At 46.1% G+C, this 57,446-nt stretch overlaps 4 pseudogenes; all 4 read right to left on the bottom strand.

The window, feature by feature from the left end:
* Positions 1–607: 607 nt before the first annotated feature.
* On the bottom strand, positions 608–15,507 carry LOC148005369 (ornithine decarboxylase pseudogene; annotated as a pseudogene).
* A 7,520-nt stretch (positions 15,508–23,027) lies between these two features.
* Positions 23,028–23,506, bottom strand: LOC134479436 (M-phase phosphoprotein 6-like; annotated as a pseudogene).
* Positions 23,507–23,893: 387 nt separating this feature from the next.
* Positions 23,894–24,852, bottom strand: LOC134479149 (dnaJ homolog subfamily C member 17-like; annotated as a pseudogene).
* A 7,586-nt stretch (positions 24,853–32,438) lies between these two features.
* LOC148005368 (ornithine decarboxylase-like) lies at positions 32,439–50,084 on the bottom strand (annotated as a pseudogene).
* Positions 50,085–57,446: the final 7,362 nt, after the last annotated feature.

Below are 57,446 nucleotides of genomic sequence, written 5' to 3'. Positions count from 1 at the left end.
AAGAAGAGGGGAGTGGGTTTTCGGCTACAGGTACCCGAAGCTGCAGGGCTTGGAGCCCCACAGAGCCTGACTCAACAGTAGCCTCGCCTTTGTGCACTAAAGCTGTCCAACCTCCTGAATCCTCTGCCCCTCTGGAGGTCCGGCCCAGGGGATGCAAAGTTGGCTAGCACTCACCCCTGACTCCTCTACTGGCCAGATTCTTGTTTTTCCCTTGCGGGCTTATAGACCTCCCCCTGGTCCAGGCAATGGGATGCAGCCCCTTCAGTATTGGCCTTTCTCCTCCTCTGATCTTTATAACTGGAAACTTAATCACGGAACTATTTACTTCATTCGTCAAAGAGTTTTACTTGGTCCTCTTGGTGCTTAACTTAGAAGTTAAAAATAATTTGCTTGAGAAAAATGGTTTTCTGCCAGGGAGTTTTATCTTTCTCTCTTGAGCCTCCTTCCCAAGGAGAGATTCTCCTCCCTTTGCTCCACTTGTCCAGTCTAGCTGCTGTTAACAGTTGTGTATGAAGGACTCCAGGTTAGCGAGTGACCCTGTCTGAAGCAGGCATTATCAGAACCTAAAAGCTTTATCTTAGATCCTGAAGAAAAATTCTCCTGTTGCTTAAACATTCACAGCTTCTAAGGAAGGGACAGCGCAGAGTAGGGAAGTGTGGGGCTGATGGGCAAGCAAGCTGCAGGCTGTGCATGGGCAGGGGCCTGAGCCAGCTGGAAAAGAGTTTCAAGGTAAAGGGTCGGTTGGCCAGGGCTGATGCTTTGACAACAAAAAGAGTGCATTAAGAGAACTTTCTTTGAGAGAGCCTGCCTCCCTCCCCTTATCCCCTGGCCCTATTCTAAGAGAAGAGTCTGTCTACATGGACAGTGCCTTTGATCCTATCCCCTCAGCAGCCAGTTCCTTCCCCTGTAGTGCCTTTGATCCTATCCCCTCAGCAGCCAGTTCCTTCCCCTGTGATCCAAATTCCCCAGGTTGGGGTGCAGGGAAGCCCCTAAATGGTTTCAAAAAGAATCTACAACAAACTGTGAAGAACTTTGTTTTGCCAGTCAAAATTTAGAATTCAGGCTTTGGCTGTGGCCAAGGTCAGGATTAATCTTTTCTTTTCCATGGGCCTTTAACCCAGTGTGACAGTTTGGTAATGGGCTGCTACTGAGGTCCTGAAAGTCCCAGGTGAACCGGTTACAATGCTTATGTCAGCCACTTGGCATCTAACACCCAGGTCCTAACCATCTCTCCATCCTTTTGTTATTAGTTCTTACTAGAGAAGAAGGGGAGACTGAGAGAGGTGAGAAGCCATGGCAGGTGATGTTAAGATTCTGCTCTGTGTATTTACAGGTTGTTGTTAATGTTCTCAAGGGATGGATGGTACCGGGCTTTGCATGTTTGAGTGGGCAATTCTATCTTACCAATTGGATCTAAGATTATTGTGTTGTGTGTTCTTTTTTTTTTTTAATGATTCAATGAACATTTGTTCCTTTTATTCACAAAACATAAGATTTACCCCTTTGTTGAGTCCCTTTTCTTTATGATTTTACACAAAGAACCTTGAGATATATCAAGTATAAAACATGTCAAAAAAATCTTTACAATTTACAAACAGGTACTTTATACAGAGTTCTCTATAAAATCCATCAATGTAAAAAGGACATTGGACTGAATGTAAGGTGAGTCCAGTTGTCATTAGAGTTATTTGTGTTTTGTTGGAGACTTTTCTCTCCTCCGGTCCTGACTTCTCTTTGATTCTCTAGAATGTTCAGCGTATCTGCTAGGTTTTTCCCAGCGTCTCTCAGCACCGTTCTGATACCTGTCGTCATCATCTCCTTTATGACCAGAATGCTTCCTACTCCTCTCTCTTGACTTGGAGCGATCTTTTCTTCTAACATTATCACTGTCCTGATTTCGGGTTCTTTGCTTCTCATTTTCAGAAAAAGAATCTCTTCTCTCTCGCCGCTTCTTCTTTGGCTCGCCATGCCTGTCTTCTGGCTCTCTGTGCGAGCCTTGTTCTCGGCCATTGCCAACTCTGCTGTAACTATTCTCATGACTTCTGTCCTCCATGTGCTTTGCTGCGGGATCTCGCCAGTCTGCATCTCGTGAGTTCTGAGCTCTGTGTCTTTCAGACCTTGCTCTCTCAGTCCTCCCTTCCTGATGCCTTTGGTCCTCTCTGCCTCCTTCTCGCCGCCTGTCACGTGCCTGGTGGCTCCTGGCTAACTTATCTACTTCTTCACCTCTGGCCTTTCCTTGTCTTTTCTTTCTTGTACCTTTAGCTGAGGCAGAGCTCTGACTGCTGGAGGAGGAGGAGTTGCTCGCTTCACTGGAGGACTCTGAGCTGTTCTCGCTGCTGTCAGAATCTGAGTCAGAGGAATCAGACCCCGAGGAAGACTCTGAAGATGAAGATGTCAGGACCGGTTTCTTCTGCTCAGCGTCTGCTTTCTGGGCTACGATGACCTTGGGCGTATTTTTCAGATGTTCTCGAAGTTCATCTGTCAATCCTCCAAGACCTATGGAAGTGAAGAAGTTGATGGCAAACCGGTGTTAACTTCAGCTGTTTATAGAACCCTGTTTATAGAACCCTATCAGACTCAGAAACTAGACAGTCGTTGATAGAAATATTGTCTTTTGGGGATGCAAACACAGAATGTAAGAGATCAATTAGACCATTGAAAGCATGTAGAGCCCATGTAGATGAATGCATATGGGAGACCACTGGTATAGTTTCTCAGTAGTATAATGGAAATATCACAGGGCAAATGGTGGCTAGAGATATCAGCAATCAAAATGCTTGATGTTTTAACTGTAGACAATTTGGTCATTTCCCAAGAAATTGTAAGGCCAAAGGGTCCAGAGTTCAAAATGACAGGTGCATTGATTCTAGAGAATACGGTAATCATAGCTAAGACTCTGCAGGTTCTGGTTACTGTGAGCTACAGAGCCTTCTAGGCCACTGCAGCCTTTGACATTGGTCAAAGGATTTGCCAGTCTGAGTCTGAATGAGGTAACCTCCTGCCATTGGGAACCAAACTGTCCTGTGGATTGCTGTCTGTATGCAGGCAAGTTCAGGTACAAATCTTAATTAGTTACATGAGCCCGTGTTTGGGCAGTGGGAAAAGAAGGCAGGGCTGAAAGTTTTAGAGAGAGGGGACAGAATGATGACCAGGAAGAGATAGATGGAGGAAGGTGAACCGGATGCACATGGATCTGATTCATCTTCATCTTCTCTGTGTCTTCTTCCTGTCTGTCTCTTCAGATAAAGGAGGACATAATTGTTAGGGCTTGGAATTTTGGCCTGTGCACAATAGAACCGGCCAAGCCACCATGGTTCCACGTGAAGAGGTTAAATGAGAGAAGAGTAGAAGATCAGATAGGTGGCTGCCCATGGACATATGGGGGAGGGATGGGGGGAGGGGGCAAGAGCAGCAAAGAACAAAGAGGAAGAGAAGTAAGAGAGGGTAAGACAGGGCAAGCAGCCCCTTTTCTAGTGTCAGGAATAGCTGGCTATTGCCAGGCAACTGTGGGTAGTGCATACCTGGCTGTTCCCATGCAGCTGTGCTCTTTGAGCTTAGACAGAACACAAACATTCTCCATTTTGGTTTAATTAAAAAAGAGTAGACTCGATGGTGAAGCAGGAGTTGGGTTGTGATCTCTGACTTACTTCATGCTTGCTTTCCGACGATGTGTCTCTTAAACCTAAAAAGATGGGTATAGGGTTATTTGTTCACTCTAGATTTTGCTGTCTCCCTGTTGTCCATGGTCTGTAGAACCATCCAAGTATAGGTCAGAAGGAACAGTTCCAATAGAAGCATCTGTGTCTGTGAGAGGAGATTAGAACATATGGGGGTCTCTTCTATGGAGCTGTCCTGGGTGTAGTAATTGCCTGGACTTGGCAAGATGCTGAAACACACACTTATTATAAGCAGAGAATAATATAAAGCGCGTTTGGGAGAAAACTTTTTCTTAGTTGTACATTTGAAACCCAGAGGACTCCCACCCTTTGGAATAGGCAGTAAGTGGGATCTTCAGGCAGATGTACTTATCCGAGTGGAGTCTATTTGGTCCATAAGGGGTAGGTCTGAGTGCTTCTTGTAGATTATAAGTTTACCTTCTTTAAGATCTGCAGAGCAAAGGAGAAGCAAGAGTGTGCATGCACATGCAACTGGGACACTGATATGCTCAGATGAGGCACTGCGCTTTGGTGGCAGAGTGAGCACGAAGTAGCAAAATCCCGGACAAAAAGAGAGACCTTACTTGTACAAGGGTCTTAGTGATCAGACACTTAGTGTGGGAACGCAGACCTCACACACAGGGCTCCTGCAGAAAGGGGTCAGACCGGATTTTCACAGGCACAAACCAGGACCTACAGCAACAAAGAAAAGAGAAGAGGGAGACCTGGGTATGGGCCAGACAGAGACATTGTTTTCTGGTTAGTGTAAATTACATCCCAGGACATGGGGACAGGCAGTGAAGAACTAGAGACCCATGGGTGAGAATAGGGATTAATTTCCCTGACTTGTGCCGGGTCTAAAGTTAGAGCCAGTGCTCCTGAGCCAGAGAGCAGCCTATCCAGCTCTAGGCTGGTATTAAACTGTCTCAAAAGGAGAAAGAAGGTCTCACCCAAGGGAAAATGTCCTAGAAAGGGAGGCTCCATGAAAGGATCTATCCCCAGAAGCAGCACAGCTAGCTCTCCAAGCTCAAGAATGCTCTCCTGAAACCATGTGTTCACAGGGAAAGTGAAGCCCTGAGGTAAAGAAAGTGCACAGAGGTTGAGTAAGTACCACTCACCAGCACATGCTGAAGAGGGCCCTCTAGTGGGTGGACAGCTAAGAGCAGGGGGCATCATGGTGATGGGGAAGCCTGAGGAGTGGTATAAGTCCTGAAGGCCCCCAGCAGCCAGCAGGTGGTGGTCTGATGTAGATCGTGTGGCAGCAGCTCTGATCAATTCCCTCTGATACTTGCAGAAGCCACAGAAGTTTTAATGACAGTGCCCATCAGCAGGATGCTCATTGGCAATATCTGGTTATGTGCACAGAAGTGGCATATATCTCCATTGTTCCTTGCCACAGCCAGTTTGAGTGCATAACCCATGGCAAGCAAGTGTGACTGGGCCCGGCCCAGAGTGGACTGTGGGCAATGTGGTGATAGGGCAGGAGTGCATGGTTCATCCATCTCGGCAGATGCTCTGAGTCTCTGGCCCTAGGCGGCCAGAGCAGGCTGTGGGCTGCCTTGGGCAGCAGAGGCATGCAGTGGGAAAGGCCTGTCTTCTACCTCTGAGTTGGTGGCAGGGTGGTGGGAACATCAGGGCATGTGAGCAACGGGAAATCAGAATCCTCACTCAGGACATCCGAGTGAACAGCACTGATGTTAGGGTTCCTGCTTCAATCCCAGGTTTCTGCACCAATGTTAGGGTTTAGAATCTCAGCCCGTGCCCAGACAGAACACACCCAGCCATCATGGTTTCACGTGGGTAACTCTCGTGAGAGGAGAGTAGAGGAGCAGACAGGCAGCTGTCATGGGCATGTCGATGGAGGGATGGTGAAGGGACTGAGAGAGGTAAGAGAGGGCAAGCAGCCCTGGTTATTCTGTCAAGCACAGCTGGCTGTTGCACGGAACTGTGGGGCTGAGCTTACCTGGCTGTTCCCAGGTAGCTGTGTGGGTTTAGCTTAGACAGAAACAAACAATAATCATGGAAGGGCTCTGGGAAAGCTAGGGTCTGCAACCTTGAAAGGTTGGTCAAAAATATTTGGCAGGAGATGGTGGAACAAGCCTCAAGTTTAGAGCAGGGGGAGACACAGAGGTAATGAACTGGTAACTCCCACCGGGAAGGCCTGCCTTATCTTTCCATAGCAACTGTGTCCAGTAAACAAATTTGAAGTCTTTTTTTTTCCTTTTAATTTATTGCAAGTGAGTACACTGTCCCTGTCTTCAGAAACACCAGAAGAGGGCATCAGATCCCATTGCAGATAGTTGTGAGCAATTGAGTCAGATGATGGCTGGGAATGGAGTCAGAACCTCTGGAAGAGCAGTTAGTGCTCTTAACCCCTGAGCCATCTCTCCAGCCCTGTGTCTTTTATCCACAGAATCAAAGGTTTCAGAGGCAAGCCGGTTGGAAGAATCCTCAAAGCAGTGGTGATAGAGAAGAGGCCAGGTTAGGGTTGGCAGTGGCCAACCCCGGAGCTAAGCATGGTGGAAGAAGAGGAAAGGCAGGAGGGGCTGGTAGCTTTGTCTGCAGGCCTGGGCTAAGATGGTGCTCATTTTATAACTTCAGGCAACACTGAGGGGCCTTTCAGCTAGAGGACACCCTGCAAAGAGTACGAGTCATTTTCCTTTTGGTCAGAGAGGACATTCCAAGCATTAGGTATTTCTAATCCTATACATAGGTGCTCATGGAGGGTTAGCTTGGGATCTGGCCACAGATTCCTCTTACATTATCCCCACAAGTCAAATATAACCTAACCAATGGAGTGTGTGATCCCTTATGTTCACGGGACATTGGGGATCGTCTTGGGAAGAAGTGGATTCACTTCTCAAGGACTTAAGGTCTCTCCAGGTATAGTAGATGGGATTTCATGATGTAAATAAAACCTGTTAAAGGTGAGATAGGGGATAGAACTGCTCAGCTGTTTCACTACATCCGGGGCAAGTCCGCTCCTATGGAATAAACAGGGGCTTTTGGGAGCACTGAGAAGCATGTCCTCTGGCACACAGGTCTATGATCAGAGGCCCAGGTTGTCCAAATACGAGTGTGGACATAGAAGGGTTGGTACATACAGGAGCTGATGTTAGTTTGCTTTCCCAAAATTCTTGGAATCCAGACTGGCCACCTCAGGTTTTGACAGAATTTATAGGAATTGGTAAATTATCGAGAATAGGGTGGTATCCAATGGATTGCCTGTGAAGGGCAAAAATAGAAATTGAGACATTATGTGGCTGACATACACATAAACCTATGGGGAAAGGTTGTTTTCTAACAATTGGTTCCTCAAAATCTTGAAATATCTGAAAGCTCAACCAATAGAACAATGTGTTGATAGTGGAGTGGAAACCTACAATATTATGAAGGGGATGTGCTTATGCATATGTATCTACAGAGAATGAAAAACATGGCTACCAACAGAACTTTGTAAAGATCATATCTGACTAGGAAAAACCTGTTTTTTGCTGAGACCGTGTCTTTACCCAACAAACATCCCAGGTGACTCAGACTGTCTCAGTGACTGATTCTCCTAACTGTGCATGCAAATCTACTTGAAAAGTGCTAGCCCAGAAACAGGGCTACAAATGCCACAGCTACGTTTTGTCAAACTAACCATTTTTTTCTCCTTTGGGGCCCATACAGGATTTCTTCACCCCAATTCAGCAGGAAGCAGTTTTCTGAAGAACATCGTCCTAGTCCCTTAAGGTGGCGTGGATAGATTTGGTCATTTGATGTGATAAAATTGTTATCTAGGATGGAAGGTTTTTTTATGACGAGAGATGGATAAAATACTTAGTCATTTTGTTTGTTCCACCTCCCCATTCTTCAGTAAAGACACTGCATGTATTGGTTCGCCTCACATAGCATTGTTGAATTCAACTTGTGATAAAGCTACCATGGAGAGAAGCTCGCCCAAGAACTGCTTGTATAGTTCCTGCAGCAACTTGTCACTTCTGGGGCCTGACCTCAGGTTGGTGGCCAGCCTCGTGTTGTTTTAGGCTTGAACTACAGTTGCCTGGTGTCTGCTAACTGGAAGGACTGGACTGTGGCTGCTGGTTTCTGCCTGCCTAGAGGACTGGTCTGCAGCTGCTGAGTCCTCTTTGGTGTTTGCTCTGGGACTGAACAGCTGCCCAAGGAGATGGAACTCAATCCAGAGAACTACTGCTGAGCAGGTCCACTTTCCCACATCCTAATAACTTTTCTCTTCCACTGCATCTGCTCTACTGTGGTCTAGAGCATAACTTAAGAGGAGGTTTCAAAACTTTTATGCCTACAGCTGGCACCCAAAGTGCCTTAGGCCTAATGGGTAACTCTGCTTCTAATGTGGTAGAGGAAACTGTAGATTCTGAGGGGTGAGCAATGTTACTGAAGGAAATTGGTAAAATGGCAGCTACAGTTGCTGGGTGCTATCCTACTGTGTAACTGGAAGATTTTGTTTTGTTTTGTTTCTGCTTTGTATGTTCAAATTCTCTTCTGAAAATTTGGAGGGAAGGTCAATAACTCAGATCGTTCACTCAATTCTCTTCTGCTAGAAAGGACTTCAGACTTGGCTATGCATGTAGAGTTTTTGACTAGAAGTTGAAATGCTTGGAAGGCAAAACGGCAGAGGGAGAAGAAGGTTCAGGCTTGGTAAATGAGACTGGTAATGTACCCCATGTTGAAAAGGGGAAAGAAATAGACTGGAAGGGAAACTGCTGCCCTGCCCTGCTCCCCGTGCTTTCACTACCAGGTGCCCAAAATGCCTCAGGGAGACAAGGGGCTGGGAAGAGCAGGAGGTAGCACAGGCACAAAAGGGTGATGTGTGAGTGCACTCCCACAAGATATTCTTAGGCCTGCAGAAACACATGCATCCTTCCCAGCGTCTCTGCACCATGTGCCTGTTAGTGATGCTATTCCTGCCAATGACCTGACATGGAGACTGATAGAAATGCTAGATTTTAAAGTAGTTTAAAGAATCTATTATTTTGTATCATTTATACTCTTCCTCTGTCAAAGAAATGCTAAATAACTAGACCACAGCATGAGGTGATCCCACATGATTGGAAGGGGTTGGTGTCAGCTGGTCAACAATTACAGTGGTTGTCGAGGTGGAGGCATGAAGCTACAGAACCAGCCCTTGTGATTAACAAGTGGAATAACTGTCACTAAAGACCAGATGCTAGGTAATGGGCATTATGCTGACTTACAGGAGCAAATCAGATATGGCGGGGTAATTGAACAATGTTGTGTTACATCTTTCAGAGCTTGGGATTTGGTTGCAGAACCTGGGAGAAAATCTATCTCTTTTACCAATATAGGGTTCTGGAGAATCCTTTACAGAATTCTTACAGAGGTTGAGTTGAGCTGTGAATAGAACCATATCAGAGTCTGAAACCAGACTGTCCTTGATGCAAATATTGGCCTTTGGGAATGCAAACGCTCAATGTAAGAGAGCAATTAGACCATTGAAATCATGTAGAGCCTCTATAGATGAATGGAAAAGGGAAACCACTGGTGTTGGTTCTCAGGAGTATACTTGCAAATATCAAAGGTCAGATTTTGGCTAGAGATTTCATAAATCAAAATACTTGATATTTTAATTGTGATCAATTTTGACATTTCCAAAGAAAGTGTAAAGCCTGAGGATCTAGGGATCAAAATGAAAGGTGCATTGATGGTAGAGAATACTGTAATCGCATTCTCTAGAATAACAACAGGCTGGTTCTGGTTAAGGTTGAGTTATAAGGGCTTCAAGGCTATTACAGCCACTGTGGCAAAGGTAGACATTGGTAAGGATTACCAGTCTAAGAGTGAGAACAAGGCAACTCCTTGCCATTGAAAACTGAACTGAGGTGTGCACTGGTGTTTATATGCAGGGGAGGTCAAATGAAGTCTTAGTCAGATAAGCTTGTGATTGGGCAGTGGGTAAAGAAGGCGGAGGTAAAATTTTAGAGAGGGGACAGAGAGATGGACCAGGAATCAATAGAGAAGATGGAGGAAGATGCACCAGATCCACGTGGTTCATCACAGATCGCTTCTCTGTGTCTCTCCTGTATCTCTGTCTATTTCTCTTTGGATTTAGAAGTATATAATAATTGTTAGGGTTTGGAATCTCAGCCTGTGCCCAGACAGAACAGGCCAAGCCACCATGGTTGACGTGGAAAACTTTAATGAGAGAAGAGTAGAAGAGCATAAATGCGTCCGGGCGTGGACACATAGACGGGGTGGGTCTAGGAGGGGGCATCAGCATTGAAGATCAGAAATAGAGAAGTAAGAGAGGGTTGAGAGAGGGCAAGCAGCCCCTTTTATAGTGTCAGGCACAGCTGGCTGTTGCCAGGCAACTGTGGGGCAGAGCATACCTGTGTGTTCCCATGTAGCTGTGTGTGTTCTCTTTGAGCTTAGACAGAACACCAACATTCCCCCATCTTGGTTTAATTTTAAAAAAAAATTAAAGGGTTGGGGATTTAGCTCAGTGGTAGAGCGCTTGCCTAGCAAGTGCAAGGCCCTGGGTTCGGTCCCCAGCTCCGAAAAAAAGGAAAAAGAGAAGAAAAAATTAGAGGCGATGGTGAAGCAGGAATTGGGTTGTGATCTCTGACTACTTCCTGCTTGCTTTGCGGCGATGTGTCTCTAGAACCTAAAAAGATGGGGATGGGGTTATTTGTTCAGTCCAGAATTTGCTGTCTCCCTGATGTCCAGGGTCTGTGGAACCATCCAAGGATAGGTCAGAAGGAACAGGTCCAATAGAAGCATCTGTGTCTGTGAGAGGAGATTGGAACATCTGAGGTCGCTTCTCTGGAGCTGTCCTGGGTGTAGTAAGCGCCTGGACTTGACAAGATGCTGAAACACACATCTGTGTTTGTTATAGGCAGAGAATAAGATTGAGTTTCTTTGGAATAAAACGTGTTCTTAGATGTACATTTGAATCCCAGAGGACTTGTACCCTATGTAATAGGTACTGAATGGGATCTTTCCACTCAGATAAGTAAGTCTGCCTAGTCTATTTGGTCCATAAGAGGTAGGTCTGAGTGGGTTTACACTATCTAGTTTATAAGTTTACATTCTTTAAGATCTGCAGAGCAAGGGAGAAGTAGAGCTTATGTAGCTGGGACATTGTGTGCACAGCTGATGCACGGCAAGCAGGTGGCCATGTGAGCACGCTGGAGCAAAGTCCTGGACAGAAAGAGAGCTTGTTTGTACAAGGGTCTTAGGGGTTGAAAACGCATGGGAAAGCAGGCATCACAGACAGGGTTCCTCCTAAAAGGGGTCTGACCTGCTTTTCCTGAGGCACAAACCAGGAACTACAAGAGCGAGATAGGGTGAAGAGAGAGGCTATTTCCCTACATCAGGGGGAAGGCCGCTCCTGTGGAATGAGCAGGGGCTTCAGGGAACTCTGGGAAACATGTGCTCTGGCACATAGGTCTATGATCAGAGACCCAGGTTGTCCAAATACGGGTGTGGACATAGAAGGGTTGGTACATACAGGAGCTGATGTTAGTTTACTCACCCAAAGGTCTGAAATCCAGATTGGCCACCTCAGGTTTTGACAGAATTTATAGGAATTGGTAAATTATCGAGAATAGGGTGGTATCCAATGGGTTGCATGTGTGGGACCAGAAAGGCAAAAATGGAAATTGAGACATTATGTGGCTGACATACATGTAAACCTATATCAGGAAGGGTTGTTTTGCAACAACTGGGTACTCAAAATATTGAAATATCTGAAAGACCAACCAATATAACAATGTATTTTCAGTAGAATGGAAACCTACAATATTGTTAAGGGGATGTACTTATGCGTATGTATCTATAGAGAATGAAAAACATGGCTACCAACAGAACTTTGTAAAGATCATATCTGACTAGGAAAAACCTGTTTTCTGCTGAGACGGTGTCTTCACCCAGCAAACAGCCCAGGTGATTCACAGACTGTGTCCGTTACTGATTTCTCCTAATTGTGCAGGCAAATCAACTTCAAAAGTGCTAGCCCAGAAACAAGAAAACCAGATAGTGCAACAGATGCCACAACTACGTTTTGTCAAACTTACCATTTTTTTTCTCCTTTGGGGGCCATACAGGAATTCTTCACTCCAGTTCAGCAGGAAGCAGTTTTGTGAAGATCGTCGCCCTAGTCCCTTAATGTGGGGTGGATAGATTTGGTCATTTGATGTGATACAATTGTTATCTAGGATGGAAGGATTTTTTTATGATGAGAGATCGATAAAATACTTAAAGTTATTTTGTTTGCTCCAGCTGGCCATTCATCAGTAAAGACACTGCATGTATTGGTTCGCCTCACATAGAATTGTTGAATTCAACTTGTGATAAAGTTGCCATGGAGAGAAGCTTGCCCAAGCACTGCTTGTATAGTCCTGCAGCAACTTGTCACTTCTGTGGCCTGACCTCAGGTTGGTGGCCAGCCTCGTGATGTTTTAGGATTACTACAGCTGCCTGGTGTCTGCTAACTGGAAGGACTGGACTGTGGCTGCTGGTTTCTGCCTGTTTTCTGCCTGCCTAGAGGACTGGTCTGCAGCTGCTGAGTCCTCTTTGGTGTTTGCTCTGGGACTGAACAGCTGCCCAAGGAGAGGGAGCCCAATACCAGAGAACTAGTGTTGAGCAGGTCCACTTCCCCACATCCTAATAACTTTTCTCTTCTACTGCATCTGCTCTATTGTGGGCTACAGCATAACTTAAGAGGAGGTTTCAAAACTTTTATGCCTACAGCTGGCACCCAACGTGACTTAGACATAATGGGTAACTCTGCTTCTAATGTGGTAGAGGAAACTGTAGATTCTGAGGGGTGAGCAATGTTACTGAAGGAAATTGGTAAAATGGCAGCTACAGTTGCTGGGTGCTATCCTACTGTGAAACTAGAAGATTTTGTTTTGTTTTGTTTCTGCTTTGTATGTTCAAATTCTCTTCTGAAAATTTGGAGGGAAGGTCAAAAACTCAGATGGTTCACTCAATTTTCTTCTGCTAGAAAGGACTGCAGACTTGGCTATGCATGTAGAGTTTTTGACTAGAAGTTGAAATGCTTGGAAGGCAAAACGGCAGAGGGAGAAGAAGGTTCAGGCTTGGTGAATGAGACTGGTAATGTATCCCATGATGAAAAGAGGAAATAGACTGGAAGGGAAAGTGCCGCCCTGCCCTGCTCCCCGTGCTTTCACTACCAGGTGCCCAAATGCCTCAGGGAGACAAGGGGCTGGGAAGAGCAGGAGGTAGCGCAGGCACAAAAGGGTGATGTGTGAGTGAGTGCACTCCCACAAGATTTTCTTAGGCCTGCAGAAACGCATGCATCCTTCCCAGTGTCTCTGCAGCATGTGCCTGCTACTGATGCTATTCCTGACAGTGACCTCACCTGACGACTGATTGAAATGCTAGATTTTAAAGTAGTTTAAAGAATCTATTATTTTGTATCATTTATACTCTTCCTCTGTCAAAGAAATGCTAAATAACTAGACCACAGCATGAGGTGATCCCACAAGATTGGAAGGGGTTGGTTTCAGCTGGTCAACAATTACAGTGGTTGTCGAGGTGGAGGCATGAAGCTACAGAACCAGCCCTTGTGATTAACAAGTGGAATAACTGTCACTAAAGACGAGATGCTGGGTGATGGGCATTATGCTGTCTTACAGGAGCAAATCAGATATGGCGGGGAAAATGAGCAATGTTGTGGTACATCTTTTAGAGCTTAGGATGCAGAACCTGGGGGAAAATCTACCTCTTCTACCAAAATAGGATTCTGGATAATCCTTTACAGAGTTCTTACAGAGGTTGAGTTGAGCTGTGAATAGAACCATATCAGAGTCTGAAACCAGAGAGTTGTTGATACAAATATTGGCTTTTGGGAATGCAAACGCTCAATGTAAGAGAGCAATTAGACCATTGAAATCATGTAGAGCCTCTATAGATGAATGGAAAAGGGAAACCACTGGTGTTGGTTCTCAGGAGTATAATTGCAAATATCAAAGGACAAATTTTGGCTAGAGATGATCATGAATCAAAGTTCTTGATATTTTAATTGTGATCAATTTGGACATGTCCAGAGAAAGTGTAAGGTTAAAAGATTCAGCGTTCAAAATAAGAGGTATGTTGATTCTAGAGAATATAGAGCTGAGAGAGAGAGAGAGAGAGAGAGAGAGAGAGAGAGAGAGAGAGAGAGAGAGAGAGAGAGAGAGAGAGAGAGAACATGAATAGAGAGAGATAGGAGATGGAGAAAGATCTACATGGATCTGGTTCATCTTCATCTTCTTGGCATCTCTCTGTCTCTGTCTGTCTCTTTGAGGAGAAAAAAGACAGTCATGTCTTCCAATAAAGAGATACAACTGGAAAGGACTTCCAAAAGGAATGTTAAATAGTCCAACTTTGTCATATTTTTGTGTAACAACCATTTGCAATTATTCGTAAGTAATTTCCTCGATCTCTCATTTACCATTATATGGATAGCATTCTGTTGGCTGATTCTGATGATCATGGGTTAGAGATTATGGTAACACAAAAAATTCTACCATGCTGGGGATTACAGAGTGCTCCAGAAAAAAAATAAAGGGGAGATTCACTAGTTATCTGGGTTATAAAGTCCAACAAACAATTTAACCACAAAAGATACAGATCTGTAGGGACCAGTTGGGTACACCTCGTGATTTTACCCAGATGCTCCTGATTTTCCTCAGATGCTGGATGAATAATTTCCTGCATCAGGGCCTTCCTATGTGCATGATCATAAGAAATGCAGTTAAATGATGCATACACTCCACCATTCACATAATGGTGGCTAGAGATATCAGGAAGATACCATGAAGGTTTGCTCATTGACTCCTCTTCATCATCGGAGCCAGGCTGCTCCTTCCACACTTTCACTGGGCAATGATGTCGACTGCAACTGTGAAAGCAGAGGAGACACAGTATCTGCCCGGCTCAGCTATGGTTCTCACTCCAGAGTCTGATGGCAAGTGCTCGTTCACAGCTGGGTGGATGACACTGTGTTCCCTTCAAATTTAAGCTTTGTATCTTCAGATCCAGGAGACCCACCAATTTCAAGCAGATGAACGCTGAAACCATCTTCAGTTTCCATGTCAAAGACACAGCGGGTGTGTGATGCTGCCTGCATGAAGGTCTCAGGGTCAGTACATCTACTGCCCTCATGGAAGCTGATGGTCCTTCTCCTGTTCATGAGAAGCCTGCTGCTGTTGAGTTGGCACCAAACTTGACATTGAGGTGACAAAATGCTTTGGAAGTGTCAACGTCGATCTGCAAAACCAACTTTGCCTTTGGATGTGCTCTGGTGACTTCCATCAATTCAATTTCACTGACAAGGTCCTAATGTGGACTCCATTACTGGTGGCATACTTGACTGGAGACACTGGTTTACAAGGATTTGCATAGGTAATGCTCTCTGGATGCACCCCAAGTCTCTAGACCAACGTTATTTCAGCCTTGCTGGCACAGTCAAGTCATGTAGCAGTTACAGCTAGGGCTCTGCTGTCCTTTCATTTGTCTGTGTGAAAGGGAGTCACAGGGCAAGAGCTTTCAGGCACCTCAGACGCTGTTTTAGAATGTGTTCGAGGTCTGTAACTTAGAAAGAATCCCTATCGTCAGGGGACGATTTCTTTCTATTTCTTTCCCTTTTTTTCCTCTAGAATGTCTTTGGCATTAAAGCCTAAATTGAGGATGTGGCAACCAAAGTTTTCATTCCTAAAGCTGCTCATGGTTCTTGATACGCTTACAGAAAACAGCACTGGGCCACAGCTAGCCAGACCTGTGGTGAGGAAAACAACAAACCCCGAGGACCACACAGCCATTAGTGGAAGCTGATCCAAGGTGGCACTAAGCTTATGTCTAGGCTGCCTGTTGGTGACATCTGCGGGAACTGCCCTCAATATTCTTAATGTTGGTGAAAATGGAACAACAGCACCCGAGAGAGGTTATTGAAAAAACTGAGGAACAAGGCCAACCAATGTAAGGATGTGTAGACATGAGAAGGGAACCTGGTAATTGTATTACGGGGATGTGGTTATGCTTATGCATCTACAGAGATTGAAAAATACGGCTACCAACAGAAGCTTTTAATGTTTAGATCTGATTAGGGAAAACCTCTTGTGAGCTGAGACAGTGTCTCCACAAAGCAAACATCCCAGGTGACTCACAGACTGTGTCAGTTTCTGATTCTCCTAACTGTGCATGCAAATCAACTTCAAAAGGGCTAGCACAGAAACTAGAAAGACAGATTGGGCAACAAAGGCTACAGCTACCTTTTCCTCAAACTAACCATTTTTTTTTTCTCCCTGGGGCCCATACAGGAATTCTTCACCCTGTTTCAGCAGGAAGCAGTTTTCTGAGGATCGTCGCCCTAGTCCCTTAAAGTGTGGTAGATAGGTTTGGTCATTTGATGTGTTCTAATTGTTATCTAGGATGGAAGGTTATTATTGGTTATGATCAGAGCTTGATAGACATTTAAAGTCATTTTGTTGGAATAGTTGTGTATTAGAACTTTAAGGTATTTTGTTTCATTATGTTTTTAGAATTTTCAGATTTTTGTTTTATCATTACATATTGATAGCAACTTAAGTTTTTGTTTGAATTGTACTTCAATAGAAAATTTAAATTGTTTTGAAGTGTTGTGTATTGATAGAAAGGTAAGGTTTTGTTAATTATTTGAGTATAGTCTACATAATGGCATTTTTTGAAAATGTGATGGTTCTTACAATAATTGCCATTGTGTGTAGATTGCTAATGATAGGGAAAAGGACAATTCTTAGAGAAAAAGGGGATATGAAGTGGAAACTTCTAGTTCTTTAAAACATATATTTTGCCAAACAATTTGCTCAGGCACAGAGATGAAAGGATGTCTTCCTAACGCAAACATGTGAAAGACTTCTCCTGAAGGAGACACAGGGAAAAGGCTGCTTGGATATAGCAGACAGTGAAAGGACTCTTGATGAAGGAGTATCAATCTGACCCCACAGTCTGTGGGACATGAGCACTGTGCTTTGGTTTGCTCCACCTGGCCATTCTTCAGTAAGGACACCGCATGTATTGGTTCCCCTTACATAGCGTGGTTGAGCTCAACCTGTGATAAAGCTGCCATGGAGAGAAGCTCGCCCAAGAACTGCTTGTATAGTTCCTGCAGCAGCTTGTCACTTCTGGGGCCTGACCTCACGTCAGTGGCCAGCCTGGTGGTTTCTTCAGGATTGAAGTACAGCTGCCTGGTGTCTGCTTCCTGAAAGGACTGGATTATGGCTGCTGGTCGAGCCCGTTTTCTGCCTGCCTAGAGGACTGGTCTGCAGCTGCTGAGTCCTGTTTGGTGTTTGCTCTGGGACTGAGCAGCTTGCCCAAGGAGATGGAACTCAATCCAGAGAACGACTGCTGAGCAGGTCCACTTCCCCACATCCTATTAACTTTTCTCTTCCACTGCATCTGCTCTGTGGAGGGCTAGAGGAGAGCTTAAGAGGAGGTTTCAAAACACTTACGCCTACCAGTGACACCCAAAGTGCCTTAGGCATAATGGGTAACTCTGCTCCTAATGTGGTTGAGGGAACTGTAGATTCTGAGGGGTGAGCAATGTTCCTGAAGGAAATTGTAAAATGGCAGCTACAGTTGCGGGTAATATCTTACTCTATGTTCCTGGAGGGGGATTTTTGGTTTTACTTTGTATGTTCACATGCTATTCTAAAATTTGGAGAGAAGGTCGAAAACTCAGAAGTTTCACTCAACTCTCTTCTGCTAGAAAGGACTGCAGACTTTGTAATGCACATAGAGATTTCAACTAGAAGTTGAAATGCTTGGAATGCAAAAAGTCAGGGCGAGAACAAGGTTCAGGCTTGGTGATTGAGACTGGTAATGAATGTACCCCATGATGAAAAGGGGAAAGAAATAGACTGGAAGGGACAGGGCTGCCCTGCCCTGCTCCCCATGCTTTCACTACCAGGTGCCCAAATGCCTCAGGGAGACAAGGGGCTGGGAAGACCAGGAGGCAGCACAGGTACAAACTGGTAATGTATAAGTGAGTGCATTACCACAGGTTTTGCTTGGGCCTCCAGAGGCACCTTCATCCTTCCCAGTGTCTCTGCAGCATGTGCCTGCTACTGGTGCTATTCCTGCCACTGAGCTGACCTGGTGACTGATAGAAATGCTAGATTTAAAGCATTTTGAAGAATCTGTTGTTTTGTATCATTTACATTCTTCCTATATTAATGAAACACTAAATAACTAGACCACAGCATGAGGTGATCCCACAAGATTGGATGGAAGGGGTTGGTGTCAGCTGTTCAACAATTACTGTGGTTGTGGTGGTAAAGGCATGAAGCTACAGAACCCGCCCTTGTAATTTCTCAAGTGGAATAACTTATTAAAGAACAACTACTTGGTGAAGGATGTTATGCTGACTTACAGAACCAAATCAGATCTGAGGGTGTAATTGAACAATGTTGTGTTGCAACTTTAAGAGCCTGGGGTCTGGTTGCAGAACCTGAGGAGGAAAATCTACCTCTTTACTAAAATAGGATTCTGGAGAATTCCTTTAGAGAATTCTTACAAAGGTTAAGTTCAGCTGTTTATAGAACCCTATCAGACTCAGAAACTAGACAGCCATTGATAGAAATATTGGCTTTTGGGGATGTAAACACAGAATGTAAGAGAGTAATTAGACCATTGAAAGCATGTCGAGCCCTATAGATGAATGCATAAGGGAGACCACTGGTATAGGTTCTCAAGAGTATAATGCAAATATCACAGGGCAAATGGTGGCTACAGATATCAGCAATCAAAATGCTTGATGTTTTAACTGTAGACAATTTGGTGATTTCCCAAGAAATTGTAAGGCCAAAGATTCCAGAGTTCACAATGACAGGTGCATTGATTCTAGAGAATACGGTAACCGTACCTAAGACCTTGCAGGTTCTGGTTACTGTGAGCTACAGAGGCTTCTAGGCCACTGCAGCCTTTGACATTGGTCAAAGGATTTGCCAGTCTGAGTCTGAACAAGGAAACCTCTTGCCATTGGGAACCAAACTGACCTGTGGATTGCTGTCTGTATGCAGGTGAGGCCAGGTACAAATCTTAATTAGTTACATGAGCCTGTGATTGGGCAGTGGGAAAAGAAGGCAGGGCTGAAAGTTTTAGAGAGGGGACAGAAAGATGACCAGGAAGAGGTAGGAGATGGAGGAAGATGAACCGGATGCACATGGATCTGAGTCATCTTCATCTTCTCTGTGTCTTCTTCCTGTCTGTCTCTTCAGATGAAGGAGGACATAATTGTTAGGGGTTCCAATTTTGGCCTGTGCCCTGACAGAACAAGCCAAGCCATCATGGTTCAGGTGAAGAGGTTAAATGAGAGAAGAGTAGAAGATCAGAAAGGCGGCTGGCCATGGACATATGGGGGGAGGGATGCGGAAGGGGACAAGAGCAGCAAAGAACAAAGAGTAAGGGAAGTAAAAGAGGGTAAGACAGGGCAAGCAGCCCCTTTTCTAGTGTCAGGCATAGCTGGCTATTGCCAGGCAACTGTGGGTAGTGCATACCTGGCTGTTCCCATGCAGCTGTGCTCTTTGAGCGTAGAACACCAACATTCTCCCATTTTGGTTTAATTAAAAAAAAAAATAGTAGACTCGATGGTGAAGCAGGAATTGGGTTGTGATCTCTGACTTACTTCCTGTTTGCTTTGCGGCGATGTGTCTCCAGAACCTAAAAAGATGGGGATGGGGTTATTTGCTCAATCTAGAGATGCTGACTCCCTGTTGTCTATGGTGTGTGGAACCAACTGAGTATAGTTCAGAAGTAACCGATCCAATAGAAGCATCTGTGTCTGAGAGGAGATTGGAACATCTGGAGGTCTCTTCTCTGGGGCTGTCCTGGGTGTAGTAAGCACCTGGACTTGATGAGGTGCTGGAACATACATACTTATTATAGGCAGAGAATAAAATTAAGCATGTTGCAGGAGATAAGTAAACTTTTTCTTAGATGGAAATTTGAAAACCAGAGGACTCCCACCCTTTGGAATAGGTTGTATGTGGATGTTGAGGCAGATGAACTTATCTGAGTAGAATCTATTTATTCCATAAGACATAGGTCTGAGTGGGATTCCTGTAGTTTATAAGTTTCCATTCTTTAAGATCGGCAGAGCAAGGTAAAAGAGGGAGCACTCAAGTACCCGCAGTTGGGACAGTGGTGTGGACAGCTGGGGCAATGTGTGCAGGCAGTGTTGTTAGCACGCTGGAGCAAAGTCCCAGACAGAAAGAGAACTGGCTTATGCAAGGGTCTTAGGGTCCCAGATAGTAGGAAACGGGCCTGATAGACAGGGTTCCTCCGAAAAGGGGCCAGACCTGCTTTTCACAGGGCAGGAACCAGGAGCTACAGCAACAAGCATGGGAGAAGAGGGGGAGGCCTGGGAATGGGGGCAGACAGAGAGAATGGTTTCTGGTTAGTGTAAATTAGACCAAAACATCCCAGGAAATGGGGACAGGCATTGAAGACCTATAGACCCATGGGTGAGAATAGGGATTAGCTGCCCCAACTTGTGCTCGGGCTAGATTTAGAGCCGGTGCTCCTGGGCCAGAGAGCAGTCAGTCTATCCAGGCTTGGGCTGGCATTAAACCATCTCAAAAAGAGAAAGTCTCACCAAAGGGAAAAGTTCCTAGAAGGAGGCTCTGTGAAAGGCTCTATCCCCAGAGGTAGCTCCAGTAGCTCCAAGCTCAAGAACGCTCCCCTGAAACCCTGTGTACCCCATGGAAAGTCAAGCTCTGAGGTAAAGCGCACAGAGGCTGAATAGGTACTGCTCACCTGCATGTGCTTGAGGAGGGCGCTCTCCTTGGTTGGCAGCTATAAGCAGGGCATCCTATGGAACGGGAGGCCTGCTGGAGTGGTGTAAGTCCTGAGATCCCCAGCAGCCAGCAGTCGTTGGTGGTTTGATGGTGTCGATGTTGTGGCAGTAGCTGTAATCAAATCCCTGTGATTCTCACAAAAGTGGGAGCAGATGTAATGGCAGGGCCCAACAGCAGGACGCTTGGTAGCAATCTCGAGTCATGTTCACAGAAGTGGCATTCCTCTCCGTTCTTCCTTGCCACGCCAGGGAGAGCACACAGCCAGTTGTGAGCAACTGCAGCTTTACCCACAGACCTGGGTGAACTGTGGACAATGCAGTGATAAGGCTGGAGTGCACAGGTTTCCTCCACCTCCACCAAGGTTCTGCCAGGAGAAGCTGGTGGTTGCTGTGGGCAGTAGAGGAATGTGTTGGGAAAGGCCTATCCTGTGCCTCGGGGTCAGCAGAGGAATGGCGGAAGTAAAACGCCATGTGGGCAGTGGGAAATCAAAATCCTCCCCTGGGGCATCCGAGTCACGGCGCCAATGTTAAGGTTCCTGGTTCCATCCATGCTTTCAGAACCAGTGTTAGGGTTTTGAAGAGTAGTCAGTGCTCTTAACCCCTGAGCCATCTCTCCAGCCCTGTATCTCTTGTCCACAGTATCAAAGGTCTCAGAGGCAAGCCAGTGGCAAGAACCCACAAAGCAGTTGCGGAGAGAGAAAGAGGCCGGGTTAGGGTTGGCAGTGGCCAATCCCAGAACTCAGCATTGTGGTGGAAGAAGAAAGGCCGGAAGGGCTGGTGGCATTGGCTGTAGTCTGGGCATGAGGTGGTGGTGATTGTAAAACTACAGGCAGCCCTGTAAGCTAGAGGCCCCTCGGGACATTGGAGACATTTTCCTTTTGGTCAGTCAGGAGGTACCAAGCAGGCAAGAAAAGTAGGTATTTCTGATCTTATACATGGCTGCAGAGAAAGTGTAGATTTGATCTGGCCATTGATTCCTCTTACATTATCCCCAAAAGTCACATATAAGTGGACCACTGGTGTGGATGGTCCCTTACCTTCAGGGACAGTGGGAATAATATTGGGAAGAAGTGGATTCACTTCTCATGGACTCATGGTGTATCCAGGTATAGTAGATGGGGATCCCAGGAAGAAATAATACCTGCTAAAGGGGAGAAGCAGATAGAATTGCTCAGCTGTTTCCCTACATCCGGGGCAAGGCTGCTCCTGTGGGCTCTATTGTGGGCTAGAGCATAACTTAAGAGGAGGTTTCAAAACCTTTATGCCTACAGGTGGCATCCACCGTGACTTAGACATAACGGGTAACTCTGCTTCTAATGTGGTAGAGGAAACTGTAGATTCTGAGGGGTGAGCAATGTTCCTGAAGGAAATGATAAAATGGCAGCTACAGTTGCTGGGTGCTATCATACTGTGTAACTGGAGGGGATTTTTGATTTTGCTTTGTATGTTCATATACTATTCTGGAAGTTTGGAGTGAAAGCTGAAAACTCAAAGTTCACTCAATTCTCTTCTGCTAGAAAAGATGACAGACTTGACACTATGCATGTAGAGTTTGTGACTAGAATTTGAAATGCTTGGAAAGAAAGAGCCAGGAGGAGAACAAGGTTCAGGCTTGGTGAATGAGACTGGTAATGTACCCATGATGAAAAGGGGAAAGAAATAGACTGGAAGGGAAACTGCTGCCCTGCCCTGCTCCCCGTGCTTTCACTACCAGGTGCCCAAATGCCTCAGGGAGACAAGGGGCTGGGAAGAGCGGGAGGTAGCACAGGCACAAAAGGATGATGTGTGAGTGAGTGCACTCCCACAAGATTGTCTTAGGCCTGCAGAAAGGCATGCATCCTTCCCAGCGTCTCTGCACCATGTGCCTGCTACTGACGCTATTCCTGACAGTGAGCTGACCTGGCGACTGATAGAAATGCTAGATTTTGAAGAATTTAAAAAATCCACTATTTAATATCATTACCATAATTGTTAGGAATGAGTAACAACTCCAGAGGTATCAACTTTTTAATATAAAGCACGTTTATTATAGAACATTAGAAAAAGATCCAGGTGACTGTTTAAAATACACAAACCCCACACTTCTACTCATGAAGAAGGCCTATGAGCATGCGAATACTCTGGGCTGAGAGCCATGTCTGTTCCTGGTCAATCACTTCTGAAAAGTTCTCAAATATTGAAATTCAAAGTGAATGATTTGCCTTGACATGATTCAAAAAGTAAAATATAAATGTAAGGGCAGTAAAACCAAGGCAAGAATTAGTTTACAATACTCATTCCTGGAGAGTAACTGAGAGCATGTGTAGGTTTGTGCCATGTCTGTGTGTATATTCACACAGAATCAGGCCAAAAGTCTAGGGAGCAGCGTATACCCACATATGTGAAGCCCCCGATTGCCGCCAAAAGGATGTAGAACGTCCATCATCCTTCTGTCTCAAGAACAGCACATTTCCAACCCTAGGCATCCCTTAGAAGGGACCAGTACCGAGGACAGGAGGGTGAGTTCAGACCATGCTGTTCTCACAGCATCCACTGGATTACAGGCGTCCATATTAGTCTTCGGGCTGTAAGAACATCTTCTTAATTTTAATGGCTTTTATATTTCCATTTTCATCTTCTTCGTCATTGGCTTCCTATTCTTGGCAAACATTTACCCAATCGTTCCCTCCAAACTCTCATGTCTTCTTGCCATTTCTTCTTTCGACATTCCAATGTCTAGTATTTCCTCCTCTTCTGACCCTGCCACTCTGTTCCTGGAATTCATCAGAAGCATTACTTTCTCAACTTCAGGATTAAAGCCTCTGAATGGCATCCTTCCGTAGAGAATATCTTCACACAGGGAGAAGCTCTGCTCTTCTATGATGAAGCTCTCCTTCTCCTTCAACTCTGGCAAATCCAGGTACCAGTGCTCATCCCTGATCATCTTCCGTTCCTCCTCTTCCAGCTGTTTGGTTTTTCGAGTCCAGGCCCCTCTGCATGAACTTCATGCGCAGGAGGTTTTGGATAACTTAGTCTTCCGCTCCGATGCCATATTGGATACATTTTCAGAGGCTTCCCACTGCACCGCACTTGCACAGGGTCAAGAGCAGAGCGAGATGTTGCATTCGGTGCTAACTTTTTATACTGATGTAAACAAGATGGGTATGGCAGGTTGTAAGTCAGATAAAATAAGCATGTTGGTCAAACGTCCACATCAATTCAGAAGTCAGAATTGTATGCTATCCTTATGATATTGGAATATCCTGAAGCTCTTAACGTAATTATTGATTCATTGAATGCCTATAGAGACTGCTGAATTTGTCCCTGATAACTCTGAATTAACATTGTTTATTCAAATGCAACAGGCCATCAAGATTAGAAATTATCCATTACATATTATACATGTTTGGTTTTTTTTTTGTTTGTTTTTTTTAAAAGTTTATTGGTGATGACTCAGAAAAGGGTGTGGGTTGGGAAGGCTGAAGTGCGGGCTACGTGGTACCCCCTCATCTTCCTGCTGCATCTGGGCCATCAGCTGCTGTCGCTCAGTGGCCTGGCGCATGCGCACCATGACCAGACTCTCATAGTCCCTTTCTGACAACACTGAGCCCTTCCACAGTCCTGGGGGACTGGGATCACCATGCCCTGGGGCTGTCCCTCCAACCAGGAAACCTACAGAGGGTTGTCAGCCAGGCCCACTTCATTTCTGTCGGTCAACTCCGCAGCTCTGACAGTTGCAATCTCCACTATGACATTGCCTGGCTTCCTTCCGGAAAGTACCAAGTTGAGAACCTCCCCATACTTATGTAAAAGCCTCATGAGGACATCTCTGGAGTAGCCCCCTTGGGACTCATCCTCCTTCTTGCATGTCCACTTAAGCTTTACTTTGGGGGTTCCTTTGCCTACTCTATTTTCTGTTCTTCCTCTCAGCCTCTGTTCTCGGTCCTGGCGGGTCTGCTCCTGGATCAGCCATTGCTGCTCTTCCAACTGACGGGAACCCTCTTCTTGTAATCGAGCAATCTCCTGCTCTAGTGTGGTGATGCTCCTGCTCTCCTCCTCTTCCTCAGTACTCTGGGCCTGGGCCTGCTGCTCCCTGGCCTCCAGGTCAAGCTTCAGTTTCTTCCTGTTCTCCTCAAGTCTCTGGGTCGTCTCTGCGGCCCGCTTCCTGACTGTCCTCTCCTTGTCATATGCAGCCCTGGCTGCATCATCAGTCAGTACCTCCAAGGCCTGGGACAGCTGGTGGAAGAGTTCAGCTGCTCTGGGGTTATTTGGATTTTTGTCTGGGTGGCAGGGGAGTGCTTTTTGTCTATAGGCCTTCTTCTCTTTGTCTCTTGCCTTCTCTTCGACTCCCAGCAGCAGGTAGAGAAACATCTGTAAGACCTCTTTGGTCACTGCCATGATTCTGAAAGAATAAAGATTTTAAAGTATCCCCCACTGACCCTGCTATGAGGACAAGTTTACCTCACAGCAAAAAACATGTTTTGGGGATGTAGCCCGGCTACACAAAATTATCTGGCCTCAATAAGGCCTGACTCAACATTCCTGACAAAAAAGAGAATTAGGGTCAACTTGCCTCAGAAGCAGGGTGGCCTAGAGTTGAACTGAGCCCAACTTACAAACCAATGAAATTGCTTTCTGTGACTGTTGCCAACTACCTATGTAATTTTCCCTGTAAATACCTTCCTCTACTTGGGCTAGAGGTCGACTCCTCTGTCTCCTGTGTGAGATACGTGTCATCTCCAGAGCTCTGGTTCCTCAAATACACCTCTTGTTTATTACATCAAGACTCGTTTCTCATGAGTTCTTGGGGGGTTGCGTCATCTTGAGATTTGAGTGGGGGTCTTCCCCACCCTGGTAGTCTTTCATTTAGGAGCTCGTCCGGGATCTCGCAACCACCCACAACTCCAAAGACCTTCTTGGAGGTAAGGGGGTCCCCAATTGTGTCTGAATGTGCAGCTGCTGTCTGTGTCTGTCTCTGTTCTGGTTCTGGTTAGTACCTGAAAAGGGCTCTGGTTTTGCAGCCACTTTCCGGAGCTGTAAAGCTCAGAAGCTGTGGTCGACAGACATGTTGGGAGGACGACAAGCTGCACCCTGACGGATGCTTCAGGGCAACAGGAGAGCCAGGGACGCCTGGTGGTCTCCTATTGGGTAGAAGAGGATAGTGTGTTCCTCTTGGAAGAGAAACTTCAAAGACCTCTTTGTCTGAAACTGCTTTTGGCTGATGCCTGTGGACTAGGCACAGCAGTTGTTGTCTGGATATTGTGGTTTCTTTGTGTTGTCTGTTGTTTGTCTGTTTAGTGTTTTTTTTGTGATGATAGGACAGACAGTAATGACTCCCGTAAGCCTGATGTTAGATCATTGGACAAGTTAGGGACAGAGCACATAATATGGCAGTTGAAGTTAAGAAGGGAAAGTGGCAGACTTTGTGCACCTCTGAGTGGCCAACTTTCAGTGTGGGCTGGCCCCCTGAGGGCTCTTTTGACATGACTATGATTCTTTATGTTAAAGCTATTTTTCAGGAAAAACTGGGAGCACACCCGGACCAGCAATCTTACATTTAGGTCTGGCAAAACCTGGTTCAAAATCCTCAGTACCCTCTGCTCCTCCTAAGATCTATCCTGAGGTGGGGGAGCCTCCTGAATGGCCAGCTCCGTCCCCCGTATTTATGCCCCATTTCCTCCCCAGCAGCCTTCTGACTTCTTCTCCACAGGAAGAAGAATCAGGGAGTGGGTGTCCGGCTACAGGTACCCGAAGCTGCAGGGCTCAGAGCCCCACAGAGCATGACTCCACAGTAGCCATACCTTTGGGCACTTATGGTGTCCAACCTCTTGAATCCTCTGCCCCTCTAGAGGTCCGGCCTAGGGCACGGGAAGTTGGTGAGCACTCACCCCTGACTCCTCTACTGGCCCAATTCTTGTTTTTCCCTTGCGGGCTTCCAGACCTCCCCCTGGTCCAGGCAATGGGATGCAGCCCCTTCCGTATTGGACTTTCTCCTCCTCTGATCTTTATAACTGGAAACTTAATCACAGAACTATTTACTTTGTTCGTCAAAGAGTTTCACTTGGTCCTCTTGGTGCTTAACTTAGAAGTTAAAAATAATTTGCTTGAGAAAAATGGTTTTCTGCCAGGGAGTTTTATCTTTCTCTCTTGAGCCTCCTTCCCAAGGGGAGATGCCCCTCCCTTTGCTCCTCTTGTCCCAGTCTAGCTGCTGTTAACAGTTGTGTATGAAGGACTCCAGGTTAGGGAGTGACCCTGTCTGAAGCAGGAATTATCAGAACCTGAAAGTTTTACCTTAGGTCCTGAAGAAAAATTCTCCCTGTTGCTTAAACATTCACAGCTTCTAAGGAATGGACAGCTCAGAGTAGGGAAGTGTGGGGCTGAGGGTGGCAGGTGCATGGGCAAGCAAGCTGCAGGCTGTGCATGGGCAGGGGCCTGAGTCAGCGGGGGGTGGGGGGAAAGAGTTTCAAGGTTAAGGGTCAGTTGGCCAGGGCTGATGCTTTGACAACAAAAAGAGTGCATTAAGAGAACTTTCTTTGAGAGAGCCTGCCTGCCTTCCCTTATCCACTGGCCCTATTCTAAGAGAATGGTCTGTCTACATGGACAGTGTCTTTGTTCCTAACCCCTCATCAGCAAGTTCCTCCCCTGTGGTCAAAATGCCCCAGGTTGGGAGGCAGGGAAGCCCCTAAAATAGTTTCAGAAAGAATCTACAACTAACTGTGAAGAACTTTGTTTTGCCCGTCAAAATTTAGAATTCAGGCTTTGGCTGTGGCCAAGGTCAGGATTAATCTTTTCTTTTCCATGGGCCTTTAACCCAGTGCGACAGTTTGGTAAAGGGCTGCTACTGAGGTCCTGAAAGTCCCAGGTGAACCGGTTACAATTCTTATGTCAGCCACTTGGCATCTAATACCCAGGTCCTAACCATCTCTCCATCCTTTTGTTATTACTAGAAGCCTAGTGTCATTTGGAGGCTGGTTCTCTTGAGAGGTAAAGCCACGAAGCTGACACTGAAGAGAGACTCCTTGAGGAAAACTCTAAGTCCAGAGAGATAGTCGGTAACATATCAGTTGCCTCTCTGCTCGCCTTTCTGCTTCACAGACACGAAGCTTGTGCTTATTTTTACAACGGCCTGTTTGTCCCCAAAAGGCCTCCTGGTTTAGCTGTGTGACTAAATGCTATTTGTCCTCTTCAGTGGACCTCTATTCTCTAGATTCTCCTCTTGTTTTCTCACCATCCCACATGAGATGCTTATTAGTAACTGTTATAGATCTTCTTTACCACCGAGGAAAGACAGAATTCTACTAGAGGCCAGAAAATAAATGTTCCAGACATGGATGGAAGACCCTCACTCCTGACTGACTTCAATACCCCTGAAGGTAGGGAGTGCTCCAGGTCTAACGCCAGGCTCCAAGGGTGGGTCCCCGAGGGGCTGGAAAGCGCCCCACCAATCTGGCTAAGGTGAGAAAAAGATATAAAGAAAAAGTTACAGAAATTTGAAGAGTTAAGCTAAGTTGCTGAGAGTTAGTGTAAGTGCAGAGAAAGGAAAGTTAAAGTGTGGTTCAGGGTATGTGCACATAAGTGGACAGCAGAGAGACTGAGGAAGAGAAAGAGGAAGAAAGGTAAAACGAGCAGGAAGCTAGGGAAGAAAAGAGACAAAAAGAAGAGGAAGTTAGAGAGCTAAAGAGAGATAAAAGACAAGAGAGGAACATATACTGGCCACAGTAGTTAGGGAACCTAGGAAGACAGTTCTGGCAACAGAAGAGAATTCCTGGCTAAAGGTCAGTGTGCCAATGCAAAGAAAAAGGACACTGGATCAGGGACTGCCCCAGAAAAAACCAGAGGGGCCTTTCCAGCAGCCCGGAAGGCAAGCCTCTTGGTCCTAGAGTGCTGACTATGCACAAAGACAGAAGGGAAGCCCGCCCAGTTGTTTTGTGAATGAATACGGGGGCCCAACATTCTGTGCTCCTATGCCCAAATGGGCTTGTGTCAGAGGGGTAGAGCATACCTGGCTGTTCCCGCATAGCTATGCTCTTTGAGCTTAGAGAGAATACCAACATTCCCCAGTTTGGTTTAATTAAAAAAAAAAATTCGTGGTGATGGTGAAGCAGGAATTGTGTTGTCGTAAACTCTTACTATTTCCTGCTTGCTCTGTGGTGACATGTCTCTAGGGAACCTAGAAAAATGGTATGCTGAAGATTGTACAGTCCTAGAGTTGGCTGTCTCCCTGTTGTTCATGGTCTGTGGAACCGTCTGAGGATAGGTCAGAAGGAACAGGTCCAATATGAGTGTCTGTGTCTGTGAGAGGAGATTGTAACATCTAGACGTCCAATCTCTGGAGCTGTCCTGGGTGTAGTAAGTATCTGGACTTGAAAAGATGCTATAGCACACATATATGTTTATTATAGGCAGAGAATAAGATTAAGTGCGCTTGGGAGAAAAGAAAACTTTTTCTTAGATGTACGCTTGAAACCCAGAGGACTCCCACCCTTAGGAATAGGTAGTAAGTGGGATCTTTAGGCAGATGAACTTCTCTGAGTGGAGTCTTTGGTTCATAAGAGGTAGATCTGAGTATTTCCTGTAGCTTATAAAAGTTTACATTCTTTAAGATCTGCAGAGCAAGGGAGAAGCAAGTGTGTGCATTCACAGGGAGCTGGGAAACTGGTGTGCACAGCTGAGGCACTGTGCTTGGCTGGCAGTGTGAGCACGCTGGATCAAAGTCCTGGACAGAGAGAGGGAGAGCTTGCTTGTACAAGGTTGTTCGGGGCCACACATGCGTGGGAAAGCATTCTTCGCAGACAAGGTTCCTGAAGAATGGGGTTGGACCTGCTTTTCACAAGGCAGGAACTACAGCAATAAAGAAGGGAGAAGAGGGAGGCCTGCTAATGGGGCAAAAAGAGATACTGTTTTCTGGTTAGTATCAATTAGTCCAAAACATCCCAGGAAGTGGGGATAGGCATCGAAGACCTAGAGACCCATGTGTGAGAATAGGGATTAATTGCCCCGACCAGTGCAGTGCTGTGGGTAGACTTAGAGCCAGTGCTCCTGGGCCAGTGAGCATTCTATAGAGGTCTGGCCTGGCATTAATCTGTCTCAAAAAGAGAAAGTCTCACCCAAGGGAAAATGTTCAGAAAGAGGCTCAGTGAAAGGCTCTATCCCCAGAGGCAGCATGGGTAGCTCCAAGCTCACGAACGCTCCCCTGAAACCATGTGTACCCCATGGAAAGTCAAGCTCTGAGGTAAAGCGTACAGAGGTGGAGTAGGTACCTCTCACCAGCATGTGCTTGAAGAGGGTGCTCTGCTTGGTGGGCAGCTATACGCAGGGCATCATGGCGATGCGGAGGCCTGCTGGAGATGTGTAAGTCCTGAGTCCCCCCGCAGTCAGCAGGTGTTAGTGGTCTGATGGCTAACATGGTGTGGCAGCTGGTTTGATTTAATCCGTGTGATGCCCACAGAAGAGGCAGCAGAAGTAAAGGTAGGACTCAACATTAGGACGCTCAGCAGCAGTCTTGGGGCATGCGCGCCGAAGAGGCTTGCACTGCAATTCTTTGGCAACGGGGCATTGTCTCAGGAGTCCATGGTTTCATCCATCTTCAGCAAGGCTCCGTGCCCCAGGCCAGAGGTGGCCCAGGGTGGAATGGGGGCCCCTGCAGAAGCAGAGGCATGCGGTGAGGAAGAACTATACTCTGTCTCATGGAAGGCAGCAGTGTGGCAGGGGTGCCAGACCATATGGGCTCAGGGAGATGAAAATCCTCACGTGGTGCATCCGAGTCATGGCACCAATGTGAGGGTTCCTGGTTCAATCCCGTGATTCGGTTTAATGTTAGCATTTTGAATCTTGGCCCGTTCCTGGACAGAACACACCCACCCACCATGATTCCACGTGCAAAATGTTAATGAGAAAAGAGTAGAAGAGCAGAACGGCGGCCAGCCACGGGCACTCGCATGGTGTCCTGGGGAAGGGGGCAAGAGCAGTGAAGAATAAAGTGTAAGAGAAGTAAGAGAGGGTAAGACAGGGCAAGCGGCCCACATTTTTACTGTCGGGCACAACTGGCGATCGCCAGGCAACTGTGGCACACAGCATACCTGGTTTTACCAGGTAGCTGTGGGTGTAGAGCTTAGACCGAATAGCAATAATCATGGAAGGGCTCTGGGAAAGCTAAGGTCTGCAGCCTTGGGCGGGTCGTCAAAGATATTCGGCAGGAGATGGTGGAACAAGCCTCAAGTTTAGAGCAGGAGGAGACACAGAGGTAATGAACTGGTCAATCCCACCTGGAAAGTCTGCCTTATCTTTGCATAGCAATTGTGCCCAGTAGGCAAATTATTTAGTTTGTTTTTTTAAGATTAGTTTCACGTGCAAGCACTGTCCCTGTCACCAGACACACCAGAAATGGGCCTCACATCCCATTACAGCTGGTTGTGAGCAGCCATGTGGTTGCTGGAAATTAAAAGTCAGAAACTCTGGAAGAGCAGTCAGTGCTCTTAACCTCTGTGCAATACCTCCAGCCCTGTGTCTTTTGTCCCCAGAGTCAAAGGGCTCAGAGGCAAGCTGGTGGCAAGAACCCCCAGAGCAGTGATGTGTAGAGAAAGAGGCCAGGTTAGGGTTGGCAGAGGACAATCCCATAACTACGAATGGTGGAAGAAGAGGAAAGGCAGGAGGGGCTGGTAGCATTGGCCTTAGGCCTGGGCTTAGGAGGTAATGATTGTAAAACTACAGGCAACATCAAGGGACCTGTCAGCCCAAATCCCCAGAGGAAACAATTAACGTTTTCTTTTTGGTCAGTCTGGACGAATGAAGCATTATGTGTTTCTGATCTTAGATGTGGCTGCAGAAGAAAGTGTAGCTTAGGATCTGGCCACAGATCCCCCTTTCATTATCCCCAAAGAGGGATGTTGTTAAGTTAAGGACTGGTGGGTGCGGTTCCTTCCCTTCAGGGCCAGTGGGAGTAATCTTGGGAAGAAGTGGATTCACTTCTCAAGGACTCATGGTCTATCCAGGTGTAGTAGATGGGGATCCCAAGGAAGAAATAAAACCTGCTAAAGGGGAAGAAGGAGACAGAATGGCTGAGTTATTTCCCTACAATAGGTGCAAGGCTGCTCCTGTGGCATGAACAGGGGCGTTTGGGAGCACTGGGAAACATGTGCTCTGGCACACAGGTCTATGATTATAGATATAGATTGTCCAAATATGGGTGTGTGCATAGAAGGGTTGGTACATACAGGAGCTGATGTTACTTTCCCAAAAGTCTTGGAATCCACATTGGCTACCTCAGGTTTTGATGCAATTTATGGGAGTTTGTTCTTTCAAATAGCATTGTGTCCAATTGATTGCCTGTGTAGGACCAGAAGGGCAAAAAGAGAAATTGAGACCTTATGTGGCTGACATACACTTAAGCTTATATCGGGAAGGGTCGTTTTACAACAATTGAGTTCTCAAAATAGTAGCCCTGCAGTTCCAGGGACAGCAAATGAGGGAATTAGGGTGACATGGTAGTTACTCCTGGGGAAGGATTAATACAGGTAACAGAGCACAGGTTCTTTATAGCCTGGACTTCTTTACATCTTTGTTACCACGTCATAGCTTATGGTAAGAATTGGCTTGAAAGATTGTTCTTCAAAATACCCTTGCATGAGAAAGACAGGGGAAGGTTTGTATTCTCCCTACCTAGTTCGAATAATAGTCATCCCCTAAAGAGAAAACTGCAAAGTTTGTCCAAAGGGAATGTTAAATAGTCCAACTTTGTCATATTTTTGTGTAACAACCATTCACAATTAATTGTAAGCAATTCCCTCCATCTCTCATTTACCATTTTACGGAAGACATTCTGTTGGCTGATTCTGATAAAGATGGGTTAGGGAACATGGTAAAACAAAAGATTCTACTATACTTGGGATTACAGATTGCTCCAGAAAAAATAAAGGGGAGACCCACTAGTTATCTGGGTTATAAAGTCCAACAAACAATTCAACCACCAAAGATACAGATCTGTAGGGACCAGTTGGGTACCCGTCATGATTTTCCCCAGATGCTGGATGAGTAAATCTTCTGCCCTAGGCTTTCCTATGTGCATGATCATAAGGAATGCAGGTAAATGATCCATACACTCTCCACCATTCACAGAATACATGAAGGCTTGGTCATTGACTCCTCTTCATCATCAGAACAGGCTGCTCCTTCCACACTTTCACTGGGCAATGATGTCGACTACAACTGTGAAAGCAGAGGAGACACAGTATCTGCCCGGCTCAGCTATGGTTCTCACTCCAGAGTCGCATGGCAAGTTCTCATCCACAGCTGGGTGGATTACACTGTGTTCCCTTCAAATTTAGGCTTTGTATCTTCAGATCCAGGAGAGCCACCACCAATTTCAAGCACATCCATGCTGAAACCAACTTCTCATTCCATGTCAAAGACACACCTGGTGTGTGATGCTGCCTGCATGAAGGTCTCAGGGTCAGTACATCTACTGCCCTCATGGAAGCTGATGGTCTTTTGCCTGTTCCATGAGAAGCCTGTTTTGAGTGTGGCACCAACCTTGACATTGAGGCGACAAAAGGCTCTGGAAGTGTCAACGTCCATATGTAAAACCAACTTTGCCTTTGGATGTGCTCTGGTGACTTCCATCAATTCAATTTCACTGACAAGGTCCTAATGTGGACTCCATTACTGGCGGCATACTTGACTTGAGACACTTGGTTACAAGGATTTGCATAGGTAATGCTCTCTGGGGGCACCCAAGCCTCTACACCAACTGGATGCCACTCTTGCTTGCACAGTCAAATCCTCTCCCACTTGCAGCTAGAGCTCTGCTGTCGTTCCACTTGTCTGTGGAAGGGAGTCACAAGGCAAGAGCTTTTAGCCACCTCAGATGCTGCTTTAGAATCTCTTCGAGGTGTGATATATAGAAAGCTTCCTTATTGTCAGGGAAGAGTTCTTTTTTTTTCTTTTTTTTCTTTTTTTCTTTTGCTGTAGAATGTCCTTGGCAGTAAAGCCTTCCTCAAGAATATGGCAACCAAAGTTTTCCTTAGTAAAGCTGCTCATGGTTCTTGATATGCCTGCGGAAAACAGCACTGGGTCACTGTTGGACAGACCCAAGGTGAGGACTGCACCAGACCCTGAGGATCATGCAGCCATTTGCTGATGCTGATCCGAGGTGGCGCCGAGCTTCTGGCTAGGGTGGCTGTTGGTGATGTCTGCAGGGTCTGACCCTCAATATTCTTAATGTTGGTGAAAATGGAACAACACCTGGAAGAGGTTATTGAGAAACCTGAATAACTAGGCCAAGCAATGCAAGGATGTGTTGACATGGGAGGGAACCCGGTAATAGAATCCAGGGGATGTGTTTATGCTTCTGTATATACAGAATTGAAGATATATGGGTACCCACAGAACCTTTTAAAGTTTAGATCTGACTAAGAGAAATCTCTTGTGAGCTGCGACAGTGTCTTCACCAAGCCCAGGTGATTCACAGACTGTGTCAGTTTCTGAATCTCCTAACTGTGCATGCAAATCAACTTCAAAAGGGCTAGCACAGAAACTAGAAAGACAGATTGGGCAACCAATGCTACAGCTACCTTTTCTCAAACTAACCATTTTTTTTCTCTTTGGGGCCCATACAGGAATTCCTCACCCCAATTCAGCAGGAAGCAGTTTTCTGAAGATCGTCGCCCAAGTCCCTTAACGTTGTGTGGATAGGTTTGGTCATTTGATGTGTTCTAATTGTTATCTAGGATGGAAGGTTATTATTGGTTATGATCAGAGATTGATAAATACTTAAAGTCATTTTTTTTGGAGTTATTGTATATTAGAAATTTAAGGTATTTTTGTTTCATTATGTTTATAGAACTTTAAGATTTTTGGTTTATCATTACACATTGATAGCCATTTAAGGTTTTTTTAATTGTATTTTGATAGAAATGTTAAATTGTTTTGAAGTGTTCTATATTGATAGTAAGGTAAGTTTTTGTCAATGATTTGACTTTACTATGCATGTGGCATTTATTGAAAATGTGATGGTTCTTACAAAATTTCCATTGCATGTAGATTGCTAATGATAGGGAAAAGGACAATTCTTAGAGAAAAAGGGGATATGAAGTGGACACTTCTAGGTATTTGGAAAGTTAATTTTGCCAAATGATTTGAGGCACACAGGTGAAAGGCTGTCTTGCTATAGCAAACGCACGTCACAGACTTTTCCTGAAGCAGACACCAGTGAAGGGATGTTTGGATATAGCAGACACGAGAAAGGGCTCCTGATGAAGGAGTGTATATCTGACCCCACAGAATGTGGGAGATGAGCACTGAGCTTTGGTTTGCTCCACCTGTCCATTCTTCAGTAAGGACACCGCATGTATTGGTTCCCCTTACATAGCGTGGTTGAGCTCAACCTGTGATAAAGCTGCCATGGAGAGAAGCTCGCCCAAGAACTGCTCATGAGGTTCCTGCAGCAGCTTGTCACCTCTGTGCCCTGACCTCAGGTCGGTGGCCAGCCTGGTGGTTTCTTCGGGATTGAAGTACAGCTGCCTGGTGTCTGTTTTCTGAAAGATGCTCTCACATACATATTTATTATGGGCAGAGAAATAAACGACTCATGTCTAAGAAGGAAAGACCTTTTCCTTAGATGTACATTTGGACCCAGAAGACTCCCTCCCTTTGGTACAGGTAATCAGTCGCATCTTAAGGCAGGTGTACTTGTCGAGTGAAGTCTGTTTGGTCCAGGAGAGGTAGGTCTGAGCGCGTTTTCTGTAGCTTATCAGTTTACATTCTTTAAAATCTGCAGAGCAAGGTATAAGTGGGAGCCCTTGTGTGCACGCATCTGGGACACTGGTGTGCACAGCTGAGGCACTGCCTGCGGGTGGCAGTGTGAGTACACTGGAGCAAAGTCCAGGACAGAGAGAGAGAGAGTACTTGCTTGTAAAAAGGTCTTAGGGGTCCCATACACATGGGAAATGGGCCTCACAGACAGGATTTTGCACAGGACAAAAACCAGGAATTACAGCAACAAGGAAGGGAGAAGAGGGAGGCCTTGGGATGGGGCCAGATAGAGAGAATGTTTCTGCTTACTGAAAATTATATCCCAGGAAATGGGGAGAGGTGGCGAAGATCTATAGACCCATGGGTGAGAATAGGGATCAATTGCCCTCACCAATGCTGGGGCTCAATTTTGAGGAGGTGCTCCTGACCCAGAGAGCAGTCTATCCAGGCCTGGCCTGGCATTAAACTTTCTCAAAAGGAGAGAAAGTCTCACCCCAGGGTAAAGGTCCTAGAAGGAGCCTCAGTGAAAGGCTCTATCCCAAGAGACAGCAGAGGTAGCTCCAAGCTCAAGAGCGCTCCCCTGAAACCATGTGTACCCCATGGAAAGTCAAGCTCTGAGGTAAAGCACACAGAGGTGGACTAGGTACCTCTCACCTGCATGTGCTTGAAGAGGGCACTCTGCTTGGTGGGCAGCTATAAGCAGGGCATCATGGCGATGGGGAGGCCAGCTGGAGTGGTGTAAGTCCTGAGTCCCTCCACAGCCAGCAGGTGTTAGTTGTCTGATGGCATCGATGGTGTGGCAGCAGCTGTGATGGTATCCCCCATGATGCCCCTCGAGGAGGCAGCAGATGTAATGGCAGGGCCCAACATCAGGAAGCTCAGCAGCAGTGTCGGGTCATTGAAGTGGCTTGCATCACAATTATTGGGCAATGTGGCGATGTCTTGGGAGAGTACGATTCCATTCCCTTCACCGGGGCTCTGAGCACAGGGCTCGAAGCGGCCAAGAGTGGGTTGGAGGCCACGATGGGCAGCGGAGGCACGCGGTGAGAAAGGCCGATCCTTTGCCCGGAGGTCGGTGGCAGTGTGGCAGGGATGCGAGGCCATATGGGCATGGGGAGATGAAAATCCTCACGTGGTGTTTCCCATTCGTGGCACCAATGTGAGGGTTCCTGGTTCAATCCCAGGTTTTGACACCAATGTTAGCGTTTCATATCTTGGCCTGTGTCTGGACAGAACACACCCAGCCACCATTGTTCCACGTGGAGAACGTTAATGAGAGAAAAGTAGAAGAGCAGAAAGGTGGCCGGCCGTGGTTATGCAGACAGTGTCATGGGCAAGGGGTCCAGAGCAGTGAAGAACAAAGAGTACGAGAAGTAAGAGCGTAAGAGAGGGCAAGAAATCCCTTTTACACTGTCAGGCACAGCTGGCTGTTGCCAGGCCAAGTGAGGCAGAGCATACCTGGCTGTTCTGAGATACCTGAGGGGGTGGGGCTTAGACAGAACCAACAATAATCATGGAAGGGCTCTTGGGAGAGCTAGGGTCTGCGGCCTTGGGAGAGGTCAAAGATATTTGGCAGGAGATGGTGGAACAATCCTCAAGTTAAGAGCAGGAGGAGACAGATCATGAACTGGTAACTCCTGCCTGGAAGACCGGCCTTATCTTTGCCTAGCAATTGTGCCTATTAGGCAAATTATGAAGTCTTTTTTTTTTTTTTAAAGATGTGTTTCATATGAGTATACGGTCACTGTCTTCAGACATACCAGAAGAGAGCATCACATCCCAGCCCTGAGTCTTTTGTCCACTGATTCAAGGGTCTCAGAGGCAAGCTGGTGGCAAGAACCCCTAGAGCAGAGACATGTAGAGAGAGGTCAGGTTAGGGTTGGCAGCAGCCAATCCTGGAGCCTAGCCCAGTGGTAGAAGGGGAAGTCCGGGAGGTGCTGGTAGCATTTGATGAAGTCCTGGGCTAAGGTGGTAGTGATCTTAAAACTACAAGCAGCACCAAGAGGGAGGCCTGGGAATGGGCCAGACAGAGATACTGTTTTCTCATTACTGTAAATTACATCCAACAAAATGGGGACAGTTGGGGAAGACCTAGAGACCCGTGGGTAAAAATAGGAATTAATTGGCCAGACCTGTGCCCGGACTAGATTTAGATCTGGTGCTCCTAAGCCAGAGAGCAGTCTATCCAGGCCTGGCCTGGTATTAAATTGTCTCAAAAAGAGAGAGAGAGTAATTCTCACCCACGGGAAAAGGTCATAGAGGAGGGTCAGTGAAAGGATCTATCCCCAGGGCAGCACAGGTAGCTCCAAGCTCAAGCACTCTCTCCTGAAACCATGTGTAGAGCACGGAAAGCCAAGCTCTGAGGTAAAGAAAGCACACAGAGGTTGAATAAGTAGCACTCACCAGCATGTGCTTGAAGAGGACGCTTTCGTTTTTGGGCAAGTATATGCAGGGCATCATGGCGACGGGGAGGCCAGCTGGAGTACAAATCCTGAGTCCCAACAGCAGCCAGCAGGTCGTGGTAGTCTGATGGCGTTAGATGCTGTAGCAGCAGCTGTGATCAAATCCCTGTCGTGCACACAGAAGCGGCAGCAGATGTAAAAGGCAGGGCCCAACAGCAGGACGGTCGGAGGGGATCTCGGGACCATTCGTGGCTGCATACTTGATTGGAGACACTGGTTTACAAGGATTTGCATAGGTAATGCTCTCTGGAGCCACCCCAAGCCTCTAGATCATCTGTATTTGAGTCTTGCTTGCACACTCGCACACTCAAAATCTGTAGCAGTTGCAGCTAGGGCTCTGCTGTCCTTTCATTTGTCTGTGAAAGGGAATCACAGGGCAAGAGCTTTCAGCCACCTCAGAGGCTGCTTTAGAATGTGTTCGAGGTGTGCAACTTAGAAAGAATCCTTGTCATCAGGGGAAAAAACATTTTTTTTTCCTGATGTAGAATGTCCTTGGCAGTAAAGCCTGAATGGAGGATATGATACATTGGACAACCCCAAAGGAACATCCTGCCTTTTGTAGGTGCTGCTCTGAGGTGGCGCCAAGCTTCTGCCTAGGATGGCTGTTGTGGTGGTGTCTGCAAGGTCTGACCCTCAATATTTTTAACGTTGGTGAAAATGAAACAACAGTACCCAAGAGACACTAGATTAATAAGAAACAAACAAACAAACAAAAAACAAAAAACAAAAACAAAAACAAAAAACTGAGGAACTAGGCCAAGCAGTGTAAGGATCTGTTGACAGTAGAAGCGAACCTGGTAATTGTATTATGGGGATGTGGTTATGTTTATGTATCTACAGAGATCAAAAATGACTACCAACAGACGCTTATAAAGAATAGATCTGACTAGGAGAAACCTCTTGTGAGCTGAGACAGTGTCTCCCCAAAGCAAACATCCCAGGTGACTCACAGACTCTGTTTCTGATTCTCCTAACTGTGCATGCAAATCAACTTCAAAAGGGCTAGCACAAAAACTAGACAGACACATTGGGCAACAAATGCTTCAGCTGCCTTTTCTCAAACTAACCATTTTTTTCTCCCTGGAGCCCATTTAGGAATTCTTCACCCCAATTCAGCAGGAAGCAGTTTTCTGCAGATGGTCGCCCTAGTCCCTTAAGCTGGGGTGGATAGGTTTGGTCATTTGATGTGTTCTAATTGCTGTCTAGGATGGAAGGTCATTATTATGATGAAAGATTGCTAAAAATTTAGCCTTTTTGGAATTATTGTATTCTATGAATTTAAGGTATTGTTTCATGTTTCAGAATTTTCAGATTTTTTTATCATTACAAATTGATAGCAATTTAAGTTATTGTTTGAATTGTATTGATAGAAAATTTAAATTGTCTTGAAGGTTTGTATATAGATAGAAAGGTAAGGTTTTGTTAATTATTTGACTAAACTCTACATAATGGCATTTTTTGAAAATGTGATGGTTCTTACAATAATTGCCATTGTGTGTAGATTGCTAATGATAGGGAAAAGGACAATTCTTAAAGAAAAAAGGGGATATGAAGTGGAAACTTCTAGTTCTTTAAAATGTATATTTTACCAAACGATTTGCTCAGGCATAGAGATGAAAGGACGTCTTCCTAACGCAAACATGTGAAAGACTTTTCCTGAAGCAGACACAGGGAAAAGGCTGTTTGGATATAGCAGACACGTGAAGGGCTCCTGATGAAGGAGTATAAATCTGACCCCACAGACTGTGGGAGATGAGCCCTGAGCTTTGGTTTGCTCCACATGGCCTTTCTTCAGTAAAGACACTCCATGCAATTGTTCCCCTTACACAGCGTGGTTAAGCTCCACTTGTGATAAAGCTGCCATGGAGAGAAGCTCGCCCCAGAACTGCTCGTGAGGTTCCCGCAGTAGCTTGTCACCTCTGTGGCCTGACCTCAGGTCGGTGGCCAGCCTGGTGGTTTCTTCAGGATTGAAGTACAGCTGCCTGGTGTCTATTTGCTGACAGTAGTGTACTGTGCCTACTGGTTCGAGCCTGTTTTCTGCCTGCCTAGAGGACTGGTCTGCAGCTGCTGAGTCCTGTTTGGTGTTTGCTCTGAGACCGAACAGCTGCCCAAGGAGATGGAGCTCAAACCAGAGAAAGACTGCTGAGCAGGTCCACTTCCCCACATCCTATTAACTTTTCTCTTCCACTACCCCTGCTCTGTGGTGGGCTAGAGGAGAGCTTAAGAGGAGGTTTCAAAACATTTATGCCTACAGGTGGCACCAAAAGTGCTTTAGGTATAATGGGTAACTCTGCTCCTAATATGGTAGAGGAAACAGTAGATTCTGAGGGGTGAGCAATGTTCCTGAAGAAAGGTAAAATGGCAGCTACATTGGCTGGGTGGTCTGCTACAGTGTTCCTGAAGAGGGTGGGTGGTTTTGCTTTCCAGTGTTCACATAGCATTCTGAAAGTTTGGAGGGAAGGGCGAATACTCAGAATGTTCACTCAGTTCTCTTTTGCTAAAAGTACAGACTTGGCTATGCACGTAGAGTTTTGGACTGGAAGTTGAAACGGTGGAAAGAAAAACAGGCCAGGGGGAGAACAATGTTCAGGCTTGGTAAATGAGACTGGGAATGTACCCCATGATGAAAAGGGGAAAGAAATAGACTGGAAGGGAAAGTGCTGCCCTGCCCTGCTCCCCGTGCTTTCACTACCAGGTGCCCAAATGCCTCAGGGAGACAAGGGGCTGGGAAGAGCAGGAGGCAGCACAGGTACAAAGGGCTAGTATGTGAGTGAGTGCATTACCACAGGTTTTGCTTGGGCCTTTTGAGGCACCTGCATCCTTCCCAGTGTCTCTGTAGAATGTGCCTGCTACTGGTGCAATTCCTGCCACTGAACTGACCTGATGACTGATAGAAATGCTAGATTTAAAGCATTTTGAAGAATCTGTTGTTTTGTATCATTTACACTCTTCTTATGTTAATGAAAGGCTAAAGAACTAGGCCAGAGCATGAGGTGGTCCCAGAAGATGGGAAGGGGTTGGTGTCAGGTGGTCAACAATTACAGTGGTTGTTGAGGTGGAGGCATGAAACTACAGAACCAGCCCATGTGATTAACAAGTGGAATAACTGTTACTAAAGACCAGCTGCTTGGTGATGGGCGTTATGCTGACTTACAGGAGCAAAGCAGATCTGAACGTGTAAATGAACAATGGTGAGTTGCAGCTTTAAGAGCTTGGGGTCTGGTTTCAGAACCTGAGGGAAAAAATCTACCTCTTTAATAAAATAGGATTCTGGCGAATTCCTTTAGAGAATTCTTACAGAGGTTAAGTTCAGGTGTTTATAGAACCCTGTCAGACTTAGAAACTAGACAGTCATGGATAGAAATGTTGGCTTTTGGGGATGCAAACACAGAATGTAAGAGAGCAATTAGACCATTGAGAGCATGTCGAGCCCTATAGATGAATGCGTAAGGGAGACCACTGGTATAGTTTCTCAAGAGTATAATGGAAATATCATAGGGCAAATGGTGTCTAGAGATATCAGCAATCAAAATGCTTGATGTTTTAACTGTACACAACTTGGTCACTACCCAAGAAATTGTAAGGCCAAAGGGTCCAGAGTACACAATGACAGGTGCATTGATTCTAGAGAATATGGTAACCGTACCTAAGACCTTGCAGGTTCTGGTTACTGTGAGCTACAGAGGATTCTAGGCTACTGCAGCCTTTGACATTGGTCAAAGGATTTGCCAGTCTGAGTCTGAACAAGGAAACCTCTTGCCATTGGGAACCAAACTGACCTGTGGATTGCTGTCTGTATGCAGGCAAGGCCAGGTACAAATCTTAATTAGTTATATGAGCCTGTGATTGGGCAGTGGGAAAAGAAGGCAGGGCTGAAAGTTTAGAGAGAGGGGACAGAGAGATGACCAGGAAGAGACAGGAGATGGAGGAAGGTGAACCGGATGCACATGGATCTGAGTCATCTTCATCTTCTCTGTGTCTTCTTCCTGTCTGTCTCTTCAGACAAAGGAGGACATAATTGTTAGGGTTTCGAATTTTGGCCTGTGCCCTGAAAGAACAGGCCAAGCCACCATGGTTCCACGTGAAGAGGTTAAATGAGAGAAGAGTAGAAGAGCAGAAAGGCGGCTGGCCATGGACATATGGGGGGAGGGATGGGGAAGGGGACAAGAGCAGCAAAGAACAAAGAGGAAGAGAAGTAAGAGGGAAGACAGGGCAAGCAGCCCCTTTTCTAGTGTCAGGCATAGCTGGCTATTGCCAGGCAACTGTGGGTAGTGCATACCTGGCTGTTCCCATGCAGCTGTGCTCTTGAGCTTAGACAGAACACCAACATTCTCCCATTTTGGTTTAATTAAAAAATAGACTCGATGGTGAAGCAGGAATTGGGTTGTGATCTCTGACTTACTTCCTGCTTGCTTTGCGGCGATGTGTCTCTAGAACCTAAAAAGATGGGTAAGGGGTTATTTGTTCAGTCTAGTTTTCTGTCTCCATATTGTCCATGGTCTGTGGAACCATCCAAGTATAGGTCAGAAGGAACAGTTCCAATAGAAGTATCTGTGTCTGTGAGAGGAGATTGGAAAAACTGGAGGTGTTTTCTATGGAGCTGTCCTGGGTGTAGTAATCGTCTAGCCTTGGCAAGATGCTGGAACACACATTTATTATAGGAAGAGAATAAGATTAAGTGCGTTTGGGAGAAAACTTTTTCTTAGATATACATTTGAAACCCAGAGGACTCCCACCCTTTGGAATAGGCAGTAAGTGGGATCTTCAGGCAGATGTACTTATCCGAGAGTCTATTTGGTCCATAAGAGGTAGGTCTGAGTGTTTCCTGTAGCTTATAAGTTTACCTTCTTTGAGATCTGCAGAGCAAAGGAGAAGCAAGAGTGTGCATGCACATACAACTGGGACACTGATGTGCTCAGATGAGGCACTGTGCTTGGGTGGCAGAGTGAGCACAAAGTAGCAAAGTCCCGGACAAAAAGAGAGACCTTACTTGTACAAGGGTCTTAGTGGTCAGACACCTGTGGGAACGCAGGACTCACACTCAGGGTTCCTGCAGAAAGGGGTCAGACCGGATTTTCACAGGCACAAACCAGAACTTACAGCAACAAAGAAGGGAGAAGAGGGAGGCCTGGGTATGGGCCAGAAAGAGATACTGTTTTCTGGTTAGTGTAAATTACATCCCAGGACATGGGGACAGGCAGTGAAGAACTAGAGACCCATGGGTGAGAATAGGGATTAATTTCCCTGACTTGTGCCGGGTCTAAATTTAGAGCCAGTGCTCCTGAGGCAGAGAACAGTCTATCCAGGCCCGGCCTGGCATTAAACTGTCTCAAAAGGAGAAAGAAGTTCTCACCCAAGGGAAAAGGTCCCAGAAGGGGAGGCTCCATGAAAGATCTATCCCCAGAAGCAGCATAGGGAGCTCTCCAAGCTCAAGCACTCTCTCCTGAAACCATGTGTTCACCACGGAAAGTCAAGCCCTGAGGTAAAGAAGGTGCACAGAGGTTGAATAAGTACAGCTCACCAGCACATGCTTGAAGAGGGTGTTCTCGTGGGTGGACAGCTAAGAACAGGGCATCATGGCGATGGGGAACCCTGAGGAGTGGTGTCAATCCTGAGGGACCACAGCAGCCAGCAGTTGGTGGTGGTCCGCTGGCATAGATGGTGAGGCAGCAGCTCTGATCGAATCCCTCTGATACTTGCAGAAGCCACAGAAGTTTTAATGACAGTGTCCATCCGCAGGATGCTCGTTGGAAATCTCTGGTTATGTGCACAGAAATAGCATACACCTCCATTTTTCCTTGCCACAGCCAGTGTGAGTGAGTAGTCCATGGCAAGTAAGTGTGACTGGGCCCTGGGCCCAGAGTGGACTGCGGGCAGTGGGGCGATGTGGCAGGAGTCCATGGTTCCATCCATCTCGACTGATGCTCTGAGTTCCTGGCCTTAGGCAGCCCAGGGCAGGCTGTGGATTGCCTTGGGGAGCAGAGGCATGGAGTGGGAAAGGCCTGTCCTCTACCCCTGAGTTGGTGGCAGGGTGGTGGGAGCATCAGGACATCTGAGCAAGGGAAAATCAAAATCCTCATGCAGGACATCGGAGTGAACAGCACCAATGTTAATGTACTGGTAACTCCCACCGGGAAGGCCTGCCTTATCTTTGCATAGCAACTGTGCTTAGTAGGCAAATTATGAAATCTTTTTTTTTTTAAGATTTTTTTTCATGTGAATATACTGTCCCTGTCTCTAGAGAACACCAGAAGAGGGCCTCAGATCCCATTACAACTGGTTTTGAGCAATCATGTGTTTTCTGGGAGTTAAAGTCAAACTCTGGGGAGCAGTCAGTGCTCTTAACCTCTGTTTTGGGGAGCCTAGCAGTTTCTTGGTATCAAACTGCAGCCTCCTGGTGTCTGCTTGCTAAGGAACTGAATTATAGCTGCTGGTTCCTGCCTGTTGTCAGTTTACCTACAGGACTGGCCTGCAGCTGCTGAGTCCTGTTTGGTGGTTGCTCTGGGAGTGAACAGCTGCCCAAGGAGAGGGAGCTCAATCCTAAAAAACTACTGGACATGTCCACTTCTCCAAACCCTAGGAACATTTGTCTTCCACTACCCTTCTCTACTGTGGGCTAGAGGAGAGCATTAGAGGTTTCAAACCCTTTATGCCTACAGGTGGTACCCAAAGTGCCTGAGGCATAACGAGTAACTCTGCTCCTAATGTGGTAGAGGAAACCGTAGATTCTGAAGGGTGAGCAATGTTCCTCAAGGAAATAGGTAAAATGGCAGCTACAGTTGCTGGTGTCCTCTGATAGTGTCCTGGAGAGGGTGTTTTGTATTTCCATATAGTCTTTACCTCCTATTTTGAAAATTTGTAATAAAGCCCCAAAACTTTAAAATTCACTCAATTCTCTTCTGCTAGAAAAAATTGCAGACTCCGCCATGAACATAGAGTGTGTGACTAGAAGTGGAAATGCTTGGAAAGGAAAAAGAGCCAGGGGGAGAACAAGGCTTGGTGAATGAGACTGGGAATGTACCCCATGAAGGAAAGGGAAAGAAATAGAGTGGAAGGGAAAGTGCCGCCCTGCCCTGCTCCTCGAGCTTTCACTACCAGGTACACAAATGCCTCAGGGAGACAAGGGGCTGGGAAGAGCAGGAGGCAGCACAGGCACAGAGGGTTAGTGTGTGAGTGAGTGCATTACCACAGGCTTTGCTTGGGCCTCTTGAGGCACCTGCATCTTTCCCAGTGTCTCTACAGCATGTGTCTGCTACTGATGCTATTCCTGCCACAGAGCTGACCGTGCAACTGATAGAAATGCTAGATTTAAAGCATTTTGAAGAATCTGTTTTGTATCATTTACACTCTTCCTATATTAATGAAACACTAAATAACTAGGCCACAGCATGAGGTGATCCCACAAGATTGGATGGAAGGGGTTGGTGTCAGCTGGTCAACAATTACTGTGGTTTTTGAGATGGAGGCATGAAGCTACAGAACCCACCCTTGTGATTAACAAGTGGAATAACTGTTACTAAAGACAAGCTGCTTGGTGATGGGCATTATGCTGTCTTATGGGAATAAATCAGATCTGATGGGGTAATTGAACAATGGTGCTTGCAACTTTAGGAGCTTGGGATTTGGTTGCAGGACCTGGGGGAAAATTTCTTTTACTAAAATAGGATTCTGAAGAATCCTTCGGAGAATTCTTACAGAGGTTGAGTTCAACTGTGAATATAACGGTATCAGATTATGAAAACAAAGTCATTGATAGAAATATGTCTTTGAGAATGCAAACACCAAATGTGAGAGAGCAGTTAGACCATTGAAAGCCATGTAGAGCCCCTATAGAGGAATGGATAAGGGAAACCACTGGTATTGCTTGTCAGGGGTATAATGCCAATATCATACAGCAAATGGTGGCTAGATTTATCAGCAATCAAAATGCCTGATGTTAAGGTTGGAGGTTTAGCTCAATGGAAGTGTGCTTGCCTACGAAGGGCAAGGTTCTGGGTTCGGGTCTCAGCTCTGGAAAAGCAGGAGACCAACTTCCCAGCTAAACTCACACTGTACAACAAAATGCCTGATGTTTTACTTGAGGTCCATTGGGTCATTTACAAAGACCTTGTAAGACCAAAGTATCCAGACTTCAAAATAACAAGTGCAATGATTGTAGCGAATATGGTAATCCTAGCTAAGAACAGGCAGGTTCTGGTTATTGTGAGCTACAGAGGATTCCAGGCTACTGCAGCCTCTGTGCAAAAGGCAGACATTGGTCAAAGGATTGGCAGTCTAAGAGCCACATGGATCTGCTTCATCTCCATCTTCTCTGCCCCTCTCTTCTCTGTCCTTCTCTCTTTGGAGGAAGATGGACATAATAATTGTTAGGGTTTTGAATCTTGGCCCGTGCCTGGACAGAACATGCCAAGCCACCATGTTTCCACGTGGAGAACTTTAATGTTTAGAGTAGTAGAGCCAAAATGTTTGCCGGCCATGGGAACATGAAGTGGGGGATTGGAAAAGGGGCAGGAGCAGTAAAGAAAGAGTAAGAGAAGAAGTAAGAGAGGGTAAGAGGGCAAGCAGCCCCTTTGAGAGTGTCAGGCACAGGTGGCTCTTGCCAGGCATTTGTTGGGTGGAGCGTACCTGACTGTTCCCATGTAGCTGTGCTCTTGGAGCTTAGACAGAATACCAACATTCCCCTGTTTTACTTTAATTAAAAAAATCAGCAGCAAGGGTGAAGCAGGAATTGGGTTGAGGTGATCTGACTACTACTTCTTGCTTGCTCTGTGGTGACTTGTCTCTAGGGAACCTAGAAAAATGGTATGGGGTAGTTTGTACAGTCCTAGAGTTGGCTGTCTCCCTGTTGTCCAGGGTCTGTGGAACTGTCAGAGGATAGGTCAGAAGTAACCGATCCAATAGAGGCATCTGTGTCTGAGAGGAGATTGGAACATCTGGAGGTCTCTTCTCTGGGGCTGTCCTGGGTGTAGTAAGCACCTGGACTTGATGAGGTGCTGGAACATACATACTTATTATAGGCAGAGAATAAAATTAAGCATGTTGCAGGAGATAAGTAAACTTTTTCTTAGATGGAAATTTAAAAACCAGAGGACTCCCACCCTTTGGAATAGGTAGTAAGTGGAGATTTAGGCAGATGCACTTATCTGAGTGGAATCTATTTGGTCCATAAGAATAGGTCTGAGTGGGATTCCTGTAGCTCATAGGTGTCCATTCTTCAAGATCGGCAGAGCAAGGTATAAGCGGGAGTGCTCAAGTACTTGCAGTTGGGACAGTGGTGTGGACAGCTGGGGCAATGTGTGCAGGCGGTGTTGTGAGCTCGCTGGAGCAAAGTCCTGTACAGAAAGAGAGAGCTGCCTTATACAAGGGTCTCATAGACAGGGTTCCTCCTAAACAGGGTCAGACTTGCTTTTCACAGGGCAAGAACCAGGAGCTACAGCAACAAGCATGGGAGAAGAGGGAGGCCTGGGAATGGGGCCAGACAGAGAGAATGGTCTCTGGTTAGTGTAAATTAGACCAACACATCCCAGGAAATGGGGACAGGCATTGAAGACCTATAGACCCATGGGTGAGAATAGGGATTAATTGCCCCAACTTGTGCTCGGGCTAGATTTAGAGCCAGTGCTCCTGGGCCAGAGAGCAGTCTATCCAGGCCTAGACTGGCATTAAACCGTCTCAAAAAGAGAAAGTCTCACCCAAGGCAAAAGTTCCTAGAAGGAGGCTCTGTGAAAGGATCTATCTCCAGAGGTAGCACCAGTAGCTCCAAGCTCAAGAACGCTCCCCTGAAACCCTGTGTACCCCATAGAAAGCCATCTTTGAGTAAAGCACCCAGAGGTGGAGTAAGTACTGCTCACCTGCATGAGCTTGAAGAGGGCGCTCTCCTGGGTGGGCAGCTATAAGCAGGGCGTCCTGGTGACTGGAGACCTGCTGGAGTGGTGTAAGTCCTGAGATTCCCCACAGCCAGCAGGCGTTGGTGGTTTGATGGCGTCGATGGTGTGGCAGCAGCTGCGATCAAATCCCTGTGATGCTCACAGAAGTGGCAGCAGATGTAATGGCAGGGCCCAACAGCAGGACGCTTGGTAGCAATCTCGAGTCATGTGCACAGAAGTGGCAAGCATCTCCATTCTTACTTGCCAAGCCAGGCAGAGTGCAGAGCCAATGGTGAGCAACTGCAGCTGTGCCCACAGACCCGTGTGAACTGTGGACAATGCAGCAATGAGGTAGGAGTGCATAGGTTCCCTCCACCTCCACCAAGGTTCTGCCAAGGTAAGCTGGCGGTTGCCTCGGGCAGAAGAGGCAGGTGTTGGGAAAGGCCTATCCTCTGTCTCGGGGTCAGCAGAGGGATGGTGGAAAAACCAGGCAATGTGGGCAGGCTGAAATCAAAGTGCTCACCTGGGGGCATCCGAGTCAAGGCACCAATGGTAAGGTTCCTGGTTTGATCCAGGATTTCGGAACCAGTGTTTGGATTTTGAATCTTGGCCCATGCCTGGACAGAACACACCCAGCCACCGTTGTTCCAAGTGGAGAACCTTAATGAGAGAGTAGCAGAGTGCATAGGCCACTGTCAGGCACATCTGGCTGTTGCCAGGCAACTGTGGGGCAGAGAATATCTGGCTGTCCTGAGGTACCTGTGGTTATAGAGCTTGGGGAGAATTCCAACAATAATCATGTAAGGGCTCTGGAAAAGCTAGGCTCTGCAGCCTTGGGAGGGTGGTCAGAGATACCTGGCAGGAGATGGTAGAACAAACCTCAGGTTTAGAGCAGGAGAAAACACAGAGATAATGAACTGGTAACTCCCTCCTGGAAGGCCTGCATTATCTTTGTCTAGAAATTGTGTCTGGTAGACAAGTTATAAAATGTTTTTTTAAAGATTTTCTGCATGTGAGTACACTGTCCCTGTCCTCAGACACACCAGCAGGGACATCAGATCCTATTTTATGTGTTGTGAGTCACCTTTTTATTGCTGGCAATTGAAGTCAGACCCCTGGAAGAGCAGTCAGTGCTCTTAACCCCTGAGCCATCTCTCCAGCCCTGTGTCTTTTGTCCACAGATTCAAAGGTCTCGGAGGCAAGCCAGTTGCAAGAACCCACAAAGCAGTCGCGGATAGAGAAAGAGGCCAGGTTAGGGTTGTCAATGGCCAATCCCAGAGCTAAGCATGGTGGAAGAAAAAGAAAGACAGGAAGGGCTGGTGGCATTGGCTGCAGTCTGGGCATGAGGTGGTAGTGATTGTAAAACTACAGGCAGCCCTGTAAGCTAGAGGCCCCTCGGCAAACAATGGAGACATTGTCCTTTTGGTCAGTCAGGAGGTACCAAGCAGGCAAGAAAAGTGGGTGTTTCTGATCTTATCCATGGCTGCAGAGAAAGTGTAGGTTTGATCTGGCCATTGATCACTCTTACATTATCCCCAAAAGTCACATGATATAAGTGGACCACTGGTGTCGATGGTCCCTTACCTTCATGGACAGTGGGAATAATCTTGGGAAGAAGTGGATTCACTTCTCATGGGCTCATGGTGTATCCAGGGGTAGTAGATGGGGATCCCAAGGAAGAAATAAAAGTTGCTAAAGGGGAGGAAGGAGATAGAATTGCTCAGCTATTTCCCTACAACAGGGGGAAGGCTGCTCCTGTGGAATGAACAGGGGCTTTTGAGAGCGCTGGGAAACATGTGCTGTGGCACACAGGTCGATGATCAGAGACCCAGGTTGTCCAAATACGGGTGTGGACATAGAAGGGATGGTACATACAGGAGCTGATGTTAGTATACTTTATCAACATTCTTGGAATCCAGATTGGCCACATCAGGTTTTGATGCAATTTATAGGAATTGACAAATTATTGGTAAAATATGGAAGCTGAGGTCAATGATGTCAATCTTTAATGCTTTTGCTCGTTCCATGAGAAGCTGGCAGGGTTTGAGTGTGGCACCAAACTTAACATTTAGGTGACAAAATGCTTTGAAAGTGTCAACATCCAGCTGGAAATCCAACTTTGCCTTTGGATGGGCTCTGCTGACTTTCTTCGATTTCATTGTGAAGAATCCTAATGTGGACTCCATTACTGGTGGCATACTTGATTTGAGACACTGGTGTACAGGGATTTGCATAGGTAATGCTCTCTGGAGGCACCCAAGCCTCTACACCAACCGAATGTCACTCTTGCTTCCACAGTCAAATCCTCTCCCAGTTGCAGCTAGAGCTCTGCTGTCGTTCCACTTGTCTGTGGAAGGGAGTCACAAGGCAAGAATTTTAGCCACCTCAGATGTTGCTTTAGAATCTCTTCGAGGTCTGATATATAGAAAGCTTCCTTATCCTCAGGGGAAGAGTTCTTTTTTTTTTTTTTTTTCTTTTGCTGTAGAATGTCCTTGGCAGTAAAACCTTCATTGAGGATATGGCAATCAAACTTTTCCTTAGTAAAGCTGCTCATGGTTCTTGATATGCCTACAGAAAATAGCCCTGGGCCACAGCTGGCCACATCCATGATGAGGACACCACCAAACCCTGAGGATCATCTGGCCATTTGTAGAAGCTTATCCCAGGGGCACCAAGCTTCTGACTAGGGTGGCTGTTGGTGATGTCTACAGGGGCTGACCCTCAATGTTCTTGATATTGGTGAAAATGGAACAACACCACCCAAGAGAAGTTATTGAAATAACAGAACTAGTTCAACCAATGTAAGGAGGTGTTGACAGGTGAAGGGAACCTTGTAACAGTATGAAGGGGATGTGGTTATGCTTATGCATCTACAGAGAGGGAATAAATGGCTACAAATAGAAGCTTATACAGAATAGATCTGACTAAGGAAAACCTCTTGTGAGCTGAGACAGTGTCTTTCCAAAGCAAACATCCGAGGTGACTCACAGACTCTCTGTTACTGATTCTCCTAACTGTGCATGCAGATCAACTGCAAAAGGGCTAGCACAGAAACTAGAAGGACAGATTGGGCAACAAATGCTACAGCTACCTAATCTCAAAAAAACCATTTATTTCTCCTTGGGGCCCATACAGAAATTCGTCACCCCAATTCAGCAGGAAGCAGTTTTTCTGAAGATCGTTGCCCTAGTCCCCTCAGGTGGGGTGGATAGGTTTGGTCATTTGATGTGATACAATTGTTATCTACGATGAAAGGTTATTATTGGTTATGACCAGAGATTGATAAACATTTAAAGTCATTTTATTGGAATTAATCTGTCTTAGAAATTTCAGGTATTTTTGTTTGATTATGTTCTTAGAAATTTCAGATTCCTGTTTTACCATTACATATAGAAAGCAATTGAAGTTTTTGTTTGCATTGTATTTTGATGGAAATTTTAAATTGTTTTGAAGTATAATATATTTATAGAAACCTAAGGTCGTTTATTAAGTATTGTATATTGATACAAACATAAGGTTTTGTTAATAATTTGACTATACTATACAAGTGTCATTAATAGAGTGTGATGGTTTTTAAAATAATTTCCAATGCTTATAGATGGCTAATGATAGGGAAAAGGACAATTCTTAAAGAAAAACGTGTTATATGAAGAGGAAACTTCTAGGTCTTTAAAAAGTAATTTTATCAAAGGATGTTTTGCTGGGGCACACAGGTAAAAGGATGTCTTGCTAAGGAAACACGTCATAGACTTTTCCTGAAGCAGACACAGGTGAAAGGGCTCCTGATGAAGGAGTATAACTCTGACCCCACAGACTGTGGGAGATGAGCACTGAGCTTTGGTTTGCTCCACCTCGCCATTCTTCAGCATAGACACCGCATATTTTGATTCGCCTTACATAGCGTGGTTGAGCTCAACTTGTGATAAAGCTGCCACGGAGAGAAGCTTGCCATAGAACTGATCGAGAGGTTCTTATGGCAGATTGCTTGTTGCTTTGTTGACCTCATATCAGGTCATTGGGGAGCCTAGCAGTTTCTTGAGGATTGAAGTGCAGCCTCCTGGTGTCTGATCGCTGAACGAACTGAATTGTAGCTGCTGGTTCCTGCCTGTTGTCGGTTGACCTACAGGACTAGTCTGCAGCTGCCGAGTCCTGTTTGGTGTTTGCTCTGGAAATGAACTTCTGCCCAAGGAGATGGAACTCAATCCAGAGAACGACTGCTGAGCAGGTCCACTTCCCCTCATCCTAATTTTTCTCTTCCACCACCTCTGCTCTGTGGTGGGCTAGAGGAGAGCTTAAGAGTCGGTTTCAAAGCATTTATGCCTACAGGTGGCAGCCAGTGTGCCTGAGGCATAAAGGGGAACTCTGCGCCTAATGTGTTTTTTTTTTTTTTTTTCTTTTCCGGAGCTGGGGACTGAACCCAGGGCCTTGCGCTTCCTAGGCAAGCGCTCTACCACTGATCTACTCACCATAGATTCTTAGGTGTTAACAATGTTACTGAAGGAAGTTGGTAAAATGGCAGCTACAGTTGGGGCTGCTATCCTACTCTTTGTTCCTGGAGAGGGGACTTTTGGTTTTGCTTTGTATGTTCACATACATTCAGAAAGTTTGGAGTTAAGGCTGAAAACTCAGAAGGTTCACTCAATTCTCTTTTGCTAAAGATTGCAGACTTGGCTATGCACGTAGAGTTTGGGACTAGAAATTGAAATGGTTGGAAAGAAAGAACCAGGGGGAGAACAATGTTCAGGCTTGGTGAATGAGACTGGTAATGTACCCCATGATGAAAAGGGGAAAGAAGGGGTTGGAGATTTAGCTCAGTGGTAGAGCGCTTGCCTAGCAAGCGCACAGCCCTGGGTTCGGTCCTCAGCTCCGGAAAAAAAAAAAAAGGGTAAAGAAATAGAGTGGAAGGGAAGGAGCCGCCCTGCCCTGCTCCCTGTGCTTTACACTACCAGGTGCCCAAATGCCTCAGGGAGACAAGGGGCTGGGAAGAGCAGGAGGCAGCACAGGCACAAAGGGTTAGTGTGTGAGTGAGTGCATTACTACAGGTTTTGCTTGGGCCTCTTGAGGCACCTGCATCCTTCCCACTGTCTCTGCAGGGTGTGCCTGCTACTGATGCTATTGCTGCCACTGAGCTGACCTGGTGACTGATAGAAATGCTAGATTTAAAGCATTTTGAAGAATCTGTGGCCAGACAGAGATACTGTTTTCTGCTTAGTGTAAATCACATCCACCAAAACGGGGCAAGGCAGCAAAGGCCTATAGACCCGTGTGTGAGAATAGGGATCAATTGCACTGACGTGTGCTGGTTCTAGATTTAGAGCCAGTGCTCCTGAGCCAGAAAGCAGTCTATCCAGCCCTGGCCTGGCATTGCGGTGATGCGGCAGGACTTGCATGGTTCCATCCATCTCCACCAATGCTCAAAGTTCCTGGCCCTAGGCAGCCGAGGCATGTGGTGGAAAAGGCCTGTCCTCTGCCCCTCAGTTGGTGGCAGGGTGGTGGGAGCATCAGGACCTGTGAGCAAGGGGAAATCAAAATCCTCACGCAGGACATCCAAGTGAACAAGACCAATGTTAGGGTTCCTTCTTCAATCCCAGATTTCAGCACCAGTTCGGCTTTCGAGTCTCAGCCCATGCCCAGACAGAACACACCCAGCCACCATGGTTCCATGTGAGGAACTTTAATGAGAGGAGAGGAGCAGACAGGCAGCTGGCATGGGCATGTGGATGGAGGGATGGTGAAGGGATTGAGAGAAGTAAGAGGGTAAGAGAGGGCAAGCAGCCCTGGTTATTCTGTCAGGCACAGTTGGCTGTTGCAGGGCACTGTAGGGCAGAGCTTACCTGGCTGTTCCCAGGTAGCTGTGGGGTTGGAGCTTAGACAGAAAACCAACAATAATCATGGAAGGGCTCTGAGAAAGCTAGGGTCTGCAACCTTGAAAGGGTGGTCAGAAACATTTGGCAGGAGATGGTGGAAGAAGCGGCAAGTTTAGAGCAGGAGGAGACAGAGATAATGAACTGGTAACTCCTACCTGGAAGGCCTGCCTTATCTTTCCATAGCAATTGTGCCTACTAGACAAATTACAAAGTCTTTGTTTAAAAAAATATTTATTGCATGTGAGTATACTCTCCCTGTCTTCAACCACACCAGAAGAGGGCATCAGATCCCATTCTAGATGGTTGTGAGCAACCATGTGGTTGCTGGAAATTAAAAGTCAGAAATTGAGTCCGATGATGGCTGGGAATTGAGTCAGAACCTCTGGAAGAGCAGTCAGTTCTCTTAACCCGTGAGCCATCTCTCCAGCCCTGTGTCTTCTCTCCACAGACTCAAAGGTCTCAGAGACAAGCTGGTGGCAAGAACTCCCTGAGCAGTGACCAGTGGAGAACGAGGCCAGGTTAGGTTTGGAAGCAGCCATTCTCTGAGCTAAGCATGGTGGAAGAGGAGGAAAGGCGGGAGGGGTCGGTAGCTTTGGCTGCAGGCCTGGGCTAAGATGGTGCTCATTTTATAACTACAGGCAACACTGAGGGGCCTGTCAGCTAGAGGATACGCAGCAGACAGTGCGGGTCATTTTCCTTTTGGTCAGTCAGGACATTCCAAGCATTAGGTATTTCTAATGGTATACACAGCTGCTCATGGAAGGTTAGCTTTGGATCTGGCCACAGATTCCTCTTACATTATCCCCAAAAGTCGAATGTTGTAAGCTAACCACTGGTATGGATGGTCCCTTATGTTCATGTACTTGGGGATAATCTTGGGCAGAAGTGGATTCACTTCTCAAGGACTTATGGTCTATCCAGGTATAGCAGATGGGATTGCATGAAGTAAATGAAACCTTAGGTGAGATAGGGGATAGAATTGCTCAGCTGTTTCCCTACATGAGTAGTAAGGCCGCTCCTGTGGAATGAACAGGGGCTTTTGGGAGCACTGGGAAACATGTGCTCTGGCATACAGGTCTATGATCAGAGAACCAGGTTGTCCAAATACGGGTGTGGACATAGAAGGGTTTTTCATAGAGGAGCTGATGTTAGTATACTTACCCAAAGGTCTGAAATCCAGATTGGCCACCTCAGGTTTTGACACAATTCATAGGAATTGGTAAATTATCGAGAATAGGGTGGTATCCAATGGATTGCATGTATGGGACCTGAAGGGCAAAAATGGAAATTGAGACACTATGTGGCTGACATACATGTGAACCTGCATCAGGAAGGGTTGTTTTGCAATAACTGGGTACTCAAAATATTGAAATATCTGAAAGGCCAACGAATATAACAATGTGTTGATAGTGGAATGGAAACCGGCAATACTATTAAGGGGATGTGCTTATGTGTATGCATCTACAGAGAATCAAAAACATGGCTACCAACAGAACTTTGTAAAGATCATATCTGACTAGGAAAAACCTGTTTTCTGCTGAGACAGTGTCTTCACCCAGCAAACAGCCCAGGTGATTCACAGAGTGTGTCAGTTACTGGTTTCTCCTAACTGTGCAGGCAAATCAACTTCAAAAGTGCTAGCCCAGAAACAAAACCAGATAGGGCAACAAATGCCACAGCTATGTTTTCCCAAACTAACCATTTCTTTCTCCTTTGGGGCCCATACAGGAATTCTTCACCCCAATTCAGCAGGAAGCAGTTTTCTGAAGATCATCGCCCTAGTCCCTTAAGGTGGGGTGGATAGATTTGGTCATTTGATGTGTTAAAATTGTTATCTAGGATAGAAGGTTTTTTTTTTTTTTTTTTTTTTATCATGAGAGATCGATAAAATACATAAAGTCATTCTGTTTGCTCCACCTGGCCATTCTTCAGTAAAGACACTGCATGCATTGGTTTGCCTCACATAGAATTGTTGAATTCAACTTGTGATAAAGCTGCCATGGAGAGAAGCTCACCCAAGAACTGCTTGTATAGTTCTGCAGCAGCTTGTCACTTCTGTGGCCTGACCTCAGGTGGGTGGCCAGCCTGGTGGTTTCTTCAGGATTGAAGTACAGCTGCCTGGTGTCTGCTTGCTGACAGGACTGGACTGTGGCTGTTGGCTTCTGCCTCTTTTCTGCCTGCCTGGAGGACTGGTCTGCAGCTGCTGAGTCCTGTTTGGTGTTTGCTCTGGGACCGAACAGCTGCCCAAGGAGATGGAGCTCAATCCTAGAAAACTACTGCTGAGCAGGTCCACTTGCCCACATCCTAATAACTTTTCTCTTCCACTGCATCTGCTCTACTGTGGGCTAGAGGAGAGCTTAAGAGGAGGTTTCAAAACACTTATGCCTACAAGTGACACCCAAAGTGCCCTAGGCATAATGAGTAATTCTGCTTCTAATGTGGTAGAGGAAACTGTAGATTCTGAGGTGTGAGCCATGTTACTGAAGGAAGTTGGTAAAATGGCAGCTACAGTTGCTGGGTGCTATCCTACTGTGTAACTAGAAGATTTTGTTTTGTTTTGTTTCTGCTTTGTATGTTCAAATTCTCTTCTGAAAGTTTGGAGGGAAGGTCAAAAACTCAGATGGTTCACTCAATTCTCTTCTGCTAGAAAGGACTGCAGACTTGGCTATGCATGTAGAGTTTTTGACTAGAAGTTGAAATGCTTGGAAGGCAAAACGGCAGAGGGAGAAGAAGGCTCAGGCTCGGTGAATGAGACTGGGAATGTACCCCATGATGAAAAGGGGACAGAAATAGACTGGAAGGGAAGGAGCCGCCCTGCCCTGCTCCCTGCGCTTTCACTACCAGGTGCCCAAATGGCTCAGGGAGACAGGGGCTGGGAAGAGCAGGAGATAGCACAGGCACAAAAGGATGATGTGTGAGTGAGTGCACTCCCACAAGATTGTCTCAGGCCTGCGGAAACGCATGCATCCTTCCCAGTGTCTCTGCAGCATGTGCCTGCTACTGATGCTATTCCTGATAGTGAGCTGACCTGGTGACTGATGGAAATGCTAGATTTTAGAGCAGTTTAAAGAATCTATTGTTTTGTATCATTTATACTCTTCCTCTATCAAAGAAACCCTAAATAACTAGGCCACAGCATGAGGTGATCCCACAAGTCTGGAAGGGGTTGTTGTCACCTGGTTAACAACTTCAGTGGTTTTTGAGGCAGGGGCATGAAGCTACAGAACCAGCCATTGTGATTAACAAGTGGAATAACTGTTACTAAAGACCAGCTGCTGGGTGATGGGCGTTAAGATGCCTTTCAGGAGCAAATCAGATCTGATGGTGCAAATGTACAATGTTGCTTTACAACTTTATGAGCTTGGGATCTGGTTGCAGAATCTCGGGGAAAATCGACCTCTTTTACCAAAATAGGGTTCTGGAGAATCATTTACAGAATTCTTACAGAGGTTGAGATCAGCTGTGAGTAGAGCTATATCAGACTCTGAAACCAGACAGTCCTTGATGCAAATATTGGCCTCAGGAATGCAAACAGGGAATGTAAGGGAACAATTGGTCCATTGATAGTAAGTAGAGCCCTTTTACATGAATGGATAAGGGAAACCACTGGTGTTGGTTCAGTAGTATAATGCAAATCTCATAGGGCAAAAGTTGGCTAGAATATCAGGAATCAAAATGCTTGATGTTTTAATTGTGGTCCATTTGGTCATAACCAGAGAAAGTGTAAGGCTAAAGGTTCCAGAGTTTAAAAAGACTGGTGCACTGATTCTAGAGAATACGGTAATTGTAGCTAAGAAGGGGCAGGTTCTGGTTACTGTGAGCTACAGAGGCTTTCAGGCTACTGCAGCCTCTGTGCAAAGGGTAGACATCAGTCACAGGATTGGTAGTCTAAGAGCCACGTGGATCTGCTTCATCTTCATCTTCTCTGAGTTTCTGTCTGTCTCTCTTTGGACAAAGGAGGACATAATAATTGTTATGGTTTCAAATCACGGCCTGTGCCCTGTCAGAACTCTCCAAGCCACCATGGTTCCACCTGAAGTAGTTAAAGG

The sequence above is a fragment of the Rattus norvegicus genome, chromosome 6, assembly GCF_021556685.1.
Source record: "Rattus norvegicus strain SHRSP/BbbUtx chromosome 6, alternate assembly SHRSP_T2T, whole genome shotgun sequence".
NCBI classification, from domain to species: Eukaryota; Metazoa; Chordata; class Mammalia; order Rodentia; family Muridae; genus Rattus; species Rattus norvegicus.
The sequence above is the reverse complement of the archived record's forward strand: the minus strand, read 5'-3'. Positions and strand labels throughout refer to the sequence as shown.